General features: G+C 50.0%; 4 protein-coding genes and 1 pseudogene across 7 annotated transcripts in view; 4 read left to right on the forward strand and 1 right to left on the reverse strand.

Moving 5' to 3' along the window:
* The window catches only part of KRT78 (keratin 78), a 10943-nt gene extending 453 nt beyond the window's left edge, over positions 1-10490 (forward strand). Inside the window, exons 1-9 of one of the 2 annotated variants that reach the window (XM_010373955.2) lie at positions 1-134; positions 553-767; positions 1852-1912; positions 2383-2478; positions 4017-4181; positions 4524-4649; positions 8315-8535; positions 8812-8846; positions 8927-9336. The exon at positions 1-134 is cut by the window's left edge and continues 453 nt beyond it. In XM_010373955.2, the coding sequence (XP_010372257.2) occupies positions 1-134; positions 553-767; positions 1852-1912; positions 2383-2478; positions 4017-4181; positions 4524-4649; positions 8315-8535; positions 8812-8846; positions 8927-9186 (1313 nt within the window). In that variant the 3' untranslated portion in view covers positions 9187-9336. Of the gene's footprint in view, positions 135-396; positions 457-552; positions 768-1851; positions 1913-2382; positions 2479-4016; positions 4182-4523; positions 4650-8314; positions 8536-8811; positions 8847-8926 lie in introns of those variants that run through there. The other variant, XM_010373956.2, reaches the window with a different exon arrangement.
* A 3487-nt stretch (positions 10491-13977) lies between these two features.
* On the forward strand, positions 13978-27004 carry KRT79 (keratin 79). The gene is made up of 9 exons (XM_010373957.2): positions 13978-14499; positions 16690-16910; positions 18021-18081; positions 18195-18290; positions 24017-24181; positions 24370-24495; positions 25230-25450; positions 26090-26124; positions 26393-27004. Exons 1-9 carry the CDS (start codon positions 14023-14025, stop codon positions 26575-26577), a joined length of 1587 nt encoding a protein of 528 aa, XP_010372259.1. The 5' UTR covers positions 13978-14022; the 3' UTR covers positions 26578-27004.
* A 6935-nt stretch (positions 27005-33939) lies between these two features.
* KRT4 (keratin 4) lies at positions 33940-41533 on the forward strand. The gene is made up of 9 exons (XM_010373958.1): positions 33940-34539; positions 36166-36380; positions 37334-37394; positions 38640-38735; positions 39265-39429; positions 39667-39792; positions 40223-40443; positions 40690-40724; positions 40834-41533. Exons 1-9 carry the CDS (start codon positions 34078-34080, stop codon positions 41013-41015), a joined length of 1563 nt encoding a protein of 520 aa, XP_010372260.1. The 5' UTR covers positions 33940-34077; the 3' UTR covers positions 41016-41533.
* Positions 41534-52158: 10625 nt separating this feature from the next.
* On the forward strand, positions 52159-58620 carry KRT3 (keratin 3). 3 transcript variants are annotated; one of them, XM_030939400.1, is made up of 10 exons: positions 52226-52551; positions 52714-52876; positions 53933-54153; positions 55066-55126; positions 55482-55577; positions 55891-56055; positions 56474-56599; positions 56864-57084; positions 57423-57457; positions 57934-58265. In XM_030939400.1, the coding sequence occupies exons 1-10, from the start codon at positions 52226-52228 to the stop codon at positions 58263-58265; spliced, it is 1746 nt and encodes a 581-aa protein (XP_030795260.1). The 3 variants fall into 3 exon arrangements, with proteins under 3 accessions (XP_010372261.1, XP_030795260.1, XP_030795259.1); XM_030939399.1 differs by having other exon boundaries at positions 52226-52442; positions 52497-52876; XM_010373959.2 differs by having other exon boundaries at positions 52159-52876; positions 57934-58620.
* Positions 58621-64966: 6346 nt separating this feature from the next.
* The window catches only part of LOC115900040, a 5478-nt pseudogene continuing 2316 nt past the window's right edge, over positions 64967-68128 (reverse strand).

The following is a 68128-nucleotide window of genomic DNA, read 5'->3' on the forward strand; positions in this document are numbered from 1 at the left end:
AAGAAGTGACCATCAACCAGAATCTGCTGACCCCACTGAAGATTGAGATCGACCCCCAGTTCCAGGTGGTGCGGACACAGGAGACCCAGGAGATCAGGACCCTCAACAACCAGTTTGCTTCCTTCATTGACAAGGTGAGGGTCAACTCAGCCAAGCCGCTGTCTCTGTGCTCCCCTTAGAGGAGCTGCTCTTGATGGACTTGGGAATGGGAAGTTTGTCCTCCTACCACTTTTCTAATAACTTCTGCTGTAAGGAAGTCCCTCCTGTGAACTAACTGGACTCTGGCTATGCGGAGGCCCTGTTGTTCCATGACTGGGGCTCAGGGACAGAGAACGGCCAGCCAGCAGGGGGAAAGACCCTGCCCCATTAGTCTGTCCAGTCTTTTGGTGTGTTCAGAGTGTCATGGAAGGTCATGAGGCTCCCCCTGGCCAGGTTGGGCAGGGAGACAGCGGAAAGGTGGAGCTGATGGGAGGGTCCCACAGGCTTTACTTTCCAGAGGCTGTGCACAGGGAGTCCCACGGGAGCCTCAGGGATCCTCTGCTTCTGCTGCAGGTGCGGTTCCTGGAACAGCAGAACAAGGTCCTGGAGACCAAGTGGCACCTGCTACAGCAACAGGGGTTGAGTGGCAGCCAGCAGGGCCTGGAGCCTATCTTTGAGGCCTGCCTGGATCAGCTCAGGAAGCAGCTGCAGCAGCTCCAGGGAGAACGAGGGGCTCTGGATGCTGAGTTGAAGGCCTGCCGGGACCAGGAGGAGGAGTATAAGTTCAAGTAGGCACACTGAAATTTCCCCATGCTATGTGGGCGGGGTCTGGGAGGACTCAGATTGGGTCTGACAGTCAGGAGGTGTCCCACATACTGAGGACCCGGAGGCACATGACTGGCCTCCCCTCTACCCCTCCGCATCCCCATTCCCCAGGCTCTCAGGTGCCCACCTGCTACAGGTAAAGGAGGTGTCTCGCAGCCCCCACCCAGGTCTGGAGAACCTTGGAGGAAAGGCGAGGAGACCAGTGTCCTACATGCCCCAGCTACAAGGGCCCGTGTTTCTGGTCAAGGCTAGGAAGGGCTTATTTAAACAATGCCCAGGTGGCTTTTTTTTTTTTTTTCTTGAGAAATTCCTGTTCAGCAGGCTGTGGGCTAAAGTGATTCAGATGTTCTCTGGTTCCAAGGAGGGGAGGGAATCGATTTAGTGGGGCCGTTCCCAGACCCGTGACACAATTCACAGATGAGTTGTCGTTCTGGGCTGCACGCCTAGGTCACCTGGTGGAATGGAGAGAGCCCTGGACTAATAGGGGGCTTGGGTTGGGGCGACTGTGAGTGAGGGGTAGCTGTGTGGCCTGGGCAAGGCATCTCATCTCTCCCAGACTTGGTTTCCCTTCTGGAAACTTGGGAAATGTCACCTGCCCTTCCGGCCTCCCAGGCCTGTTGGGATGATGGGATGTGAAGTGGAGGAAGGCAGTTTCTGGAAGGAGCCCAGGATTGGAGTCAGGAGACCTGGGTTGGCTCTGCTTTGTCTACCTAGTCATCTGTGGGGTCTTGGTCAAATAGCCTAATCTCTGATAAAACCCAAACTGCCTGCCCCAGTGATGGGTGTGAGTAGCAAGTGGGAAAAGGTATTCTAATGTGCCTTATAAACTGAAACAATGTGGCTGTCATCATCAAAAGGACATGGGCTGAAAGAGTGGCACAGGTACCTAGCCAGGACTTGGCGGGAAAGGAGAGAAGGGCTGGTTGTTGTCCTGTTTGGGGGCATTCTCAGGCAAGGAGTCCTTTTCAGGGAGGTCATGCTTGGAGGTGGGGGCATGAGCTCTGACCGTGGAGCCTCGAACTGCGTCCTTCTCTACTTATTTGGCAGGTATGAGGAGGAGGCCCACAGGCGCGCCACACTTGAGAATGACTTTGTGGTCCTCAAGAAGGTGAGGGTGGGGGCCAGTGCTCCACTTATGTCCTGAGCACCCACTGTACACAGAGCCTAGTCCTAGGCTGGGAGGGAAAGGGTGACAGGTCCTGAATTAGGACAGCCTATTGCTCTGCCTGCAGGGGTCCCCTGGGGAAATGGGACATCTGCCTAGACACAGGGACCCCATGACAAGATCTGACTGAAGGACTGCTTGACGAGCTCTGATGTCACTGCAGGAGAGGGTGGGGAGGGAGAGGAAGAAGCAGAACTGGTTGCGATTAATCAGGGAAGACTTCCTGAAGGCGATGTTGGGTCAATGTTGGGCAAAGGAGAGAGCAGGACAGGGTGGGGCTGGAGGAGGAAGGAGGGGGACTTGGGAGGCATGGTGGATGGGTGTCGAGCAGTGCATGAACAGAATTCCTGAGCCAGAGTAGGGTCCCCAAAGGAGAAGAGGGGGTTGCATGGTTTCTCTCCCGCTGTGTCTAGGATGCGGACGGGGTTTTCCTGAGCAAGATGGAGTTGGAGGGCAAGCTGGAGACTCTGAGAGAATACATCTGCTTCTTGAAGCATCTGAATGAAGAAGTGAGGCTCAACCAAAGGGCAGGCGGGAGCCAAGAGAAGGGACAGGGTGGGCAGGCTCCCCGTGGCCATGGGGAGAGTGGCCAGAGGGGAAGTCTGTTAGGGTGGCTTAGATTCTGGTTCATTCAGTCACTCGACAACCAATTACTAAAAACTTACTATGTGAATTGCTAGGTCCTGGGGATACATCAATGAATAACCAGACAAAAATCACTACAGACAAAAAGATTGCTTCTTTTTTTTTTTTGAGATGGAGTCTTGCTCAGTCACCCAGGCTGGAGTGCTGTGGTGTGAGCTCAGCTCACTGCAACCTCTGCCTCCCGGGTTCAAGCAATTCTCTGCCTCAGTCTCCCGAGTTGGTGGTATTACAGGCGCCTGCCACCACAGCTGGCTAATTTTTGTATTTTTAGTAGAGATGGGGTTTCACCATCTTAGCTAGGCTGGTCTTGAACTCCTGACTTCGTGATCCACCCGCCTTGGCCTCCCAAAGTGCTGGGATTACAGGCATGAGCCACCGCGCCCGGCTAAGTTTGCTTTCTATTGGGAGACAGACAATAAGCAACAGACTTATTAAATAAGGAAATTATACAGTATGCTAGAAGGTTATAAACACAGTGGAAAAAAGGAAAACGACCACAGGGAAAGGAGGATTGGGAACATGGAGCAGGTGCCAATTTCAAATCATGTGGACAGGGTAGGCCTTATTTAGGAGATAAAATCTGAGCAAAGATTTGGAGGAGGTGAGAAAGGTCACCACGCAGGGGGGTTTCCGGGATTCCAGGCAGTGGCTGCAGCCCACAGTGGGAGTGTGCTGTCTGAGGAAGGCCAGTGTGGCCAGAGTTGTAGGAGCAAGAGAGAGAGGAATGTGATAAGAGGTCTGAAGATGGCTGGGCACAGTGGCTCGTGCCTATAATCCCAGCACTTTGGGAGGTTGAGGCACGTGGATCACCTGAGGTCAGGAGTTCAAGACTAGCCTGGCGAAATGCTGTCTCTACAAAAAACACAAAAATTAGCCAGACTTGGTGGCAGGTGCTTGTAATCCCAGCTGCTAGGGAGGCTGAGGCAGAAGAATGGCTTGAACCTGGAAGGCGGAGGTTACAGCAGTGAGCTGAGATCATGCCACTGCACTTCAGCCTGGGCAACAGAGTAAGACTCCATCTCAAAAAAAAAAAAAAAAAAAAAAAAAAAAAAAAAAAGAAGAAGAAGAAGAAGATGAAGAAGAAAGAAAGAAAAAAGAAGAAGAAGAAGAAGAAGAAGAAAAAAATGAAGCCTGGGGAGTGATGGGCTGGGTGATTTCGGGCCTTGCAGGTCATTTTGCATTAATGTCCAAGCTGCAAGAGACCTCAGAGACCACATCCTATGGCCCTCATTTTTGAATGAGGAGATCAAGTCCCATGGTGAGCAGGGCATACTCAATGCCACCTGGGATGAATGGGGGTCATGGCGTGTAAGCAGAAATTCACCATCTTGCTCAACCATCCTAGGCTTCAAGGGGAGAGGGAGCTGGGGGTGGGTGGACACTCAGTCTGTCTTCCCTGCAGGAGCCGGGCCAGCTCCAGACCCAGGTGAGCGACACGTCTGTGGTACTGTCCATGGACAACAACCGCTACCTGGACTTCAGCAGCATCATCACTGAGGTCCGCGCCCAGTACGAGGAGATCGCCCGGACCAGCAAGGCTGAGGCTGAGGCCCTGTACCAGACCAAGGTGGTGGGACCCAGGGGGCAGCACCATGCTGGAAATGGCTAGGTCTCCATTCCCACAATCTAGGGTGGTCATCCACCTAGATTCCATTGGGGCAGTTCCAGTTACCTCCCTGAAGGTCTGGGGCTGGGTGGGCAGGGCCATTTCCCCTCCAGGAGGGAGGCGATGCAGAGGAACCATGGGAGATAAACTTGGACTTCTGGAAGTACATCCCACTGTGTCCTGGCTGCAGGCGTTTAACAAACACTCCAAATAAGGAAGTGAGAGGTGGCATTCCAAACATGGGGAGATGGTCAAAGATGGCGGTCCTCTCAACTAATGGTGTTCCCTCTGTTCCCCTCCCAGTACCAGGAGCTTCAGATGTCTGCCCAGCTTCATGGGGACAGGATGCAGGAAACGAAAGTCCAGATCTCTCGGCTACACCAAGAGATTCAGAGGCTGCAGAGTCAGATTGAGAACCTCAAGAAGCAGGTAGATTCCCAGAGCACCCCAAACATCCTCTCATTGCCTTTGTGTCTTCAACTCACTCCCCAGTTCCTAGTTTCTGTCTCTCCATTCGGGTTGCCAGTGGGTTTGTGTCGAGGACCTTGATAACTGGCTGGAGCTTTGGATAATTTGGGGAGAAGAGAACTTCAAGCCCCATTTAGGGTGAATTCAGCCTTCCTGCTGTGACTTCTAGCTGCATGTTGGCTTCTGTGGGATAGTGCCACTGCATTGCACTCCCCTGGCGTTGGGGAGGGGGCTGACAGCATTGGAGCCTAAGTCCAGGTGTACATCTTGCTTTCAACCTTTTGGGGAGATGGTTAATTCATCTCTTTTCTCTTTTCTTATCTCTTTCTTTTCTTTTCTTTCTTGTTTCTGTCTTTCCTTCTTTCTTTCCTACAGAGTCTTACTCCGTTGCCCAGGCTGGAGTGCAGTGGCGTGATCTTGGCTCACTGCAACCTCTGCCTCCGGGTTCAAGGGATTCTCCTGCCTCAGCCTCCTGAGTAGCTTGAATTACAGACACGTGCCACCATGCTTGGCTAATTTTTGTATTTTTAGTAGGGATGGGGTTTCACCATGTTGGCCAGGCTGGTCTCAAACTCTTGACCTCAAGTGATCTGCCCACCTCGGCCTCTCAAAGTGGTGGGATTATAGGCGTAGCCACTGCACCCAGCCTCATCTCTTTTCTTTTTCTTTCTTTTCTGTTTTTTTTTGAAATGGAGTTTCACTCTTGTTGGCCTGGGCTGGAATGTAATGGCGTGATCTGAGCTCACTGCAACCTCTGCCTCCCAGGTTCCAGCAATTCTCCTGCCTCAGCCTCCCGAGTAGCTGAGATTGCAGGCACCCACCACCATGCCCGGTTAATTTTCGTATTTTCAGTAGAGACAGGGTTTCACCATGTTGACCAAGCTGGTCTTGAACTCCTGACATCAGGTGATCCGCCGGCCTCAGCCTCCCAAAGTGCTGGGATTACAGGTGTAAGCCACCGTGCCCAGCCCACATCTCTTTTCTTATCTCTTTTTTTGACTCTTATTTCTCAAGCCTAGCAGGGACTTTAAGGTCAAACACTGAAGGTCCTGGGGCCCTGTGGGGGAAGTTGGGAGCCAGGGCCTCAGAGAGTAAGTGAGGTGGGTGGCAGGGTGGGGCTAACTTCTCCTTAGGTAGATACATTACAATGGTCAGAAGTAGAGGAAGGGATTGGCAAGGGAAAGGAGGCCATTTCCTGTTCCTCCTGCAGTGAGGAGACCTCACTTCTAGGTGTGAAGTGTTATGAATTCTCAAACTGTAAAGTATTCTTACACTCATATTTCCTAAACCCAAAAGATCAATTTGGGGATCAGTGGAGGATGGAGAGCAGAGACCACAGAGTCAGGCCATTTCCTCAAGCACTACAGCTTGGTTCGAAAGTCACATGCGGTCCCTTGACTCCTAAGCAAAGCCCTCTGGGGAGGGTTCTTGGAGTATCCAGAACCCACACTCCATCCCAAACCATCCTTCTGGCTCTTGTTTGCAATGAGAGGCAGGGCCTGAGAGGAATGTGATGAGTCCTCTTGCTCAATTTGCTGCCACCAACCAATTAGGACCCCTTGCTTTGGAATCCTCTGGGGTGGCTGTTAAGATCCAGATTCCTGGCCTCCTGGCAGAGCTGAGGAGTCAGAATTTCTAAGGATAGGGTCCAGAAACCTGCTTTTTAAATGAGGTTGCCCAGCTGGTTCTGAAGCGTGTGGTCTTCACAGTCTAGTGGCAGCATGCAGGAGTGTGTATTGGGTACCTGGGCCTGGAATCACAGCTCCTCACACAGCAATGTGCCTTTCCTGGGAGAATCCCTCCTGGGGATATAATACTGTCCCCTGCTGCTTTTCCTGCACAAACATGATTAACTGGGCTCCCCTGCGCAGGCCCAAGTGGGTTAGGATCCCAGTTCTGCCACCCATCTTTCTAAGCCTCAGTTTCTTCATCTATAGAGTAGAGATTATGTTTCTATCCACAGAGTGGGGACCTAATAATGACAGATTTTTAGATAATTCCTTCTTTCCTGAGTCAGATATGAGGGCAAATCAACTGTAAGGCTGATAAAGACAGGGATCTCATCCTTCCTCTAGCTTTCTATTGTCGGTAAAGGGATTATATTTTCCTTCTTTTTTTTTGAGAAGGAGTCTTGCTCTGTCACCCAGGCTGGGGTGCAGTGGCACGATCTTGGCTCGCTGCAACCTCCACCTCCCAGGTTTAAGCGATTCTCCTGTCTCAGCCTCCTGAGTAGCTGGGACTACAGGTGTGTGCCACCATGTCTGGCTAATTTTTTTTTTTGTTTATTTGTATTTTTAGTAGAGACAGGGTTTCACTGTGTTAGCCAGGATGGTCTTGATCTCCTGACCTGGTGATCTGTCCACCTCAGCCTCCCAAAGTGCTGGGATTATAGGTGTGAGCCACTGCACCCGGCTGAGATTATATTTTTCAAACCCAAAATTGAGGCACACGGTTTGATGTACTCTGACAACAGGACAAAGTATTTGAAATGGGACTGTCTGAAAAAAAAAAAAGAACCTTGGTGGCCCTCAGGGGGAGCCTTGTAGGTGGTGATCCACGGTACAGGAAGAGCACTAAGCACCCTGGGAGAGGAGCCGAGGGCTGGGGGTGGGAAGAAATAGGGAAAGAGCACTTGGGGAGGTGGCACAGGAGTTGTACTAGTGTCCTAGGGCTGCCATGACAAATCACCACAAATTGGGTGGCTAAAAACAACAGAAATGTAATCTCTCCCAGTCCTGGAGCCTTGAAGTCTGAAATCAAGGTGTTGGCAGGGCTGTGCTTCTTCTGAAGGTGCAGTGGGAGTCCTCCCTGGGTCTTGCTAGCTTCTGCAGGCTCCAGGAGCTCGTTGGCATTTTTCATCTTATTGCTGCATCATTCCCATCTCTGCCTCTCTCTTCTTTTTTTTTTTTGAGACAGAGTCTTGCTCTGTTGCCAGGCTGGAGTGCAGTGGCACGATCTTGGCTCACTGCAACCTCCACCTCCTGGGTTCAAGCAATTCTCCTGCCTCAGCCTCCCCAGTAGCTGGGACTGCAGGTGTGTGCCACCACGGTCAGCTATTTTTTTTTTTTTTAAATTTTTAGTAGAGACAGGGTTTCACCGTGTTAGCCAGGGTGGTCTTGAACTCCTGTAGTCTGTCTGCCTTGGCCTCCTAAAGTGCTGGGATTACAGACGTGAGCCACCACGCCCAGCCCTGCCTCTCTCTTCTGATGAGTTCTTCTCTCTGTGTCTGTCTCTGTGTTCTCTCTTCCATTCATAAGGACACCAGTCATTGGATTTAGGGGTCACCTTAAATATGGTATGATATGATCATGAGATCCTTAATTAATTACATCTGTAAAGACCCTACTTCCAATAAGATCACATTCTGGGGTCCTGGGTGGACATGAAAGTTTTGGGGGATTCTCTTCAACCTACTGCAGGAGGTAAGGAAGTGAGGGAAGCAATACCTTCCCTTAGAATAAGAGGAGCCTGTTGCAGGGGAGGTGTTGGTGCAGACGGCCATGGATAATTTTGAGCTCATGAGATTATGATCCACCCCAGCCCTCAAGTGATATTCACAGGGGGTGCTTTGAGAGGCTATGTTGGACTTACAACCATTTTCTCGCTCATTTCTACCCCGCTTCCAGAACGCCAGCCTGCAGGCCGCCATCGCTGACGCTGAGCAGCGTGGGGAGCTGGCCCTCAAGGATGCTCAGGCCAAGGTGGATGAGCTGGAGTCTGCTCTGAGGACGGCCAAGCAGAACCTGGCCCAGCTGCTGTGCAAGTACCAGGAGCTGATGAGCACGAAGCTTTCCCTGGATGTGGAGATTGCCACCTACCGCAGGCTGCTGGAGGGCGAGGAGTGCAGGTGAGGGAGGCTTGGAGGGGCCTGGGAATATGAGGTGGGGGAGGAGGATGGGATGCCAACACAGTGAGCTGCTTGCTAAAGAGGATTCCGAGAGATTTTCTGACATTGTGAGTCGCTAAGGGCAACCGATGCTGCAGAGAGATATTTTAAGTTGGGGACTGTGGATTTTATCTGCTGAGAGGGTGGGTGACCTGCTCTGAGGGGCTTAAAAGCTCATGGGGATGCATTCTTTGCAGTATTTCTTAGCGCATCCCTCTCTTGTCCTTTTTCCCCTAGGATGTCTGGGGAGTGCCCCAGCCAGGTCACTATCTGTGAGTATCAGGGGACTTTGGGGATGGGATCTCCATGGGGAGCCGAGGACCCTGCTCTGACCTGGTGCATTTCTTGGCAGCCTCAGTGGGAGGCAGCACTGTCGTGTCTGGAGGAGTTGGTGGAAGCTTGGGGAGCACTTGTGGACTTGGTGGCGGGAAAGGCAGCTCTGGGTCATGCTGCACCAGCATCGTGACTGGAGGCTCCAACATTATCCTGAGCTCTGAGAAGGACCCTGTTTTGGGTTCCTGCTCTGTGTCTGGCTCCAGCTCTGGCTCCAGCTGCCACACCATCCTGAAGAAGACAGTTGAGTCAAGTCTGAAGACATCCATCACCTACTGAGTGAGCCAGCAGCCACCTCTTCCTGAACACATTTGGCCTGCTCCCCCCATCAGCTGGCTCTGCACGGCCAATTCTGTGTCCACTGCCCACAGCCCAAGCCAGCTCACAGCAGATGTTGCAAAAATCAATAAAGTCTCTCCTCCTGCTGTTCTGAATGCTCTAAGTGCTTGCACACCTCACCCAGCAAAACAAAAGCTGTGTGGCTCCCGAGCCTCCTCTCCTTGGAAGGCAATCTGTGGCATATGTGTGTCCAAACAGGTCCTATTGGCATCTCACTCCACCTACCAGCCACTCTATCAAGGGATCCTTCAAGCCCTCCAGTGTGTTCCTTGGGGTGCCCTCCATCTCGCCTACTTCCACTGATGTTTTAGCTGTGCTTGTAGCTCACTTCCTCATCAATTGCCTGTTTTAAGAGGTTCTAGTTCCGACTGGGGGCAGCCCCCTTCCTTCTTCCTGACTGTGCACCAAATTTTTCTCCTCCTAGGAAGATTTTCTAATTCTCATGTTTAACCTGCTGGGCCCTTCCTGTCCCTGGCAGTCTGGCTGCACCTGTTGCTGTCCCGGGCTCTGTGTCTGTCTGGTTCTGGTCAGGGACTCAGCTTCTCAATTAGCCTGGCACTCCTGCACCCAGGATGAGGATGTGCTCAGCTTGTGCCTAGGGCCTCTGATGGAGACTGGGGGCTCAAACTCTGCCCCTACCCCCCTTATCTGTTGGCTCTCATCTTATCTTTGGGCAAGTCTGAACATGAGGCTGGAAACTTCTCCTCCTTCCTCTCCTTCAGGAAACTCTGCAGGAAGCCAGGAGTGTGGGAGTCGGGTGGGGTGCCAGGAGGGGCTGGAAGGATCACCTTTTCTACCCACCCCCAGCGGCCTCATGGGTGCTTGCAGTTGCTCTTTCCCCATTCTTGCTTTCCAGACCCAGGTGGGGGACCTTGCTCAACCTCACACTCCACTGTCTGGGCTGCAGGAGTTCACATTACACCTGTCCTTGCTTTAGAGGGAGGGCAGGCCTTTCCTCAGATCCATGAATCTCTCCATCCAAATTAGGCAAGAAGGCTTTTCAGCTTTGTGTGAAGGAGACAGGAACCGGTGAGGATGTGACTAGAACTTCTAGGCTTGAATCCCAGCTCTGCCGTTTCCTAGTGGTGCGACCTTGATCAAGCGGCTTGACCTCTTCAGTTACCTCATCTGTAAAAAGAGAATAATAATAATATGTACCTCACAGGGCTGTGTGGCGACTGTGCCACTAGGATCCCAGAAGGAAACGAAATTCATCCAAGGTAGTTCAATTAAATTGACTTTTTAAAAAAGTATAATTTCTGTTTCCCCCTCACCTCCCAGAGGATAGTCTTTCTTTAGTGCTGAGGGATTCAGCCCCTTACATGGGCTTTGGCGGAGGTTGCGGGCAGCACCTGCTGTTCTGAATTGGGATATGGGTGTTGGGTCCTTCTGGGGTTCACAAGGCTGCTTCCTGCCTGGCCTGCTGTGAGTGGCTCCCCTCACACAGCAATGCAGTTTCACATTCAGCCTGGGAAGCACCCAGACATCCAAGACACTCGCTTTGGAAATGTCCCTGACGGTGGTGGCCTCTACCACGTTTTCAGATGAAGACTTTCTTAATGGCCTTGCCCTTGGGCACGTTTCAGGTAGAGCTTGTGCAGTGAATAGGCTGCACGTGGCCGTGGGCGTGATTGTTGTTCTTTCTTTTCTTTGTCGTCTTGGAAGTGAGGGCCTGAGAGGGCTAAACTGACTTTAACAAAAGGATTACTTGCAGTGGTGTGGGTAGGGCTGAGGGAACAGGGATGGAGAGGCCAGGGACCAGCAATGGCAGGAAGCTGTTACCACCCCTAGAGCGAGGTCCACCCTCTCAGTGTGTCCAAGACTGAGAGGACTTGCAGAGCTAAAGCTGGGCAGTCCTGAGAAAACCAGGATGGGCTGGTCGCCTTATGTAGAGCTGAAGGTCAAGAGAAGCAGTGAGGCAGCAGAAGCTGTAATCTTGGGGAGACGCAGCCGTGACCCCAGACAGTGGTCTGAAGGGGTTGGAAGTAGGGAGGGAGCTGGGAAGAAACACCTGACGTCTCTCCTCCCTCTGATCACCTGCTGGTGTCTCCCTTTGGTCAACCCAACTGGAAGCCAGAGTGCCAGGGAGCAGCCCACAAGGGTCAGAGGAGGGTGGAGAATGGAGAGGGAAGGAGGCAGATGGAGCATCACCATCGTGAAGACTCAACATACCATTGCAGGGATGGTGCCCAGGCCACTGTCTGCCTCATAGTATGTGCTGAGTAAATGCTGACTGTAAAAATGATGATAATTAGCTCAGAAAGCCCTACCCTTTGGAGGCTCCTTTGTTCCTATAACTTTCTTATTACTCGGCACCCAGCCTGGCCCTCAGTAGGCGCTAGGTTGGCAGTATCCACTGTCTTGCCCCCTCCCTTCAGCGGCAGCAACCTTCTATCCCCTCTGCTTTTGTGTCCTGCCATCGGGGGGGACTCTGGGCAGGTGACAGTCTCCAGAGATGGAGCCCCTCAGTAATAAGTATAGCAGTGTGCAGCAGCTCTTCCTCTCTGTGGAGGGCAGGAGGGGAGGAAACCGCTCCTCCCTGGGCTGTAGAAAGAAGGTCTTAGCTTGCATGTCCTGTCTGAAGGTAGAGTGGTGAGGGCTGGTGGAGGCAAAGTGGCCTCCCAGGCTTCTGTCTGGGCCTGGACTGTGAGCCTGGGTGGGAGGGAGGCTGTCTTCAAGCAGCAAGCCGGGAGCTCCATGAGAGTGTGCCCTGGGCCTTGTGCACCTGTCACCAGCTCCCAGCACAAAGCCTGGCCCAGAGAGCATGCTTGGTAAATATGTGCGAGGGATGGCGTGAGTGTCAGTGTCTGAGGTGAGGTGAGACTTGTGTTTACCGACTGCCTCTCACTCCCACCAGCCTGGCTGTCCTGTGACTCAGAGGGGGCCCACAGCCACATCCTGGAGGCTAGGGCCCACTCCTGACTGTTTCCTCCTCCCACACGGCCCAGGGAGAGATAAGGGAGGCTGAGAAAGTGATCTCAGCCTGGGTAAAGGAAACAAAGGTCAGTGGGAAGTGGTGGCTTCATCGAGGGATCACTTTTCCAAAGGGCTTCCATGGAGGGCCCTGCTTATAGGCAGAGGAGGAAATGGGGCTCAGAGAAGTTGCGAGTTGCCCCAGGACACGCAGCTCAGTGTGGGAGATGGCTTGGCTTGGCTCCCCAAATGCCCAGTGTCCTAACTCCAAAATCTCCTCTTGGCTATTAAGGGACTAGTTCTGCAAGTGCTGTCACTCCCATTCCTCGTGGGAGCTGGGTTCAACTTCTTCAAGCAACTGGGAGCCACTTACAGCCTCCCAGGGGCCCTAGGAGAAGATCCCACAGCTCCCTCTGGTCCTGGAGCAGGCAGTCTCTTCACTTGCCCTCCCTGGGCTGTGGCGAACAAGGGAGGGAGGCCAAGCCTTCTCCATGGCAGTCCCATGTCCTCTCTTTTGGGATCCTGGGGACACAGGCTGGTTGGTCGTTCTGCTCATCTTGTGGGGGTGGGGAGCACAAGGGTGCTGTCCTCGCTCTTTTTTTTCAGGCAAGTCTCTGTTCACTTTGAGCCCATCTTCTTGCTGAGAGATGAAGGGGGTGAGGAGGGCCAGTGTCTAAAGTCACCTCCTCAATCACCCCTTGGCCCTGACAGTTGACGTCTCTGTCTTTGCTTGGGGCTTTGTTTGGTCCCAGCAGACTGAGGTGAATAGGAAGTTGGGGGCGACCATATGAGGTGATTTAAGGAACTCCCCTGGCCCCTCTGAATCAGACACATGGGCTCCTGCATGGGGGGGCAGGGGAAGATGGGAGTGACAGGGTTTTTGCATGGGCCTCCTGGGGCTTTTTCGGAACACCTGCCTTTTGGAGCTGTGCCTGTCTCTACCCAGGGTGGTCTGTGTCCTCAGCCCACCTCCAGCTCCCTCCAAAGTGGCTGAACCTTTCTGTGGGAACTCTGCTGTGGTGCAGAGGGTCAGGGATCTCAGGTTTGGTTAAATCCCCTGCTGTCTCTTCAGCCTCCATAAGAGTGTCCTTTGCTCCCAGGCTTCTGGGCCCTGCCTGAGGACCCCAGGCCTTCTCTACCTCCTGATCAAGTGCCTTGCTCCCATGGTTGGGCAGGGACCCTCTTTCTGTCTTTGAATTCACTTTGCCTGCACAGGCTCACTTCCCAGAAGGCTCTGCCATTCTATGGTAGAGGCACAGGCTAGCCCCACTCTCACGCTGTCACCTGTGTCACCCACCCTGGACCTGTGAGGAACGGTGGGCCGTGGGCTGGGGGTGGGAAGGGAGCAGGCCTGGATGCTCCCTCTGGCAGCCCGTTGCTCAATGCTCCTTCTCCTACCACCTGCACAGCCCCAGGCCCTGCAGCCTTGGCTTACAACAGGGGCCTGGGACAAACCCCATAGAACAGAGCTCTATTGACAGTGGCCACTGGGGCTGGGTAGGAGGACAGCAAGGCAGCCACTGGGTGGTGGGGGTGGCCGTGGGAGCCCGTATCATCCTGTGCCAACCGAGGAGAGCCTGGGGGCAGGGGGAGAAGGTGGCATCCTGCCCCAGACAGTCTCAGCTCAGCCCCAGCTCTGGAGCACAGGTGATAACCAGGAGGGCCCCTCCCTCCTGCTGGGGGAGAGGGAACTCCCCGCGGCCCACAGGACCCCTCCCTCTTCCCCTGGGGTGATGGGGCAGGAGTGTCTGTGGAGCTGGGGAGCCAGCCCAGCTGGGAAAAGATAAAAAGCCCACGGTGGCCCAGCAGCTCACGGCACTCCCTTCCTGCCCTCTCGTCCTGCCCTCTGGCCTCTCTGCAGCTATGAGGTCCTCTGTCTCTCGGAAAACATACTCCACCAAAGGGGGCTTCAGCTCCAACTCTGCCAGTGGAGGGGGTGGGTCCCAGGCTCGCACCAGCTTCAGCTCAGTGACGGTGTCCCGGAACAGTGGCAGTGGTGGCGGGACCCGCTGTGGCCCCAGCACAGGTGGCTTTGGCAGCCGAAGCCTCTATAACTTGGGGGGCCACAAGAGTATCTCTGTCAGTGTGGCTGGAGGGGCCTCCTTGGGGCGGGCTCTGGGGAGCTTTGGCTTTGGCAGCAGGGCATTTACAGGACAGGGGGCTGGCAGGCAGACGTTTGGGCCCGCCTGTCCTCCTGGGGGGATCCAGGAGGTCACCGTTAACCAGAGCCTGCTGACTCCCCTCCATGTGGAGATCGACCCCGAGATCCAGCGAGTGCGCACTCAGGAGCGGGAGCAGATCAAGACCCTCAACAACAAGTTCGCCTCCTTCATCGACAAGGTGAGCCAAGCAGGAAGGAGGAAGGGAGCTCTTGGGGAAAAAGCGGGACCTCTAAGAGAGTGTGGGCTGGGCCAGGGCTGCTGTAGCCCACTTGTACAAGGGTGGTGGTTGACAGAGCTCTGGAGCTCTCCCTGTCTGAGCCTGGGATGCCGAGACGTGGGTGGTTGGAGGCAACCTTCAGGTCTTCGCTGTGCCTGTGCGGGGGAGTCTCCAGTCTACTCATGAGTCCTGTTTGCCAAGCCCACCTTGCCTGTGTTGAAGCCTGTTCTACCACCATGATTAATACAATTGATTACACAGTAGCCTTACCTCATCATCAAAAAATGGACGGTCCTCATTGCTCCTCTTAGCCGGGTGGTCCGCATTGCCTTTTGTCATTTTACAGCTGGGGAAACAACGGCTCAGGAGTCGAAAGAGTTGTTCAAGGCTAAGGGCATGGAGCCCTGTTTGTTCCATTCTTTCAGGCTTGGAGGAGGCTTAAGGGCAAGATGTGATCAGAACACAGTTGTGTGTGGGTGGGGTCATAGAGGAAGGCTCCCCTTTGCTTCTCCTTTTTTTCCTCTCTGTTTGAGCGAAGAGGCTCAGGTTGGGGTCGACAATGAGGAGGGTGGTCGTCAGGTCACCAAGCTCTGAGGGTGTGGAGTTTGACCTGTTGCCCATAGGCGTGTCCTGAACCCTGCCCTTGCTCCACATGGATGGGGGCAGCACTTGTGCTGGGGTTTCCTGGTCTGTTTTGCTGGCATTGTCCTCCTCGATCCTGAGCCAAGGCCGCGGGTCATGATGGGGAAGGTCTAGTAGACAAATGTCCCTTGGTTCAGTGATTTGTGTTTTTCCAAAGAACATGCACATCTCTTTTGTCCTGTGGTACCTACAGTGCTTCTATGAATAGTCAGAAATGGTGATATTGTGCCCATTTTTGAGATGAGAAAATTGAGGTCTAGAGAGCTCAAGTGATTTGCCTACGATGATACAAGGAGTTGGAGGCAGAGGCAGGACTGGAACCCAGGCCCCTGGACTCCGTGGTTCTTGGCACTAAGAGGTGTTACTGCTCACGATAGGCACACCTGCTGCGTGGTGCTCCTGGGCCATGTGACTGAGGCCCAGGTGCTGTGGAGGTAGGACCTGGAGAGACTGGATGACAGAATGTGAAGCAAGCCGTCTTGCCTGCCTCCTCACCCTCTCCCCTAGTGACTTTTGGTTTTCCTGTGGGACTGTCCCAGAGGCCAAATAAGCCAAAACCTTTCTCAGGCTTGCAGAATCACAGCCTGGGAGCTGGAGGTCTAAGAGATTGTCTTGGAACCCCAGCTGGGTCAAAAACTCCTGGGGGTCCTATTAAACCCACACCATAAGCTTCCTTCTGAGTCTATAGAGGAAGGGCCCATACATCGGTATTTTTTTAAAAAGTTTTTTTTTGGGAAAAAATGTGGAATTTACAGAAAAGTTGGAAGAGTAGTACAACGTACTCCTATATACTCTTTCACCCAGTTCACCAATTTTCTTATTTTTTTATTTAAAAAAATTTTTTTTTTGAGACAGGGTCTTGCTCTGTTTTCCAGACTGGAGTGTAGTGGTATAATCAAAGCTCACTGTAGCCTCCATCTCTTGGGCTCAAGTGATCCTCCCACCTCAGCCTCCTGAATAGCTGGGACTACTGGCGCATGCCACTACACCTGGCTAATTTTTAGTAGAGATTTTTAGTAGACTTGAGTTTTAGTAGAGACAGTCTTGCTATGTTGCCCAGGCAGGTCTTGAACTCCTGAACTCAAGCACTCCTCCAGCTTCAGGCTCCCAAAGTGTGTGATTTTAAACAGTTGATTTATATTTTAAACAGTTGATTTTAATGCAGAATTAGGGGTCAGAAACATAGATCTAGTCCAGTTTACTCAGGACAAGTGAGAGAGGGAGACTCAGAGAGAAATGATTCAACCAAGGTTACCAACTAGTAAATTGGTACTGCTATTGAACTGGGCTTTTGTGCTTATTAACTTGTTAGAGGTCTTTCCATCGGATTGGACGTTCATTTCCAGCAATCTGTTCCCCTAAGGACCGCCTCCCCACAGCAAGGTGTAGGTGCGGCTGCAGTGTCCCTATGATGCCCTGGCCTAGGAGGGGAGGTGGCAATGGACCCCATCCTTGGCCCCTCTGGTGGCCGGAGGATGACGTCAGCCCGCCCTTTCTGCTCTGGCTCAGGTGCGGTTCCTGGAGCAGCAGAATAAGGTGCTGGAGACCAAGTGGGCACTGCTGCAGGAGCAGGGCCAGAACTTGGGTATCACCAGAAACAACTTGGAGCCCCTCTTTGAGGCCTACTTGGGCAGCATGCGGAGCACGCTGGACAGACTTCAGAGCGAGCGGGGGAGGCTGGACTCAGAGCTCAGGAATGTGCAGGACCTTGTGGAGGACTTCAAGAACAAGTGAGGAGAGCAGGCCAGGAGGGGCCATGTGGGAATGAGGAGGGGCAGTGGGAAACCTGCTGAGAGGGCCACCCCATTCCCAGGGTCCCAGGCCCACCTGGGGGACACACAGGCAGAGCTGGATCCCTCAGACACTCAGGTCCAGCACCTGCTGCCATCTGGAGAATTGGCAGGTTTGTTTGTAATTTTAAAAAGTCTTTAAAGTAGGGAGAAGAGTATAGTGAACCCCATGTTCCTGTCACCCAGCTTTAATCATTATCGGCTCATAGCCAATTTTTTACACCTCCCCACTTCCCTTCTTCTTGTGTAGTCTTTTTTGTTTTTTTAACTTTGCCTTTTTCTACGTGTTCTGACTCCCTTGTGGTCTTGAAGCAAATCCCAGACATCTTGTCATTTCATTCATTAATATTTTACAAGTTATATTCATATATCTGCATATATGAATGTAGTTCTTCTACATGACTCAATAAAACATACAGTGCCATAATCACACCTAATACATTTTGAAACAATAATTCCTCAATATAATTAAATATCCAGCCAGTTTTGAATTTCCAGTGGTCCCATACATGTCATAACTTTAAAAAATACGGCTTGTTTGACTCAAGCTCCAAATAAGGTTTATATATTATAATTGGTTGATATGTATATTTATAACTTTAAGGCACATTTAAAAATGACTTTTTGCATAAATCGACCATGGCAATTTCTAAACCTTAAAATCTCATCGAAAGTGGTTGGGGAGGAGTTAGCTGGTTTGAATGACACCGTGTTGTTGAAAGTGACGGTAAAGGTCAGCCACTGTTGACACATCTTCACTTGTCCCTCTAAAGCCTCCTAAGGGCTTGGATCCAAAGAGATGGCAGCTCTTGATTGCCATACTATTGCACAAGTTCTGTGCCTCTTTCCCTAAAATGGGGTGGGGAGAGGGAATGTTTGAATCAAGGTAGACCCCACATTTCTTCACTGGTTGGCTACATTAAAGAACTGCTCCCCAGAGGTGTTCTTGACCAGTGAGCGACCCATCAGGGCTTCTGTAAAGCTGAGTAGGTCCCATGTCTGAAAGGCAGAGCCAGGCTGAGCCTGGCCTGAGTCTCCCATGTGTAACAGGTACGAGGATGAAATCAACAAGCGCACTGCTGCGGAGAACGAGTTTGTGGTGCTCAAGAAGGTGAGCTGAGTGGGGTGGGGGAGGTGGTCCTTTGGCTGCCAGGGTACTGGGCTGATTTGGGAGGAGGTGACATCCCTGGGGGCTGAGGCTGTGTCTTGCTCTCTCATCCCCAGGATGTGGATGCAGCGTACATGGGCCGGATGGATTTGCATGGCAAAGTGGGCACCTTGACCCAGGAGATTGACTTCCTGCAGCAACTCTATGAAATGGTGAGGTGGCCAACGGTCTGGGAGAGTTTGCATACATTATAAACAGCACTGGGGGTTTTCAATGGAGTTCTGACTTGAATTCACCAGTGCAGCCTCATTGGTGGAAGATGAAACCTTGACACTTTTTTTTTTTTTTGGAGGTGGAGTTTTGCTCTGTTGCCCAAGCTGAAGTGTAGTGGCACAGTCTTGGCTCACTGCAGCCTCTGCCCCCAGGTTCAAGCGATTCTCCTGCTTCAGCCTCTGGAGTAGCTGGGACTACAGGTGCCTGCCACCACACCTGGCTAATTCTTGTATTTTTAGTAGAGATGGAGTTTCGCCATGTTGGCCAGGCTAGTCTTGAACTCCTGACCTCAGGTGATCCACCCGCCTCGGCCTCCCAAAGTGCTGGGATTACAGGCGTGAGCCACCGCACACAGCCTAAAACCGTAACACTTTAATTAACATTAGCTTCCACGTATTAAGTGCTTTTGATGGGCTAGGCACTGGGGCAAGCTTTTAACATGATCTTCTCAATAACCTGATAATGCAGGTACTATTATTGTCTCCATTTTATAGTCAAGGACTCTGGGGCTCACAATTACTTGCTTGTGGTCACATAGCTAGGAAGAAGCATGCTAGAATTTGAATCTGGCTCTTGAACTCCAAAGTCTGACTCCTGTCACTGTTATATTGCCCTCTCCTGCCCAGTTTGTAATGGAGCAAGGGATGAGGGAGCAGGAATGGGCAGACAGGAGGGACTGGGATTCCAGATTGGAGTAGAAGGTGAGTAGTGGGTAGACTACAGAATCCAGGAAGGGTTCCAGGAGACAAGGGGGCTTTGGAGACTAGTGTGAGAGGGTTGAACTTAACATGAATTGACCACAGAATCATAGACTCTTAGGGTCCGCAGGACCTCAACACCAACCTTTCATCCAGTGCAAGAACACTTTCTATGATATCCCTGACATATCCCTGTCATATGTAACCTCTACTCAAATACTTCCCGTGGTCGGGAGCTCACTACTTTTTAGAGGCAGGCATTGCCATTGTTGAACAACTTTATTGGAGCATGGACTTAGATCTCCTTCTCATGACTTCTGCCCTTGACTTTGCCCTCTGGGCTGCACATATCCAGTTGTCTTCCATGTGACTTATGCCTTTCACATGACAGCCCTTTAGAAGTCACGATGATGAGAGGATAAAAATCTGTGGCATGTGAGGAAGTTCAGGAAACAGGGCTCTTAGTAAAGTATTCAGAAGATAGAGGGATGGGGAGGGAGGTTCCAGATACAAACTTCTATTGATGCAGTCTAATAGTGCACTAGTTTATGTGTTGTTATAGAAGTCATTTCACAATGTTGGCTTCTTAGAACCCCTCCTGGACTTTTTCACATAAATCCTTTCAAATGAGACATGCATCTACTCTCCTCTAACTTCCTGTATTTGGGTAGCTGAATTTTGAAACTGAGTGGCATAGTTAAACATTCCCTTTCTTTCCTATGAAATGCCGTTGTGGTGTCATTCCAACATTTTGAGCTCTGTGGGCTCTGAGTAACTTGATTCTTTTATCCAATGTATTAGTGATGCATAGCTTTGTGTTATCTGCAGATGGGATAAACTTTCAGTGTAGGTATTTGACAGCATCTCGTGTAAATCATTGATACACATGTTAAGGCAATCAGGGCCCAAAACAAAGTCCTGTGGGTCTTCAGTGGTGATTTTCCATGGGACTGTTAACAGACTGTTCCATGTCTGTTAATCAATAATTTGGGGTTAAATAGCCTCAGCTACTTTAAAATCCCCTTAACAGTACTCTTACCTGGACCACATTTTTCTGTCTTCTTTCAAGAATGCTATGAAAGGCTTGGTCAAACATTGTCCATGGCAGACCTTTAGCAGTTTAATATAATCATGAAGGAAAATTAAATCCACTTGGTTCCACTTTTCCTTAGGGAACCCATGATGGCTTCATGCCTCCCACACACATTTAGGAATTCATTCTATGGGTCTGGAGGAGGTTGATGTCAGCCTTATTTGAAGAATTCCAAATCTCTCCTGTTTGAAAATCAGGCCATTTACTGTGTGTGGGGTTTTGGGGTCTCCTCCTCTCCATATCTCTCAAGGATGACCAGGGCATTCCTCCCCTTGGCAGTTCCTGGAGCCTCTGAGTGTGTGCTTTTCCGGCCTGGATCCCTGTGATCTCCAACAAGGCCAAGGCCTCTCACCTTCCCTGTCTTGGGTCCCCATTTCCTCTCAAGTATTTTTCTTGTGCTTTCCACTTTGATGACCAGTTTGTTCTTGATGGAAAAGTGGCAAATGACAAAGCAGCTGAGGGATTGGCCTTTCCTGGATCTTCTGTAGGGATCAGCCCAAAGGGACCTCCATGTTATTTCTGCCTAGAGTTCATCTAGCAGCATCTGACCTCTGACTTTGGTGTTTCCCAGGCTTATCCTTGGCTGGACTGCTTGCCTTCCAGCATCTCTGCACGGCCTGTCTGGATGGAACTTGCTGGGAAGTGTTCTGGGCTGCCATGCTGAGTTTTTAGGTGCTTCCCCAGTTTCTACTTTGCCGGGGTCACTGATGGTCATTCATGGTCTGGGGCCTCCTTGTGGTCCCTTAGGTTCCATTCTCTCTCCCCTTCTTCTCTGATTGTTTAGGAATTGGCTTTTCTCTGGTCTAAGGCACATAGCTGGCACACTCAGCATTCCTTTCCATTGCTATGTCTTGTTTATTTAACAAACATTTACGGAACACCTTCCACATAGCAACAAAGACAAAGTCTCAGCTCTTGTGGGGCCAGGTTATCAGGTGATGAGAGCTGTGGGGGACAGGCACAGGTGCAAAGGCACATGGGGACGCCGTGGCTGACCCTTCCTGGAAGGGCTGCAGAAGCCTTCGAGGGAGATGACATCCAAGTTGGATCTTGATGGAGGGGCTAGACTTCTAGAGAAAGAGCAGGAAGGACTTCGCAGCCTGGGGCCCAGCCTGTGCAGTGTCACAGAGACGTGAAGGAGCATGGTGCTTGGGTACCAGTGAGTGGTGAGTGCCCACATCGAGTGTGTGGGCACAGTTAGGTGAGGAGGAGGCAAGGGAAGGAGAGGTAGAGACCAAGCCTGGGCCCTTTCCTGTCAGAGGTCCTCACGGCCTAGCAGTGCCTCAGTGGAGTGAGAACAAAGGCCAGCACTGTCATTCCCTTGTTGTCTCATGGGCTCAGTCAGTCACGGAACCAGCATGGCTCTCAGTAACCAATGCCATAGTCTGATTTTGGCCAAGCCAGATCCCACAGCAATCTGGGCAGTGAATCACTTACCACTGGGTGTCTCACAGGGCAGGAAGGCAGCCTCCATGGTGGCCTCTCTCTGGCCTGGGGTGTCTGCGGAACCCAGTTCCTCTTCTGGTTGTGCCACTTCTGCCCGCTGGCTCCCTTTACCCTTGCCTAGACGTCTCCACTATCTTTCCCCCTTAGAGTCCCTGGTGTCTAAGGAGACACACACCTTAGCGATTCACAGAGCTCTTTCTGCTCTGATTTCATGAGCTCCCTTTCATTGGAAAGCCTGACTTTTTCTTTTCTTTTCTTTTTTTTTTTTGAGGCAGGGTCTCATTCTGTCACTCTAGCTGGAGGGCAGTGGCGCAATCACAGCTCACTATAGTCTCAACTTTCTGGGCTCAAGCGATCCTCCCACCTCAGCCTCCCAAGTAGCTGGGATTACAGGCGCACGTCACCATGCCTGGCTAATTTTTGTATTTTTTGTAGCAACAGGGTTCGCCATTTTTCCCAGGCTAGTCTCGAACTCCTGAGCTCAAGTGATCGGCCCACTTTGGCCTCCCAAAATACTGGGATTACAGGTGTGAGCCACTGCACCTGGCCAAGCCTGACCTTTCTATCCCCTTGGTCTAGCAAGACCATTGCATCACCTCATCCACTCTTGATGCTGTCCAGTGGAGAGTTTTTGCCTCCTTGTCTTAAAAGTTTCGGGTTGATTTTCTTTGGGACTATGCTCTGACATGGGGCTGCAGAGAGACTCTGAGTTGGGGAGGGCAGGGACAGGATGCTTCAAGATGATGCTGACAGTTCATCTTGGTGGGGGAGGAGACAAGGCAGCTGTGACAACACTATCTTATCTGTGACAAATAGGCCTTATGGGCACCTCCAATGGCCTTCAGAGAAGTCTGGGCAAGTAAGAATGCACTTAAATCAGCACATGCCATGGGTCATACATGGATCTTAAGCCCCACAAGCACCATAGGAAGAAAGTATGATCAGGCCATGGTACAGAAGAAGGAACTGAGGCATCGCAAGTCTTAGCTGGTACGTCAGCTACAGAGCCGGTGCACGTCAGGCTGGGGACTTGATCTCAGGCTTGTCTATCTCCAAAACTCATATCTTTCCAAAAACCACAAGTTTTTGTAGTGACTGGATTGGTTGTGTCTCTAACCTCCTCATCCCACTTTTTGAAATACAATCTAATTTAACAATCTGCATCCACATCAGTAAGGATATTGGTTTTGCCTTTGGTATTTCTCTTTACCCCTTGTCTCTCTTTGTTCCTGCCTAGCTCTATTTTAGTCTATGTCCCCTCAGCTTCTGAAGTCAGACTCCTGGGGTTTGAAACTGAGCTCCTCACTTACTGGCTTGTGATCTGGGGCAAGTTACTTAATCTCTTTGTGCTACTGGAAAAGAGCATGTAATGAGTTAGTACCTGCCATGTGCCTAATGCAGAGCCTGAACCACAGTGATGCTCAGCGTCCGAGGGTTGTTATTATTATTTTATTATAATTCCCTGGGCTGCCACGAAGGGCCAGTGTTTGAGAAAGGATGGAGACAAGACCAGAATACGGGAGGTGTTGGGTTTTAGGGGGAAGGTTCTCCACCCATCAGGGAGCCTCTGAGGAGTACTGAGTGAATGAGTGATTTGTTTAGGGCATTCTACGGGCAGCCCAGAGCAGGAAGGCCCATGGGAGAGATGGAGGCAGAGCCCCACGTGGGACCAGTGATTCAGCTGGTCCCAAGGCCAGAACAGAGACCCTTGACTCCCCATCACCTAACCTGCCATTCACAGCATCCTGAAGCCTACTTCTGTGTGAAAGACGATAGTTCTAGAAACAGGAGGGCCCAAGAACATCATGACAGTCTACACCTTTCCATGTGCTCTAGAGGAAACCACTTGGGCTTTGTGGTGTAATTGACTGGCCCGAGGCTGGGTCCCACCCTGGACCTGGTGGCCTTAGATGCATCACTTCTCTCCAAACCTCTTTCCTCACATGTCCACGGTCAGGGCCACTGTGGATGGTGGTACAGCTGGTGATTTGGCTGGTGCTGGACGTGCTGCTTCCACCTGAAGGGGGGTCTTTCCCCAATTTGCATAAAGGCACTCTGTGAGCCTGCCATGGGCCTGTCTGTGAGCCTGCCATGGGCCTACCTGCCACACAGGGTGTTCTGAGGCCTAGAGGGGTTAGTGAATATGCTAGCACAGTGCCGGGCATCAGTGGTAGTGCAGGGAGTACACATTCTTTTTTCCCTCTCTAATCTTTTGGAAGCCTGCAAACCCACAAAAATTAATGAAGTCTGTAAAAATGGGAGCTTCATTTTACAGCTGGGGAGACTGAGGTCTTTCCAGTTGTGACTTTGCTCTAGGCTGGAGCCTGGACAAGAGCACAGGCCTCCTGATGCTACCTGTCTTTCACCCCCTGATGCTTCCTGGGGCCTGCAGCAGGGATGCTGGTGGCAGCTGTCTCTGTTTTTTCAGGAGCTGAGCCAAGTGCAGACCCACGTGTCTGACACCAATGTGGTGCTGTCCATGGATAACAACCGCAACCTGGACCTGGACAGCATCATCGCCGAGGTCAAGGCCCAATATGAGCTGATTGCCCAGAGGAGCCGGGCTGAGGCTGAGGCCTGGTACCAGACCAAGGTGAGAGGCATAGCTGGCTCAGGTGTGAAGCCTGGGGTCTGATCAGATCTTCTCCCATCATAAGAGTCTTCGGTCTCTGGGACTCTTGGAGTCCGGGGGGCCAGATATACTCAACCTGCATGGGGCCTCCAGCTGTGAGAGTGGGCTGGGGCCATTTGAAAGCTCACTGCCACTTCTTTGGTCCCCAGTATGAGGAGCTGCAGGTGACGGCTGGGAAGCATGGGGACAACCTGCGGGACACCAAGAACGAGATTGCTGAGCTCACCCGCACTATCCAGAGGCTGCAGGGGGAGGTAGATGCAGCCAAGAAGCAGGTGGGACTCTATCTGGGGGCTGGAGGGTCTGGCCTGGTGTTGGCAGGGCCTTCTCATTGTCATCCCGAGGGGCTAGGCCTGCTCTTCTCTTGATGGATACAATAGAATGCTAGGCCATTGATCACAGGCTCCTTTTACAGGGGGGAAACTGAGGCCCAGAGAGGGAAGAGGCTTGTCCAACGTCACACGGTATATGAGTGGTAGAGCAGGTGGGACAATCTTCTCCAAGAAGACTGATCCATCCCATCTCCAGGAGGTCAGAACAGGAGGTAGAGGGTTCAAGGGGCCAGGTCACAGATGCTGATGCTGACTCTATCTTGAGGATGGCTGAAAAGTGTGGGTTCTTCCATAGATTAGAATGAAGCACTTGGTTACTAATCAGGCTCTGTTATTTATTTCATCTCTTCTGAGGCATTGGACTGATCTGCAGTAGGAGGGGTTGACGTTAGACTTCAGTGAGGACTTTCCCAGTGGCCTTACTTGATCCTGCTTGTGTAATAGCATCTCTTCAGACGATAGGGGTTGACGTTAGACTTCAGTGAGGACTTTCCCAGTGGCCTTACTTGATCCTGCTTGTGTAATAGCATCTCTTCAGACGAATACTTCTCTCTTCTTTCTTTCCCAGTTGTTTGGGGGCCGGGAGGTGGGAATCATGATGCCTTCATTGTTTGAAGGCAGAGAGATGAATGGGATGACCCCGGAGGGTGCTTTCAACACCTCTCCCTCCTGGGCAGTGTCAGCAGCTGCAGACGGCCATTGAGGAAGCGGAGCAGCATGGGGAGCTGGCGCTCAAGGATGCTCAGAAGAAGCTTGGGGATCTGGATGTGGCCCTGCACCAGGCCAAGGAGGACCTGGCACGGCTGCTGCGTGACTACCAGGAGCTGATGAATGTCAAGCTGGCCCTGGACGTGGAGATTGCCACCTACCGCAAGCTGCTGGAGAGCGAGGAGAGCAGGTGGTGGCCCCTCCTGCCCGATCCAGAGAGCTGCTCAGGCCTGCCCTGGGGGAGAGCCCGAGGAGTCTGCTCTGGGGTCAAGAGGGAGAGGGAGGAACCAGGGAGCAAGATCCTGACTCACGCCGGGGGAAAATGTGTTTGTGCCCACTGCCTCTGTCACTCCTCTCCTTGGCTGGCACAACTCTTGTTAATCCTTATTGTGGCTGACAGCCCAGTAGGAATGGAACTTCCTCTTCTATCACCAGATTCCACCAGCAGTGGAAGCTTTGGAAAAAAAAATCCACCATTTCTGTCCTTAGGAAAGGCATGAAATAGAGAGAAAGTGGGCAGAAACTAGGCAGCTCTGTCTGGTCGTGGGCTTGTTGCCATTGGGGCAGGGATGCTGTCCGTAGCCCACATGGGGAGACAGGAAAGAAAAGGGGAGGATGGGAGTTGGCACAGCCTACTGGTGACTCTGCCTTCTCTGCAGCACCGGGTTTTGGACCTGGGCACAGTCCTATACACATACTTCTCACGTTTCCTGGTCTTGTCATCAGGATCCACTGAGTTGATCCAATGTAAAGGCAGAGGGAAGGAGAGGGTTTTCCTGTGGGCACCAGGGACCACTGACTGCTCTCCCGGCCTTTCTGTGTCCCCTAGGATGTCTGGAGAATGTCCCAGTGCAGTCAGCATTTGTGAGTATTTACTCCCTGCTTCCTGCTCCACCCCTGGCCAGGCCCCAGAACTCTGCTCAGTTTATGCAACCTGTCCTTGTCCTAAAGCATGCTCTCCTCCATTCGAGCTCCTGGAGACAGGTTCAGAGGGTCCTAGTACTGGGCTTCTCTATCCATTTCCCATAGCTCTGCTGCCTGATTTTGTTCTGATTCTCCACTGATTTCTGGGTGTCCCCCAGCCCTCTCCTGGCACAGCCACCCTGACTAATCCAGACCCTTTGCTTTGCAGCTGTGACTGGCAACTCCACCACTGTGTGCGGAGGTGGCATCTCCCTGGGTGGGAATGGGGGGGCCACCAAGGCTGGATTCAGCACAAATGTGGGCTACAGCACCATCAAGGGAGGGCTAGTCTCTGGGGGAACCTCCATCCTGCGGAAGACCACCACGGTCAAGACGTCCAGCCGGAGGTATTAGCTGCTGAGCCCTGCAAGGGCCCCTGCAATCCTCTCCCTGCCCTCCTCACCCCACCTCTGCTGCCCTTTCCAGTCACTTCTCAGGAGCAGGAATAGCCAGGGGACCTCAGACCCAGGGTGTTTTCATACCAGACTATTTGCATCTTGGAAAGCACTCAAATCTACTCAGGTTTTTTTCTCGGTCCTGCAATAGGGTGGGAGGGGAGGTTAAAGTTGCCAGCTTGGCTTGAGTGATGTGCTTGGGTGACTTGGGGGTGATCTTTTGACCACTGAGAGGAGGCTGAATTTCCCAAGCCATTTGGAGAGAGAGAAATTGAGAGTGGTCCCCAAAGGCCCTTCAACCTCCCCAGTGCCCCATCAGACCCACCCTCTCCCTGAATCTACCCACACCTGCCTTCCCTATCTGTGTCTCAATAAATGGTACAACTACAGCTAGCTGTCTGTGGCTGCAGTCTGTCCTGCCTGGGGAACTGAAATTGTGTCCGTTGATTAATGTCCTGATGCCTGACACAGCAACAATCACACACTCACTACGTCCCAATCGCCATGCTTACTTAGGTACATTAGTTTGATACCATCGCCACTCCAGGGCTGTACATGGCTCACAAGAGGAGACCAAGGCTCAGAGGGAACATGTACGCTGCTCAAGGCCAGACCTGGCTGAGTGGCTGCCTATTACCCAGCCACCCCCTGGTGCCTGTTCGGCCTCCCACTAACTTTGTAGGGGCAGACGGCATGCTTTGTTCAGTGGAGAGATCTTAGGCTTCATAACTAGGCAACTTGGGTTTAACTCCAAGTTCCGCCACTTACTAGCTGTGTGACCTCGGTCAAGTTACCTAACCTCTCTGAGCCTTAGTTTCCTTCTTTGTAAAAGTGGGTTGTGATAAGAACATGTGTAAAACATCTGGCTTATAGACGCCCTTATTGGAATCGGGTTTCTTTGCTTCCCCACTCCCTGACTTCTGGATTCCCTGCTCATCCTCTTGGCCTCAGTGATGTCTGTCTCAGCCCCCACATCCAGTTGGCAAGGAAAATCCACATTTAATTGGATTTTGTGGTTTACAAATACATTACTTTGCCTGTGACCATCACCACAGCTCTGGGTTCAGCAGTGGGCACGTGGTGTTCCAGTTTACAGGTTAGGCGATTCACGCTCACAGAAGTGAACTCTCATGCTGTAGTCGTCCTGCTGGTTAGAGGCGGGTCAGTAGTGTCCAGGGCTGCAATTTCAAGCCCCCTGTCCCATGACCCTGGAAGCTACTTCCGTCCTACTCCTGCCTCCATCACTTGCTGAATCTTACTGCTGCTTCCTCCGTGTGTCTCCTGGTATCGCCTCCTTTCCTCTTCATCTCCAGGGTTCTCTACTCTGAGCCTGGACCCCACTCTTCAAGCTATATCCAAGTGATTCCCCAATTGGCGGGCCTCTCAGCCCTGCAACTTTCAGGCCCTCCCCACCCTGATACCAAACCAGTCGGCCCGACCCGAGGCTGTCACCACACTGCTCCCTTCCTTGGCAACGTTAGTGCTGCCAACCCCTTAGGGCTCCTGGCTATTGCTGGGATGCAACCCTCACTCTTCAGGCCTGATCACCCCGTCCTCCTCAGAGGAGCCCCGAAGAGTCCTGATAAAGCTTCCTCCAGGGCTGTGGAAGGCCAGCAGAGGGATTTTCAGCCAAACCCTAACCTGCAGCTTAGGAACACAAAGGCCTAGCGGTTTAGGGTCAGCTCTGCCTCACCAGCCTGGGTGGTCTCTAGCTTCCCTTCTCAGACAGATGGAGTATAGCCCACCCCATGTACAACACTTTGAGGAATACTTGCTAATGCTCATTGAGTGCCAACTGTGTGCCAGCACTGCTGTCAAGCCTTTAACTGATTATCTTCACAGCAGCCTGTAATACAAATACTATTATCATCCTAATTTTGTCTATAAGGAAAATAAGGCAGAGTGGTTAAGTAACTTGCCTAAGGTCACACAGCTAGTAAGTAGCAGAGCTAGGTGTGGAATCCAAGCAATCTGGTTCCATAACCCAAGCTCTTAACCACCAGGTTATTTTGCTTATATAGAAAAAGGAATAGAGAGGAGGGGGTGCTGGAGCTAGAAGGGGCATTGGATGCAATCGACTCCAAACTTTTTATTTCGTAGATAAGAAAACAGGTTGAGGAAGGGGAAGAATTTATCCAAAGCCATGGTAACTTAATGGCAGTGTTAAAAAAATCAGTTTTGTTGAGATCATAGGCCAGGTGTGGTGGCTCATGCCTGTAATTTCAGCTCTTCGGGAGGCGGAGGCTGAGGCAGGTGGATCGCTTGAACCCAGGAGTTCAAGACCAGCCTGGGCAACATGGTGAGACTCCATCTCTACAAAAAAATACAAAAATTAGCTGGGTTTGATAATGCATACTTGTTGTCCCAGCTACTTGGGAGGCTGAGGTGGGAGGATCACTTGAGGCTGTTGAGGCTGCAGTAAGCTGTGATTGCACCATTGCACTCCAGCCTGGGTGAAGAGGGAGACCCTGTCTCAAAAAAATTCTATTTAGGGCTCAAAAACTGAACAATAGAAACTTTTAATTGTCATGGAAAAAAAACCTCAGAGATTATATTGCAGCCCAGGAGGGCCCACCAACAGTAATGTGCTGCTTAGACATACTTGTCGAAGGTTGGGAATGGCCCAGACCCAGGGGTTTCCAAAATGAGGACCCTAAGGGCTGCTTTCAGGGCTGCAGGGGGAGGTCAGTAGGTGAGAAGTATCATGGTCCCCTCCTCTGCACCAACTGGATCATCTCTCCTTATCTGTTTTACTCATGAGGCTGTGCACGTGATTTTGTTTGTGAGGGTGCTTTTGCCGCCAGAACATGCTGGGAAGCCCCTGCCTGTATATGCCTGGGGTAGGAGGCCAGCAGGGGCAGCTCTCTGGCCTGGGGAAAGAGGAGCCCCTGGGTACAGACCCCCATGCCTGGCTCTCAGGAGTGCCCATCCTCTTATTGCCCTCACTGGCCTCTCCTTAAAATGCTGATGGCCCTTATCTGCAGAATCTCTTATCCCCATATTGACTCTGGCTCCTCAAGAATGACTCAGGCCCGGTGGGGCAGTTGAAGTTGGGTGACCGAATGGGGTGAGGGTGCCTGCCTGGCCAGGGAGGGCAGGAGCACTTTCCCACACCACACAGCGGATTTGGAGCTGAGAGTGACAGAACCCCTCAGGATCCCTTAATCCCAGGGCTGAATGTGTGAAGGGCTTGCCTCCCTCACCCAGAAAGCCCTGAGCAAACACTCCCTCTACCCGGCTCCACACCCCTGTCAGCTGCTCATCCCTCTGTGAACAGATTGGGAACAGCTGCCAAACAAGGAAGGGTCACGGAGGGCAGTAGCAGAATCTGCGTGTGGGGGTCTGGGGAGGGGCAGGGACCAGCTTTTAGCTGTGGCTGCTGGGTAGAGGCACCTTGTTCAGCCGCCTGCCTCTGGCCCAGATATGAGGGAGATGTCTCTCCCATTTTCAGGGAAAGAAACTCATCTCTCTTTCTCTCTCACTCTAGGGTGTAAAGGCGCTTTTGCATAGGAAGTTCTTCCTTAGGTCTACCTTCGGTTTCTCAGGCTCAGTTTGAAGATTTTGTGAGCTTCTTGCAATTCTGATTGAATAATAAGGACACAGAATGTGGCTCTAGACTAGAACTTTCTTCCTGTTTGGATTGGGTTTATCGTAGGGTTTGTCATGAAATTAATTTGGATTTAGTTAATTGGAGGAAACAAAACTGACCCCTCAGGATAGTGTCATACCTTATTGGGTACTTGTAAGAACAGGGCCACATCAACCAAGCAACTGACCATGTGCCGAGGGTAAGGACAGAAAGGAGCTGAGCCGCATCTGCAGAGCTTGCAGTCTGCTGGCCAGACCCCATGGCCATCCTGGTGGACCATGAGCTACCGGGCTGTATAAGTTGCTGTGTACTTTTTTCCCTGCAGATTCTGTGCAGGCCAGTCACTCATATAAAACATTGTATCTACCGTTTTATACATTGTAAGGTCACAAGCTTTGAAGTCAGACAGGTAGGACTGACTTCCCATCTCTACCACTTCCTGGCTGTGTGATCTCAGGCAAGTTACATACCCCTCTGAGCCTCAATGTCTGCAGCTCTAAACTGGACATAGTAAAACACTTCTTTGGCCAGGTTGTCAGAAGAAGCACCTAGTGTTCAGCATATAACAGTAGTTCCAAAAGAGAATCCCTTCCACCCAAGAGGCACCGCTGTCTTTCCTTCGTCTTCCTTCTTGTATCAGGGATGGCACACCTCAAGTCACCTTTATGAGAAGTACCTCAATTGCAGCTCCATGGTTTGGGTGCCCTACAGGCACAAAATAAGGCTGATTGCATATTCTATATTGTTTCCCTGAAAATCCCCTTGGCTCCTGGCTTGCTTTTTGTTCCAAGCAGTAGATACAACTTTAGGGGCAGTGAGCCCATGCCATTTTCTCCTAGTGTTGGAGTGTTACAGCCATAGAGTAAAAGACCCAATAAGCACACTACTAGCCATCTCAGGGATTCACCTGTACTTAGGCAAAGCCTCTACCCTGGCCTGTGATAGTCCCCATCAAACCCCAGGGGCTACCAGAGAAGAAAGCAGTGAATGGCAGGTGCAGAGGTTGAGGTGAGGCAGCCGGGGGAGCTCTGGCCCTCACTCAGGGTGAGATCCCGGTGGCCCTACCATGTCCTCTGGGGCAGGAAACCAGTCAATTAGACCTCAGCTTCCCAAGGGGGATACTCACATGTTTCCTCTGCTCCTGCAGCTGCAGCCCCCAAAGACCTGCAGTAGTTCCCACCCTCCTTCCAAGCCATGCCCACCTTAGGAGCAAGAGTGGAAATTGATAGACCCTGGGATGCTAGTGCCCCCAGAGCCCCTTTGACCCAAACAGCGAGTTCCATCAGGTTTATCGGGTGCCCATTCTGCATTGGTTGGGACACAATTTAGACAGAGTGGCTTTATACCAGGCAGAACAGTGTGAGTGAGAGGCCATATGTGAGTGAGAGGCCATAGAATATGTAGCCTTTGGGACCAGACTAATGTGAGTTTAAATCCTGCCTCCACCATGTGCTGCTGTGTGACTCTGGGAGCTACTTTACTTCTCTGAGCTTCTGAAAGGAAGGTTAATGGTGCTAACCGCATAGAGCCTCTAAGTAGACTAGTTGATTAAGTGTAAGTAAGGCATCCAGCACAGGACTTGGCACAAAGTGGGCGTTTGGTGAATCTGGGCAGAAAGGATCAGTGAAAGTCCAACCCCTTCCTTCTAGGAGATGGTTCTGGCTCTAGAATGCTCACCTACTGCAGGTGGACTGACCCATGACCCGGGAATTCTCCTGTAATGGGACCTGTGGACTCCAGTCCTTATGGCCACAGTCCCTCCACCCCCTCTCCACTTACTTAGAGGCCATCTTGGCAGAGACAGACTAGAGGTAGGGGTGGGAGGGGATGGGGGAATGGGGACAAGGGAGGAAGTGGCTGCAGAAGGAGCTGGCTGAGCTCCCAGCCAGCCTGGCCTTCCGTGCATCCCTGCATTGGGGTGGGATCTGCTGACCACTTTGTCCTCAGCACTGGCCCCTGCCTTCTGTCTGTGCATGGAGTTAGCCGTTCACTCTCTCCCTGGCCAGCTTTCATTCAGCTAAGGGCAACTTGGGTCTGTGGGATTAACCAGGTGCTGGTGACCACTCTTCCTCAGACCTGGGGTCATTTCATCTATGAGGAATTGAGGAAAGGGGGGAGAACAAAGACAACCAATATCTCCTTGTAAATGACAATGGCAAAGCCTGGGCAGGAAGAGAATGAATGCCTGCTGACCTCCTATATGCCAGGCACCATGGGGACATTGTCTCATTCCCTGTGAGGCACACGTCCCATTTGGTAGATGAGAAGATGGATTGGATGGTCCATTATCATGCTGCTGATAAAGACATACCTGAGTCTGGGCAATTTACAAAAGAAAGAGATTTATTGGACTTACAGTTCCATGTGGCTAGGGAGGCCTCAAAATCATGGCAGAAAACAAAAGGCACTTGTTACATGGTGGTAGCAAGAGAGAGAATGAGAGCCAGGTGAAATGGACTTCCCCTTATTAAACCACCAGATCTCGTGAGACTTATTCACAACTACAAGAACAGTACGGGGGAAACTGCCCCATGATTCAGTCGTCTCCCACCAGGTCCCTCCCACAACATGTGGGAATTATGGGAGTACAATTTAAGATGAGATTTGGGTGGGGACACAGAGCCAAACCATATTGGATGGGTTCAGAGTGGTTAGATGGCCCACCCAAGGTTACACAGCTAGTTAGTGGCAACAGGAGGGATTTGAACACAGATCTGTTACACTCAACTGGGAAGAATTTAAGTTATGGCTTAAAACTAGGATTTTGCATTTAAAAACATTGCTCTGAGAAGGGATCCATAGGTTTCATCATTCAGCCAAACGTATCCCCAGCAGCAAAAAAGTTATGAACTCTTGCCCTGAATTCTGCACCATTCTAGAAAATCAGAACGCGCCTAGCAAACAACTAGGCAGCAAATGGAGTTGCAGAGTGCACAACACCAGACCCCGCTGGAGAACGCCCATCTAGAATTGTGCAAGCGCAGACTGAAGGGAGGCCTGCAAGGCAGCATGAGTACCCAGGGCTGAGAAAGACAGTCAGAATTTTCTTAGGGAAGATGTTTTGTCTTCCCCCATCTCCTTAGTACCTAGCTCCATGCCTGGTAGGTTCTCAGTAGCTGTTGGCCAAGTTGAAGTGAATCTGGATCTAGGTTTGGAAGGCCAAGGCTGGCATACAGAATATTTCCCCTTTTTATGGGTACATGGAGCCAAGTACATGTGGAGGAATAAGAATACTAAGAATAACAAATATACATGTGGCTTTTGACAGTTTACAGAGCACTCCGTTAATCACTAGCTCACACTATCCTGAGAAGTGGTAAGGCAAATATTTGTATTACTTCCAATTTATAGGGAAAGCAACTGGGCTTCAGAGGATGATTTGTTCCAATTTGCCGAGCTGGGAGGTGGCAAGCTGTGCACTCAAACTCAGGCCCTCTAACTCCACATTCTGTGGGGGTGAGAGGATGGGTGATGGGGTGTCTTTTCTGGAGGAGGGAGGTGCCGTGAGGCTGGGGAGATGGAGGTACAGTGGGTGGGGACCTGGAGGGCTGGGCCCAGGCAGGGGCTTCTGATTAGGAGGCCCTGGGGCGCCGGTTCAGGTTCTCCCAGAGAAGAGTGTGATGGGATCCAGTAACCTGTGCCCTCCAGATGACTTCTGTAGGTGTGTTTAGTGACACGCTCAACAGGTGCGGGAAGGATGGGTTTGTGCCAAAGACCAAGCCCAGAGATGTTTCAGATTTTTCCCTTTATGCCCCTGCAACCAAGCCCTGCTGCTCCAGCACATATAAGAGACCCAGGTTGAGGGCTCCAGCATTCACCAGCCTGGGCCCTCTCGCTTCTCTGATAGCTCCCAGCTTACTCTCTGCAGCCATGATTGCCAGACAGCAGTGTGTCCGAGGCGGGTCCCGGGGCTTCAGCTGTGGCTCAGCCATCGTCGGTGGTGGCAAGAGAGGTGCCTTCAGCTCAGTCTCCGTGTCTGGAGGTGCTGGCCGATGCTCTTCTGGGGGCTTTGGCAGCAGGAGCCTCTACAACCTCGGGGGGAATAAGAGCATCTCCATGAGTGTGGCTGGGTCACGACAAGGCGCCTGCTTTGGAGGTGCTGGAGGCTTCGGCACTGGTGGCTTTGGTGGTGGATTTGGGGGCTCCTTCAGTGGTAAGGGTGGCCCTGGCTTCCCTGTCTGCCCCGCTGGGGGAATTCAGGAGGTCACCATCAACCAGAGCTTGCTGACCCCCCTCCACGTGGAGATTGACCCTGAGATCCAGAAAGTCCGGACAGAGGAGCGCGAACAGATCAAGCTCCTCAACAACAAGTTTGCCTCCTTCATCGACAAGGTGAGCTGTGTCCCCAGCCGGAGAGGGGCAGTTAGAAGAGAAGGGTCCTGAGTCGTGGGGTCTCAGATCTGAGCCTACCACAGGTGCTGGGAAGACCACTGAACTTCCCCAGGCCCCAATTCTCCAGCTGTTGAAGGGGCATCGTGACTTTTAGCCTTCCTTTTGTGTCCCATGGCTGGTGGGAAGGTGGGAGGCTCAAGGCAGTTAAAAGTTTGGATTTCCTTAGACATGCTGTGGGATACTGGACAAATCACTTGACTTTTCTGGCTCTAGTCATCCCAGCTATAAAGTGGGTTCATTATTTCTCTGCTTCTTCTCAGATTTTAGTTTTGAATTTAATGCCGTTAACTCCACTAATCACTTAACAATGGCCACTTCTGTTCTTAGAACTGAAGAAAACTAAGCTGATTGTGCAAGTGTAAAAGGGACTGGCTCCAGTGGCAGATTCTAGGTCTCACCAGGGCTTTGGAAATTTACCTTTTTCATGCCTTTGATTGAGCAACACTGCTCATGTCTGGGTCTGTTCGAAGAAAGGAGGAGACAGGTCTCTTCTTTTTGTAGCCCAACTTCCTTTTTCATGCAATGTCTAGAAGTTCAAGTTCTTTAAGCTCAGTTACAGTCATGCATGATGGATGATAGTGAGCAGTGCAGCCCCAGAGAGCCAAGTCATCCAAAGATTGATGACTGGGTGGATGAGTGCCGCCCTTTTGTCCAGACTGCCCTGGTTCACCAGGCATCAAAGTCTGAGGCAGCTTCAACATATGGGGCAAGAATGAACACTCTTGGAGTAGAAGGAGGTGCATATTTGCTCTTCTTGCTAGTTCGAATAAACCCATAGTAGCTTAAAGAGGTTTTACTGTGACTGTAGGACATGCAGATATGACAGCAAAAACTCAGGGCTCTTTGATGCATCCTTGTCTCATCTCATCTCATTTTACCTTTCGAGTTCAAAATGTGATCAGTCTCCCTTACCTGCTTTCCTTTCAGTTCTGAGGCTCGTAAAGTGGAAATGTCATGCTAAGCTGCTGTCTTGGTTCATCTGGATAGATTTTTTCATAGAGGGAGGGAAAGTTCAGGGAAGTCCTTTGCAGAATGGAGTTGAGGTGAGACTCATAATGTATATAGGGCCCTGGTTTTAAATATCTGTACTCAGTTGTTCACAGGTTCACAGGGACACACCAGGTCCATTGATAAGTAAGCTTATTAAAAAAGTCTTTAGTGACTTTATCTTTTGTTTGCTTTGGCTCAGGATCACTTTGAATGCAAGAGCCTCCAGACTGTGATGTCTCCTAATTTTATTTTGTTATTTCACAGAAGTTTAATGTTCTTTGGGGCTTTGGGTGCCTGTGGTTAGGAAGTTGTTCTTGCTGCACTGTCAGGCCCTGCTGCTCTGGCTGTGCTCTGTTCTCCACAACATATGTGACCCCCTTGATGCTATGGGCTCGAGAATGGGGCCGTCATGTCGACCCGAGTGAGTGGTGCCCTGGAGATGCAACATAGTGGCCCTACGTGGGTGGTTCTTGGGCCGTGGGTTCCCAGGGATTGACTGGATTGGTGTTGGCCTTGGCTGGCCCTCCTGCCACACTTCAGGCCCTTATCAGTTGGCTGGTGCCTTTATCAACACAGGTGCGGTTCTTAGAGCAACAGAATAAGGTCCTGGAGACCAAATGGAAGCTGCTCCAGCAGCAGACGACCAGCACCTCCAGCAAAAACCTTGAGCCCCTCTTTGAGACCTACCTCAGTGTCCTGAGGAAGCAACTAGATACCTTGGTCAATGACAAAGGGCGCCTGCAGTCTGAGCTGAAGACCATGCAGGACAGCGTGGAGGACTTCAAGACCAAGTAAGTGGGGAGGAAGGAAGGGATGTCATCTGACACATGTGCCCAGCCACACCCAGGCTCCTGGGCCTCTCTCCAGTGGCTTAGAATCTCAGGCTCTGAAGGTGGCTAGGAAGGCCCTCTAGTCTGTTTTCCTACATCGACATAGTCACGTTTTCACAGGGTGAGGTCTAGTAACCACAAGTTGTTCCAAATGGAAATTCAATGATAGATTCAGGGATTTGGGTCTGCCATATACGAACAAGATCAGAACCCAAATAAATGAAAAGCAGTATAGTATGGTCAGAAGAACACAGGCTGTAGAGACAGATGGAGCTGGTTTGCATACTGAGTCCTCACTTACTATCTGTGTGACCTTGGGTGAGTTGCTGAACCTCTCTGAGCTTCGGTTTTATTCATCTTCAAATGGGGATAATATTCCTACTTTATGGGTTGTGAGAATTAAATGAAATTACATGAAATAGAGAAAGCATGTGGCATATTTCAGTACACAGAGTGAACACTGAATACACAGCACCTCTCATTAAACTCACTATAGGATAGGACTGACAAAATAAATACCAACCCTCTCTCTCAATTCATTCACCCACCAAACAAAGGGAAATGGAGTGTGCTGATGACATTGCTGAGAATTTAATCTGCCAAAATGGCCAAAAGTACAGCCCTTCCATGGATGTTAAATCAACTACACCATTGCTGGATTTTCTCTCGAAAACAGTCTCTTTAAAGTTTGGTTTTCATGTCTCTGAATAAACCTTGGCCTAAACTGGTACTTCCTATATTCAATGAATGCAGTAATGTAGGTTAAATGAATATCTGTATGAACATGGGAAATGTAACTAATTACCAGGATATCTCCAAATTTGTTTGGAAATGCTTGAAAACAAGCAGCAGAGATCTGAGAAACACCAGCTCACTGTGGGCTTTTGTCTTTTTCTCCCCGTGCCCACCCCCAGGTACGAAGAGGAGATCAACAAACGCACAGCAGCTGAGAATGACTTTGTGGTCCTCAAGAAGGTAAGAGATGAAGGATAGTAGGGAGTGCCTTCAGGGTACTCCTTCCCTTGGGGAGTGGTCTTTGGTTGAAGTCATGGGTTTGGTCCATCTCTGCCTCATCTCCACTTACTTGGAACTACCTAGATCTATACAGTCAAAGAAAGTGGGTAAACAAACCAGGTTCTAAGGGATTAAAGTAGGGAGGAAAGCCTATTTGCATTTTTTTTTTTGAGACGGAGTTTCACTCTTGTTGCCCAAGCTGGAGTGCACTCTTGGCTTGCCGCAAGCTCCATCTCCTGGGTCCAAGCGATTCTCATGCCTCAGCCTCCCAAGTAGCTGGGACTACAGACATGTGCAACCATGCCTGGTTAATTTTGTATTTTTAGTAGAGACAGGGTTTCTCCATGTTGGTCAGGCTGGTCTCAAACTCCTGACCTCAGGTGATCTGCCTGCTTCAGCCTCCCAAAGTCCTGGGATTACAGGTGTGAGCCACAGCACCTTGCCAATTTTTATTTTTATAAATTCATGGGGTATAAGTGTAATTTTGTTACATGGACAGTTTGTGTTGTGGTGAAGTCAGGGCTTTCAGTGTATCCATTGCTGGGATAACATACATTGTATCCAATAAGTAATTTCTCATTGTCCACCTCCCTCCCAACCCTCCCTCTTTCAAGTCTCCATTGTCTATCATTCCACCCTCTATGTCTGTGTGGTACTTGCCTTTCTGTGCCTGAGTTATTTAACTTAAGATAATGAACTCCAGTTCCATCCACATTGTTGCAAAAAGACATAATTTCATTCTGTTTTTATGGCTGAGTAGTATTCTATGGTGTATATGCACCACATTTTCTTTATCCAATCATCTGTTGATGGACACTTAGGTTGATTCCATATCTTTGCTATTGTGAATTGTGCTGCGATAAACATGAGTGCAGGTTATCTTTTTGTTACAATGATTTCTTTTCCTTTGAGTGGAATTCCAGCAGTGGGATTGCTGAATCCAATGTTAGTTCTATTTTTAGTTCTTTGAGAAATCTCCATACTTTAGAAAAGCCTATTTGGATAATCAACTTCTATGTCTTCAGGTGGCTCTAGGGGAAGAATATATAAAATTGGTCCCCCACCAGCTCACCTGCTGCTGAGTAGTCTTTCCTAAGAGTAGACTTTCCTAAATGCTGCTGAGAACACCTGTAGGTGTCACTTAGTACCCCGTCCCCCCACTGGCATTCCTGTTCCTCATCTCTTATCCTCCTTCCTCCTCTGCAGGACGTGGATGCTGCCTATATGAACAAGGTGGAGCTGGAGGCCAAGGTGGACAGTCTTAATGATGAGATCAACTTCCTGAAGGTCCTCTATGATGCGGTGAGGGATCCTCTCCTCCATTCAGGGAAAGGGAATCCCCTGTCTGTGACGCTGTTGGTTGGGATTTACAGTTCTTTGAAAGGACTCCAGCTCCCTTATTTTAGGGCAGTGGGTTCTCATCAAGGTCATACATAGAAAGGTTTGAAGCGGGAAATTCAACTGGGAGATTCCTAGAACTAGATGTGGTCTTGGTCTTAGAAGGGGTGATTAGATCTAAAGAGTGCTTGGAATAGAATTCATTGCTGTCTAGCATTTTTTCTGGTGAAATGGATCCATTCCATTCCCTTCCATCCAACACACCGGCACTCACTGCATTAGACAGAGTGGCTTATGGTTCCTGGGGAGCAGTAAAGACTAGAAGCATTGCTCTTCCATTCTGAGCTGTCACAACCACTTGATTTCTGCTTAGAACTTTACCTGTCTCTCCCCTTCCCTCACATTGTGAATGCCAGCTCTGCTCCTATCTGAGCCTGTATCAGGTCAGTGAAGGCTTTCCTAGGGGGGCTGATGTGAGTCATTTGCCTTGCAGGAGCTGTCCCAGATGCAGACCCATGTCAGCGACATGTCCGTGGTCCTCTCCATGGACAACAACCGCAACCTGGACCTGGACAGCATTATCGCTGAGGTCCGTGCTCAGTACGAGGAGATTGCCCAGAGGAGCAAGGCTGAGGCCGAGGCCCTGTACCAGACCAAGGTGGGTGGTGTGGATCTCTCAGGAGATGGGGCTGGCTCTGGGGCTCTGCTTTTTACATCTGTGAACAGGTGATCATTAGCTCAAAACCAACAGAAGTCAGATATGAACAGACGTTTCCAGGCATCATTGGTCCTGGTCTGAATTGCCACCTGTGGCAATTCTCACTGAGTTCACTTGATAATGGATCCTACCCAGATGCCCCTGACCCCTGGTTCTCTGTGTTTTCTTGAGTATTAGGTCCAGCAGCTCCAGATCTCGGTTGACCAACATGGTGACAACCTGAAGAACACCAAGAGTGAAATCGCAGAGCTCAACAGGATGATCCAGAGGCTGAGGGCAGAGATCGAGAACATCAAGAAGCAGGTGGGTGTCTCTCCCTTCCAGATGAAGCACAAGGCCAGGGACCTCAGGCAGACATCTACAGAGTGGACAGGCAGATAAAGCTTCGGGCCAGAAGACCCTGAGCTTGTTGCTGGGAATTCACAGCTCTTTGTGCAAGCCATACCCAGATTTTTTCAGCAATAACCCAGTTGGCACAACATGACGCTCCTGGTGCATAGGTTTCTTGGCTCTTCTTCATGGGTTTTTGCTCATCTTTATTTAATCAGTCAGGTGGAGGCATTAGTGGGCTATGGCTGGAGTGAATGAGATGTGTAAGTGTAAGGGAAAGTGGGCAGTACAGATAGAATCTTGACATCCTCACCCAAGGAAAGCTGGACCAGCGGAGGGGACAGGTGTAGAGGCCTTGAAGGCAGGGCACTGCTGACCACCTATCTAATGCCTTTGTCAATAGTGCCAGACTCTTCAGGCATCCGTGGCTGATGCAGAGCAGCGTGGTGAGAATGCCCTTAAAGATGCCCACAGCAAGCGCATAGAGCTGGAGGCTGCCCTGCAGCAGGCCAAGGAGGAGCTGGCACGAATGCTGCGTGAATACCAGGAGCTCATGAGTGTGAAGCTGGCCCTGGACATCGAGATCGCCACCTACCGCAAACTCCTGGAGGGCGAGGAGTGCAGGTGAGGGGTTAGGCAGGGTGTGAACATGAGGGCTGGAGAGGTCCAGGGCCATGAGCTTGTACCTCTGCCGGGCTGCAAGTGTCAGTGCTGTGCCAGTGCATTATGAACCAGGACAGCTTAGATAACAGGTTCACACTGGGTCCTCAAACTCAGAGGCTGCTCAAGGGTAAGAGAGGTGAGTGAGGCGGGCTTATTGAACGAAATTCTGTGCTCCCTGAGGTTCACTGCCTTTTCTTTCCCCCACAGAATGTCTGGAGAATGCCAGAGTGCCGTGAGCATCTGTAAGTACCTTCTGTTCTTGCTGTAGTTGTTCATTCACCCGGGTCTTGGCTGAGACCCCTCGGTGCTGGCACCATTGGAATAACTGTGTCCTTTGCGTCTTTTCTGCAGCTGTGGTTGGCGGTAGCACCAGCACTGGAGGCATCAGCGGAGGATTAGGAAGTGGCTCCGGGTTTGGCCTGAGTAGTGGCTTTGGCTCCGGCTCTGGAAGTGGCTTTGGGTTTGGTGGCAGTGTCTCTGGCAGTTCCAGCAGCAAGATCATCTCTACCACCACCCTGAACAAGAGACGATAGAGGAAATGAGGTCCCTGCAACTCACTGTGTCCAGCTGGGCCCAGCACTGGTGTCTCTGTGCTTCCTTCACTTTACCTCCATCCTCCCTCTCTGGGGCTTGTCTTATTAGTGTCCCCTCCACTATCCTGTGGGCTCTCTCTGCCTCAGGATGATCTCCTGGGCTGGGACAGGGACTCTGCCTCTTGGAGTTTGGTAGCTTCTTCTTGATTTGAGCCTGGTGACCCACCTGGAGTGGGAGGGATGTCAGCTGACAACTCACCTCCCATGGACAGAGAAGAAAATGACCAAGAGTGTCATCTCCAGAATTATTGGGGTCACATATGCCCCTTCCCAGCCCAATGCCATCTCCCACCAGATCCTGTATTATCCATCTACATCAGTACCAAACTACTTTTCCATCACCTGGTAGCACCTGGCCCTGCAAGCTTAGGACAAGAACTACTTAGTGTCCCATTCTACTCCTCTCATTCCCTCATCCATCTGCAGGTGAATCTTCAATAAAATGCTATTGTCATTCATTTTGAGCAATGGTCTTTTTTCCCCGGGGAGGGGTCTCTAAAATCCTGTATAACTAGACAATTTTGGTGAAGGTGGATGCTTGAGGGTCTGAAGGATCTGTCTATACAGATCTGGGTCATCGAATAATTTCTCAGGTCTCTACTTCTAGGTTGCTCGAATTATTGGGGGAGAAGTACAGTGTATAGAGGCCGAAGGCTGCCTACAGGGCAGTTGTACAGATTCAAGGGGCAGCTGACAATTACACACACGTTAGCTATTGTAGGACACCCTGGGGCAGCACCGTTTCAATGCTGATCCTGGAATAAAACTGGAGGGAAGAGGTTTAAGTCTGCAGGTGGGGGGCATTTGACAGGTGTGAGAGAAGCAGGCCAGGGGTCTCTGCTGAATATAGAGCAAGAAGATATGGAGCTTATGAGAGTGCTTATACTCTGTGTCTAGCAAGGCCTCCCTATTTTCATGAAATTCCATGCATGGGGCTAAATCTCACTGGCCCAACAAGGCTTTCAGGAACCTGTTCCAAGAATCAACAAGGTCACGGTTGTTGGAAGGAGGCATGCATGTGCGTCATTCTCCTAGAGTTTTCATGAGCTGCTCGCTTCCCCAGCTCCTCAGGGGTGCCTGGGGCTATGTCTGTGGTGCTCTTCCTGAGTGGCAAAGAATGTTGGAGGTGGAGCAGGTCTTCTGGAGCAGCAGTGGAGGGAGCTCTCTAATTACAGAAGTGAGGAGAGGATAGTCAGAGGTGGGGGTCTGGATAGAGCCTTTGAGGACACCCTTTTTCTATACTGGAATTGGTCCAAGGTACTTGGAATTGGTCTGAGTATAGAAAAAAAGCAAAGTCTCCCTTTTCCAAAGATTTCCCAGCTCCTGCTCTGCAGTCTGACCCGAATCCGTTTGCTGCAGATGCAGAATGCACTCTCTGCCTTGGCCACCCAACTGCACCTCCCACCCTTGACTGCACAGAGTTCATTCAGACTCCAGTTTCTCCAGCCCTGTGTCCAAGGGGCCTCATGTTGTGCAGGCAGAAAGGCACACGATTTTCCCAAGACCAGTCCCTGCCCATGGGACCCTCGTGCAGATCCAAGGTAGGCTCAGGATTGTTCTGCCTTTGGGAAAGTGGGGACAGAGCAGCAAAGCATTAATCTCAGGGGCTTGTGCTCTCTGGGCAGGGGATTTTGCCAGGAGAAACCTGGGCTCTGTCCTTCACCAGCCCGGTCCTAATGTCCCCATTGTCTTAGGGCTCATTGAGCCCATGTGTCAGAACAGGAAGTCTTTACAGCCAGCTGCATTTGGTGGCTTTGACTTCTTCCAAGGGCTGCACTCCTCCCCTGGCAAAATGCTGATGGGCTCTTTTTTTTTTTTTTTTTTAGTTTCTGGGAGTGGGGAGGAGGAGTTAAGTGTTGGAAGTAGGGGTGGAGCTTCTCAGGTTCGCCCACCAGGAGGCTGCAGGTTGTGATGGGCCTCACGGAGAGGCAAGGGGTATGTTAAAGCATTTCCCATGCCCCCTGAGTGTGGGAGCAGCCAGCCTGAGCGGCCCTCCATGCCTCTCAGCGTCTCTTTGGTTGAACTCAGTGATTTACACTGCAAGGTCAGGCCATAGATTCTATGTGTGTATGTGCATCTTAGAATAAAAGTGTTTGTATACATAGACACATGGCTATGTGAGCGTGTCAGTGTTTCTTATTTATATAGAAAGTCTCTTAGGTTGGGCGCAGTGGCTCACACCTGTAATCCCAGCACTTTGGGAGGCCAAGGTGGGCGGATCACGAGGTCAGCAGATTGAGACCATCCTGGCCAACATGGTGAAACCCCGTCTCTACAAAAAATACAAAAATTAGCCTGGCGTGGTGGCAGGTGCCTGTAATCCCAGCTACTAGGGAGGCTGAGGCAGGAGAATCGCTTGAACCCAGGAGGCAGAGGTTTCAGTGAGCTGAGATCACGCCATTGCACTCCAGCCTGGCGACAGAGCAAGACTGTCTCAAAAAAAAGTCTTCTATTTTACATAAAAGATGAAAAATCTTCATGTTGGTCTCTGTTTCTAGAACGTCCAGGAGAGTGGATCCTGGCCTTGATTCATATGTTTGAAGCTGGCTGGCTAGTCAGAGGGGATATTTGGGGTAAATATACTGCTGAGATAATAGGCACCACCCTTCTCTCTGATCTTTTGAATTGGATTCTGGGCAACTCCTAGTGCTCAGGAAACAGGGAGACATGGCTTGCGTTATCTGCCCTGTTGGAGGCCCCATGCTCTCCCTTTTCTTTTAAATGCTTCACCTCTAAGTATACGGAAATCACTTTTCACATCTGAAGGGCCCAACTGCAGGTTGGCAAATCTCTACCTTGGTTTATTTGGCTCATCTGCCCTGACTCCATTCCCCAAGCTCTCGGCTCCCAGCCCTGACTGCAGTCCCACCATCACTTTGGCTCAGGCACCTGTCGGCTCCTAAGCAACTGCTATGTTTGCATAGATCCCTCCCACCTCATCAAGACCCTCTGCTCTGGGTTCAGCCCTCTCAGTTCCAGAAAGTTCTCACTAATACTTCTGAAGTCTCCCTACCTCGTTGCTAGTAAAACTACAAGGATATAGCAAAGAGGGGCTTAATGTCCTACCATGGGGTTTTGGTTTAACTTACTGATGGGGCCCAGGCTTTGGATTCTAAGACCAGAGGACCTCAGAATAAGGCATGACTGCTACCATGTCTTGGGTGGATGTTCAGGGTTTAGTGAGACAGCTATGTGGGGAAATAATTGAGGGAGCTGAACCCCTTTATGGGCCCTCAGGACACGGTAACAGTGGGCCAACGAGGGACAAAGGGAGGGAGCAGGCTGAAGAGAAAAAAGCCATTTTAGCACCGTTCCATTTTTCTTTTTCTGTGTTGACGGTAGAGTTTGAATAGTCATCTCGTTATTCCACTGTGAGGGCTGGGAGTGCAGAGTTGTGGCCATGAAGGGTCTTGGCAGTGGGAGCCTCAGGACTCAGGCTCATTGCTGCCCATGGTTTTCTGGCTTGGCTTTGGGTCAAGGTGGGACTGTTCTGCATCTGCAGTTTTTTTACTTTGATTGCTGTGGATTTGATCCTCAAAAACTCGAGAAAGTGGATGAGAAGCCAGATAAGCTGGGAAGACACTTTCTGGAGAAAGTGTTTTGATTGTCATTTGCCATCCACCCATTCACCCATCTACTCATCCATCCGTCCGTCCATCCATCCATCCATCCATCCATCCATCCATCCATCCATCCATGATCCATCTATTCATCCATCCATCCATCCATCCATGATCCATCTATTCATCCATCCATCCATCCACCCATGATCCATCTATTCATCCATCCATCCATCCATCCATCCATCCATCCATCCATTCATGATCCATCTATTCATCCATGATCCATCCATGATCCATCTATTCATCCATCTATCCATCCACCCACCCATTCACTCATTTACTCAACAAACCACTAGTCTATAAATTATTTATGGGCAGGAACCATGACTTTATTCATCTTGACATTCCAGGGCCACTGTGCTTGCCATATAGTAGCTGTTTAACAAATGTTAATTGAATAATATTTACTGAGTGCCTAGTTTGTGCAGGGCAATGGGGACCCATTATGTAAAGAATAATTATACTTTCTTTTCAAGGAGCTTTCAATACAGATGATAATGTCTAGATAAAAACATGCACATAAAGAACTTGGTAACTGGACATACAGATAAATGCTTTGGAAGTTACAAATGAAGGACATGACAGTCCAGAGGAGAGTAAAATTACTTATAGTCTAGAGCGAGGGGTTGGCAATCACAGGAGGCTTCATGCAGGAGGCGGTATTGAAGTGGGGTCTTGATGGAGAAGCTGGCCCTAGATGCTAGATACGGTGGCAGGTGCTCTCCTTACAGAGGGCAGGATTCTGATACCTAAGAGGAGTCCTTTCTTCTAGAAGTCTTCTAGGAGTGGCTCCACCCCTTTGGAATATCCTGCTGTTCTGTCTCCCTTAGGCCTCCTCATACTGGATTTTGATCACACTCCATTTTCTGTGCAGCGTCCTGTGAAGCTGCAGCATTTCTCCCATCAGGCTGGGAGCCCCTTCTCCTGTGAATCCACCACCCAAGAGCATGGCAGGGGCAGTTGCTTCAGCTTGACAAGCATTGTTGAGCACCTACATTGTGTCAGACTCTGTGTAGGGCCATGAGGATATAAAGCTTATTGCAGTACGGTCCTCACCCTTGAGAGTGGTATAGTGTAATGTGAAAATGGTGCGTGAGTGTGGGGAGTGTAGACACATTAAATACACATTTTCCACACTTTTAGGAAAATGTTGAAAGCAATGGTGTATGCAAACACTGAGGCTCTGGAAGCATAAGGGAGAAGCATTTGCTTTTGCCAGGGATTCAAGGAAGACTCCGTGGAGGAGGTAACACCTGTGAAGCCAGCCACGTTAAAGGAGTGTGGACCTGGAGCTTGTGAGAGGGGTGCAGGGGAGGAGGGTGCTCTAGGTAGCAAGAATTTCAGAGTAAAGACAGGAAAGTGTGGCTCACTGCAGTACCAAACCAAAAGCTGCTTAGCATCACTCAAGACAGGGCAGGGAGTGGTGGGAGAGGACGCTAGAGAGAAAGGTTGAGGCCAGGATGTGGAGGACATGGGTTGGCCCATTGTCCAATTTGTTTGGGGTTTGGGCTTTATGTTCCAAGACTAGACAAGCTCAGAACAAGGCGTGTCTGAGAGATTAAGCTCAGAAACAGATGAGGAGGTAGCTCTGGGCCACCTGCTCTCAGGGTGTGGCCTGGAGGCCCATGATGTGCTTTGAATTGCAGTCTAGGAACCACCACTCTGCCCCTCCCTCCCCTGCCATGCAGCTGTAGTGCTAAGCCTAGGCATGGGTCTGCCTCCTTTCCCACTCTTGTTTCCTGTGAGGGTATGTTTCCAGGAACAAAGAGGTTTGCTGTCATTCCTTTGTCTCTTGGCAGAATGGTATCTCACCCCGCATGCTGGCATCCATTCCTGTGATATTTATTGAGCACTTTTCATATGCTAGGGGCTAAAAATTGCTATTTTAAAAATCCCCTTGTGTTACTTGCAGTGTCCCCTGGTCCCCTTATTTCCACTATGATTGTACCCTTTGCTTTATGTCCAACTGGATCCCCTCAAATTCCTCAGTGGAGAGAGATCCAAGTTTTCAAATCATTGTATTGAGAAATGAATGTATTTTCCTCTTAAAAGCCTCTTTCCCAGGTTAAATGACCACTTAATGGTTGTTTTCACCTCCTCTTTTAACTTTTTTTTTTTTTTTTTTGAGACGGAGTCTCCCACTGTTGCCCACGCTGGAGTGTAGTGGTGTGATCTTGGCTCACTGCCATCTCTGCCTCCCTGGTTCAGCCATTCTCCTGCCTTAGCCTCTGGAGTAGCTGGGACTACAGGCGCCCGCCACCACGACTGGCTAATTTTTTGTATTTTTAATAGAGACGGGGTTTTGTCGTGTTAACCAGAATGGTCTTGATCTTCTGACCTTGTGATCCGCCCGCCTTGACCTCCCAAAGTGCTGGGATTACAGACCTGAGCCCCGCACCCTGCCTACCTTTTGTTTTATGACAACTGTTTAATAACTTCCTAAGATCTCTTGGGAATTCTCCAGCGAGGACAAGGTTGTGATTTCTGCTGTGCACAAGCCTTTGGTTTGAGCAGGCACGCCAGCCAGACATGATTCAGCACAAATATAAATGGACAGCTCTCATCCATGCAGAGGAATCTTATGTAAATAGAGGCTTATTCAGGGCAAACCTTTTTTTTTTTTTTTTCATTTTTACTGTTATGTTTATTTTCTCTGTAAGTGCTTTGTGAATGGTGTCCCTTCAGTTTATTCTTACAGCAGGACAAGGAAATGAGTTATTTAAAACTAGGAAGCTGGCCGGCATAGTGGCCCATGTCTATAATCCCAGCACTTTGGGAGGCTGAAGTGGGCGGATTGCTTGAGCCTAGGAGTTCAAGACCAACCTGGGTTACATAGAGAGACCCTGTCTCTGCAAAAAAAAAAAAAAAAAAAAAAAAAAAAATAGCTGGGCATGGTGGTGCATGCCTGTGTCCCAGCTACTTGGGAGGCTGAGGTGGGAGGATGGCTTGAGTCTGGGAGGTTGAGGTTGCAGCGAGCTGAGATTGCGCCACTGCACTCCAGCCTGGGCAACAGAGTGAGACACTCCCTCTCTCTCTCTCAAAACAAAAACAAAAACAAACCAACCCCCCTCCCCACCACCACCGCCAAACCCATGCCTTACCCATTCTCTTCCTCAGGCAGGACTGATGGAAGTCAAGAGCTAAAGAAGTGAATAGAATCTTAGCTTGCATTGAAAGAAGCATGGTGCCCCCATCACAGACAGGAAGGGGCTTCCTATTAGTTCTGGTGCACATGAAGCCACCTTTGAATACCCTATCTTAGCACTGTAGTTTTAAGAGATCCATTACATATTAAAGTGGGTGCAGAGAATAGTCCTGGAAACCATGTGTACTGAGGACTGGGAGAAACAACTGGGTCTATCGAACTGGGAGGTTGGTGTCTGTGAACTCCACAGTATTTTCTAATATTGGAAGGGTTGTGATACAGAAGCCAGGGGAGTTTGTGTGTTTTACTCTGGAAGGCCAGGCAAGAGCAAATTCATCTCAACTCAGTTCCCATCTGCTGAAGGCCTGCCAAGGCCACAGGCTGATGGACACAAAGGCAGGGAAGACAGGTGGTAACTGCGCTCAGCAGGGAATCTCAGCTGGGAGCAGGTGTCCAGCGGTGGAAGGGGCAGGAGCTTGAGACCTGAGGCTGAGAGGCCCCAGTTAGGGTTGCTGTTGTGTCAGGACTGCAAGGGTTCTGAGAACGCACATGGATGCAAGTGTCTCTCAATTGATTGAATAGTGTGTCTTTTTATATACATGTATTACCACTTTCAAATGTATATCATTATGAACTGCAATTTTATTTAAAAGTGTTGCTAAATTCTTAGTAAAAAGTGTATGTTCTCAAAGGATACTGGAAGTATGAGTTCTGACATGTGTGAAGGTCAATGTAATTTTGTGTGTGTTAAAAGAGGCCTTCACACCCAGAGAGGTATGGGTGTCATGCCATGACGGACAGGTGACTGGGGCTCCTGCTGACCAAAATTTCACTGATCCTATAAGAGGAATTGGGCTCCGATGGAATGGAGTGGAAGGCATGAAAGCTAGATCCATGAAGGCCTTCCTTGGGTCAGGGTGGGGTCTTGCTGGCCTGGGCAAGTTAGGAGATTTGATGAATCGCCTTCCATGGGGATATTGAAGAGTAGGAGTGGCCAGGTGGATTCTGCCTCGAGGTGGAGGAGTGGACTAGAGAGCCTCCTGGCCGTAGCACCCTATGAATCTCTGATTTCACACATTGCAATCCAGTGACTCACTCTTCTCTCCAGGGAGAAAGCACTTAAGGAGCTTAGTTAATAAACTTCAGATAATTCAGGTGTTGGAGGTGACTGTAAACCAACTCTATTTTCTCAAAGTGTTTATTAGGCCCTCCAAGTTTAGAGGGCTGGGCCCAACCAATAAGAATTTCAACTCACTGATTATCTCCTCCCCTTCCACCACTTCCTTCACTCACAACTGATCAGAATTGACATTCTAGTCCTGTGAATGTATTCACCAATCTTTGTTTTGCTCCCTGTCCTCTCAAAGGCCAAGCCATGTCTTCTCTGCTATCCCTATCCCAAGAGTAAGTATAGATTATGCCCTTCTTCCCTTTCCTTCCACCATCTGTTGGGGAGGTCCCAGACCCAGGACTAGCTGATGACAGCAGTGATTGTGATGTTGTTTCTCAAAGATTCTTCTCCAAGATAATTCCTTCTAAAGGAATGACAAGCATGATTCAGAATCAGTGGGCTCTGGCAATGGCTGAGATCTCCCCCACTGGGGGCACTAAGTACCCTGAATCACTACGGGTTTAAGAATTCCTAGAGACTCATTGCCCTGGAACCTAGGCCCCACACGTGACCAAGCAGCAGCCTCATTTCTGTCTGGCATAAAGGCAGGTCCTCCATCCTGCTCTGTTAGATATTATAAGAAAAAATATGGCCTACTTTTTGTAATATGTTTCCTTTTTTCTCTTTTTTCTTTTTTTGTTGAGAATGGTCTTGTTCTGTTGTCCAGGCTGGAGTGCCATGGTGAAATCATAGCTCACTGCAGCCTTGACCTTCCAGGCTCAAGTGATCCTCCAACCTCAGCCTCTCAAGCACCTGGGTCTATAGGCACATGACACCACACCCGGGTAATCTTTGTATTTTTTTGTAGAGATGGTGTTTTGCCATGTTTCTAAGGCTGGTCTGAAACTTCTGGGCTCAAGCAATCTGCCCACCTCAGCCTTGCCAAGTGCTGGGGTTACAGGCATGAGCCACCACACTTGGCCTCATGATATGTTTCTTGAAACACTGGCAGATATTTCATGCATCTAGCTATGTTCCCGTGAGATCTAGAGGGTCAGAGATGATTGATCATCTTTTACGGTTTGTGATGCTGAAATGCATAGAATTTAAACAGCCTTGGTCGTACTTAGTCATGGGGAGGATCTGGTCTAGCCCTGGGATTGGTTCATTGCCTCTGAGGGAGCAAAGAGGAGAGGGGCCTGTGTGGCCACCCTCTGGGCCAGGGCTAACTTCACAGTCCATGGGCAGAACTTACAGAAAATCAGGGATATAAGTCAGAGATGCTGGAGAGGGGATCCCAGCAATGAACGGGACAGATTGTGTGACCTCGAACGTCTAGTCAACTTCAACTTGATTCTGTAATTGGTTGATTCTTGATTGATTGGTTCTTGATTCTGTGATTCTACTTTTTTTTTTCCCCTGAGGAGGTGACATTCATTTTGCATGTACATTTTTCTAAATCTGAACACCAAATTTGAGAAGTCTGGACTCCTCACATTGAAATAATCTCAATTAGCTTGTACTACCTCATGCAATGGGAGTTGAACTAGCTTTCAACCAGTTTTATCTGGTTGTAATCCAGTAAAAGGGCTTAACCACTAATTCACTAATAATTAATTGATGGACTCATTCATTTTTTCAACAAACCAAACTTTATGGCACTCACTATTGGCAAAGCATTGTGCTTTGGTCCAAGGGACCCAGTGTATTAACAAGACTGGAAACTCCTGGAGAGCTTATGGTTTTATCCTGGGGAGGAGCTAGGATGTTGCACAGCCTGGCAGGTAACACATGGGAGAGATACAGATAAAATGGAAGAACCAGGCCACTGAAGAAAATTTTATTTCCTTTGCATTTGGGCCACTCCCAGCCCTAACCAGTGAGTGTTGAAGTCTCTGTCCTTTTCCCCAGTTCTAAGGAGGCTCCTGCCAGGGCCATACAGACCACACCCTTAGAAGGGCCCAATGTGCAGCAGACAGAACAAAAAAAGGCCTGTCCTGGAGAGATAAGCAGCTAACTTGGCCAGCTCCAGAGTGAGCAGGATGGCTTTTCTCTTGGACAAACCAAGCCCAGTCATAAGCCTCTGGACAATCCCAGACAGGCAGAGTTTCAGGCTTTTGGAGTCAGACATGTTCCACAGTGCTGCCGGCTCTGCCACATCTGGCTTTCTGGGGTTTAGAGGGGTGTGGGTGACTCTCAGGAGCACATCTCTCAACCAGAAAATGGTCCCACGGGAGCCCCGTGTGTTTTGTCCATGACTGGGTCCCTAGGGTTTTGCACAGGGCCTGGCACACATTCGGCAGTCTGTAAATATTTGCTGAATTTGTTGTTGACTTGATGTTTGAGTTTCTTGTTCCCTAGGCCTTAAGCTAAAACCAGAGAAATGCCAAAATGTGGGGAGCAAGAAAGGAAGCCATAGAGAAACCCCAAGATGTGTAATAGTGTACAATTTCTTTGGGAAGTTTTAAAGAGAAACAAACATCAGGCATGTTGGATTTTGCCAGTGTCTGGTCAACACGCATAGGTGTTAACTTGACTTTTTCTCTGAAGATAGTCATAAACCAAAACACCGCTACCTCCTGAACTAAAGCTTGGGGTATAGGGAGAACCCAGGAGGCATATTTGTGATAGTTCTGGGCTTTGTTTCCAGGAAGGGAGAAGGAGAGGTCAGCGCTTCATCCCAAAGCCCAGCACAGAGCTGGGCACATACTGTGCACTCAATAATCGTGGAGAGACCTGCATCAATCCTTCCACTAAGACACTTTCCCAGAGCTGTGAGTGGGCTCCACTGTCTCTACTGCTCAGAGAAGCAGAACCTCCTCACGCCTCCACTCTATCCTTTCCAGAGCTGGGCACAGCTCTGTGGGGCCCAGGGGCAGCTAACAGGCAGAGGGACGGCTGCTGAGCAACTGATGCAGGTGAGTGTGCCTCCTGGCTCCCGTCAGATAAAGCTAAGAGGAGGCCATGCCCAAACATGGGGCAATGCCAGGCACCACCCCCTCGCCAGGTAAGCCTGCCACCTTACCACTTTTACCATTTCAGATTATTTTCAAGGTGTGTTCAGTAGCCTGGAATAAACTTATTGCCTTGGAGGCAAACCTAACCAATGAATATTTGGGATTAATTATCTCTCCTTCGTTTGAGCCCAACAACCTCCTCAAATGTATATAAAAGGATTTATTTTGCACAGGTCTTCAGTTCCCATCCCTCTTCCTCTGACTGTCAGTGTCCCTGCTTAACTTACACTCTTCTCTTCACCAAGCTCTTCACCATGAGCAGACAAGCCAGCAAGACATCTGGTGGCGGGAGCCAGGGTTTCTCTGGCCACTCTGCTGTGGTCTCCGGCAGCAGCAGGATGAGCTGTGTGACCCGCTCTGGGGTAGCTGGTGGAGGAGCCTATGGCTTCCGGAGCGGAGCAGGTGGCTTTGGCAGTCGCAGCCTCTACAACCTGGGTGGCAACAAGAGCATCTCCATCAGCGTGGCAGCTGGTGGCTCCCGGGCTGGAGGCTTTGGGGGAGGCCGTAGCAGCTGTGGCTTTGCAGGTGGCTATGGAGGTGGCTTTGGGGGCGGCTATGGAGGTGGCTTTGGTGGTGTCAGAGGAATGGGAGGTGGCTTTGGTGGAGCTGGTGGCTTTGGAGGGGCTGGTGGCTTTGGAGGGGCTGGTGGCTTTGGAGGGGCTAGTGGCTTTGGTGGTCCTGGTGGCTTTGGTGGTCCTGGTGTCTTTGGTGGGCTTGGCAACTTTGGCAGTCCTGGTGGCTTTGGCCCTGGGGGCTTTCCTGGGGGAATTCAGGAAGTGACTATCAACCAGAGTCTCCTGCAGCCCCTCAATGTGGAGATCGACCCCCAGATTGGGCAAGTAAAGGCCCAGGAGCGGGAACAGATCAAGACCCTCAACAACAAGTTTGCCTCCTTCATTGACAAGGTGATGAAGCTCTGACTGGCCATCTCTTCCTGGGCTGGAGACTTTGAATTTGATCTTTGGGACACAGTGTTTAAATGTTTCTTGGATGGGCCAGACTGGAGGGTGAGGAGTTAGGTGGAACTCTAGGGTCTGGGAAGATATTCAGGGTTGAGGAGTTTGTCCACATGGTCAAGTGAGGGGAGGTGTGGAAAGAAAACAGTCCCCTATTTGGACTTGAGCACCGCACATCCTGTTTGTCGGAATCTCTGCTGAAACTTCCAGTCATTGCCTTACTAAGGCCCAGGCTGGCAGGACAGGCAACCCAAAGCAAGGGCCACGGCCACCATCAGGGAAGGGTCCACTGAGAATGGGAGGCTTTTCAAATATAAGCTGTCCTCTGAGGCTTTCCAGGAAGCCCTTTCCCCTACATGTTGCTGTGCCAGGCAGAGGAGGCTGATCACCTGGATGAGGGATAAGAACCTTAGTCCCAAGGGAGTGCAGAGAAATGGGTGACTGTGCACTCCTACTCAGCCCAGTCAGGAAGACAAGAGTGCTCGGTGAGCTTCTCCAGACCAAGACAGCTCTCATGGGGCTGCTGTCCAGGCTCAAGAGAGGTGTTGTCATGCTAACTATGGCATGCCAGCCAACGTCGCTTCCCAGCATCACTTCACTGTTTTTGAAGAGCTAACATGTCAGTAGAGGCATGGGTGGAAATGGTGCTGCTGAGGTTTATGTGCATTTTTGCAGAGTGTACTGTAGTTTTGAAAGTTGAGATAGGGTCATGAAGTCCTCAGGAACACCAAGGGGTCAACCTTACAATTCTATTGCTTTCTGGTAGGAGCCACTTCTGGTTTCCCCTTCCTTTGTGACTTTCCCAACCACACTGCAAGTGTAGTGTCCTGACTGATCACCCATCTGACCATAATCTCTCTGACTACAGTAGAAGCCTACTTTGCATCCTTTCTAGGCCTTTGCGCTGAGGGCCCAGGAGATAGACACCTGGTCCTACCCGAGTGAAGGCCCCTCTGCTCCTCTGCTACAAGTGTTACCTGATGTTGCTTCCTGCAACCATTGCAGGTACGGTTCCTGGAGCAACAGAACAAGGTCCTGGAGACCAAGTGGAACCTGCTCCAGCAGCAGAGCACAAGTTCCATCTCAGGCACCAACAACCTTGAGCCTCTTTTTGAGAATCATATCAACTACCTGCGGAGCTACCTGGACAACATCCTCGGGGAGAGAGGGCGCCTGGACTCTGAGATGAGGAATATGCAGGACCTGGTGGAGGACTTCAAGAAAAAGTGAGTGATGGGAGGAGTGGGACGATGCCATGGCCCACCCTGTCTCAGAGTCTTGGCCCCTTCTACATGCCTCCTGACTGCTGGGCAGTGGTGTCACCTGGCCCCTTTCCCTCTCCTTACCTTCATGAAGGACAACTTGGTTCATTCAGTTTCCCCTCACCTTCCTTCTCCAAGCACAGTGCTTTGCAAATAAAATTGTGGCAAGAGGAATGAGTTTAGGCTGGGCATGGTGGCTCATGCCTGTAATCCCAGCACTCTGGGAGGCCAAGGTGGGCAAATCATTTGAGATCAGGGGTTTGAGAACAGCTTGGCCAACATGGTGAAATCTCATCTGTACTAAAAATACAAAAATTAGCTGGGTGCGGTGGCGCACACCTGTAATCCCAGATACTCGGGTAGCTGAGGCAACAGAATTGCTTGAACCCTGGAGATGGAAGTTGCAGTGAGCCAAGATTGCACCACTGCACTCCAGCCTGGGCGACAGAGCGAGATTACGTCTAAAAACAAAACAAAACAAAAACAAAAACAAAAACAAAAACAAAAAAACCGGATGAGTTTAGAGTCGGGGAAGCATTTTCTCATGAGCCAGGTTGGGGAAGATCCTAGTTCTGGCATCCGAAAGATTCTGGGACAACTCATGGTATGGTGATCAACTCTCCAGAGGTTTACCTGGGACTGAGGGGTTTCCTGGGATGCAGAACTTTTAGTGCTAAAACCAGGCAGTTTGCCTGGGCAAATTGACATGGTTGGTCGCCCTAACTAACAGGGAGATAGCAAAGAGGATGTGCTCATCTGAGAGGGGCAGGATAGGGATGGAGGGATGGAAGAGATGAACTTTCAGAGTTCCAGGGAACAATGGTGTTTACGATGACCTCAAAACCAAACTCAGCTTTTTCTTTTTAACTCACACAGATATGAGGATGAAATCAATAAACGTACAGCTGCTGAGAATGAATTTGTGACTCTGAAGAAGGTAAGGGCTGTATGTGAGTTTTCCGGGCTTGTAGCTGCAGGTTTCTGGCTGGGTTGGGGGAATCTCCTCACTCCACTGCCACAGAGCTGCCAAGTTCAGGCCTTTGGAGCAATAAACAGAAGTCAGGTGCACCTTAGTCTGGAAGATCTCTAAAAAAGTTAGTTCATCAGTCTTTAGTTTTTTAGTAGGATTGAACTTAGACCATCCTAATGAGATACAAATTGTCCGTTCAAGTGGAGACTGGTTTTGGACAAGGACCATCACTTCACCAGTCCCCTCTGCTGTTTCTTGCTGCAGTTGTGGTTTGTTGTTTGTTTCTTGGGGGAATAAGGCCTTTATGCTCTTCTTTTCTCAGGATGTGGACAGTGCCTATATGAACAAGGTGGAGCTTCAGGCCAAAGTGGATGCCTTGATAGATGAGATCAACTTCCTGAGGACCCTCTACGATGCTGTGAGGATGTTACCTACTAAGAAGGGACAGAGGGAGAGTGAGATGTTTCCAGATTTGAGGCTGGTGTATTTTGGTATCTAGGCCCCAGAAGACATCTGGGATGAGCCGGGAGAAGAGGACCCTTGGAAGGGATTCCATAGGATAGGCTGCAGACATGGGGTTCTCTGAGTGGCTGGGGGGCTGGGGACAGAGTGGCCGATACATACGTGGAGCAACGAATCAGTGAATGAGACTGTTGATCAGGAGTCTCTCAGGGCCCTGTGTGCTTGTTATAGAGACCCCAAAAGTGAACAAGCTCCCTCTGTGTTGACAGGAGCTGTCTCAGATGCAGAGCCACATCAGTGACACATCTGTGGTGCTGTCCATGGATAATAATCGCTCCCTGGACCTGGACAGCATCATTGCTGAAGTTCGTGCACAGTATGAGGATATCGCTCAGAGAAGCAAGGCCGAAGCTGAGGCCCTGTACCAGACCAAGGTGGGTGCTAGGCACCTCTTAGAGGATCCACTGGAGGTTTCAGAGAGGCTGTGCCTATTGGACAGCTGGGTAGTGAGATCCCAGTGGTCACTGGGTGAATGCCTTTTGGTTTTACCCTCTGAAGACATCCTTCTAATGGTGGTTCAGTTGCAGAAAGTCTTGCCCCTGGGGGAGCTGGTTGCCTGCTATGTGGGACTGACTCCAGCTTGCTCAGGAACTACAGGGTAGGAAAATCTTCTACCACAACAACCCAGATGTTCTCTTTCCTGCTGCCTTGGGGGTGTCCCTGCTGAAACACAATGCAGTCATTTTAGCAAATGCTTACTGAGCTTCTCAAGGTTTGGTGGGTGATGTCGTAGGTATAGAAACAATTCAATCAAAGCTGCAGGAATACCCCATCTTCCCTTCTGTTCTCTAGTTGGGGGAGCTACAGACTACAGCTGGCAGGCATGGGGATGACTTAAGAAATACCAAGAGCGAGATCATAGAGCTCAACAGAATGATCCAGAGGCTGCGGGCAGAGATCGAGAGTATCAAGAAGCAGGTGGGATGGTCATGGATGTTGGCTCCTGGGATGACTGCTGAGGGGTGGGGGCTAGGATCTCAGGACTCCTCCCTTGGAATAGACGTCTGGAGGTCATCTCAGGCTGGCTGACCCACAGGGCACTATCTCCATAAATGGAGACAAGATGGAGGCACTAGGGGAGGAGGAATGTTCCCTGACTTTTAGATGGGATAATCCATTGCATGTAAGGAAGGGCCTGGGGCCCTCTTACTGAGCTCGTCCCTCCTACCTCCCTTGCCCCAGAATGCCAACCTGCAGACAGCCATTGCGGAGGCTGAGCAGCGTGGGGAGATGGCCCTCAAGGATGCCAATGCCAAGCTCCAAGAGCTGCAGGCTGCTCTACAGCAGGCAAAGGACGACCTGGCGCGGCTGCTACGTGACTACCAGGAGCTGATGAATGTCAAGCTGGCCCTGGACGTGGAGATTGCCACCTACCGCAAGCTGCTGGAGGGTGAGGAGTACAGGTGAGCCTCTAGTCCCATTTTCCCACAACTCCTGTCTCAAGTCATATGTCAAGGGCCAGATAAGTGACCAAGTAACTGGGGATGGAGCCCTGCTATATAAAGAGAGGCTTTGCAGTGAAGATTTGCCTCTACCAGCCCACTCCTTCCCAGGCAGCCAAAGCACGTATGCAACGGGTGCCCACAGGCTCTCCTTGCTACGGCCCAAAGAGGAGTGGAGAAAGTTTACTGATGTGCCAGGCTTCTCGGTTCAGCTCTGGTTGCTATTCATGCCCTTGGTCCATGGACTTGTTGGTGTGTGCTTTGTAACGGGGCCTACTTTCTCTTGCCTTCTCAAACAGGATGTCTGGAGAGTGTCCCAGCGCTGTCAGCATCTGTAAGTACCGAAAGTAGCCAAGAAAATGAGAATTAATTCTGAAGTATCTGCACTAATTCAGGGTAGTAGCAACTAATTTAAACATTTTTATGGAAGTTGGAGGGGTTTTCTGGGAGAGGAGAGGGAAGCGATTGGCTTTTGTAATTGTTCTGGGTTCAGGGCACTTTTGATAGGCTTCAACGGCCAATGTGGAAGATCCATAGGGGGCCCCTTGATGGGAGGAGAAATTCAGAGGCTAGAGCCCCTCCCAGGGGGTCATCAAGATTGTACTGTGGGAGGAACCACTGGCTAATTCATAATGGCTTAATGGCAGGGGAGTGAGTAGCTAGTGGCCATGGAACGGCTCGTTGTGACTATCCTGTGCAAAGCTGCCTTGGTCAGCTCTGGATAGTCCCGGGCCCGCTGGATCATTGATGATAACACAACAGCTGGTCTGGGCGCCGGCGCTGATCGCTGTCCTGTCCTCTCCCCCACAGCCGTGGTCAGCAGCAGCACGACTTCCGCCTCCGCAGGTGGCTATGCAGGCGGTTACGGCGGAGGCGTGGGCGGTGGCTTAGGAGGTGGCCTTGGCGCGGGCGGAGGCTCAAGCAGTGGCTTTGGCCGGGGAGGCGGCGGTGGACTCGGCGGTGGAATCGGCGGTGGATTTGGCGGCGGCAGCAGCGGCGGTTTCAGCGGTGGCAGCGGCTTTGGCTCCAGCTCCGGCGCCCGCTATGGAGTCAGTGGCGGGGGCTTCAGCTCGGCCAGCAACCGGGGAGGCAGCATCAAGTTCTCCCAGTCCTCCCAGTCCTCTCAGCGCTACTCCAGATAAAGAGTACGCATCAGCATCGCAGCCACCCCAGCGCTTCCTCTCCTCTCCCCACGCCCCCATCTCGGCAACACCCCCAGCGCCACACCTTGCTTCCCAAGAACGTGGCTCTAAGCTGGAAGGTTGGTGGCCTCTTGCTCCTCCTTCCAGATCCCTGGCCAAGCCCAGTCACGAGAATTTCAGGCTCCCCTCTCTGGCTCCAGCCTGTGCCTGTGATTGTACAGGTGTGGCCTAGGCCGCCACCTTCTGCTGTCCCGGGGTCCCTTCCCTGGGTGGGATGTTCACTACAGCTCTGATGTATATAGCATACAGCCCCCTCCGCCCCTCTGGTCTTTCGCCAATAAAGTGCACTGTTTCACTCCGGGCCTCTGAGTATCCGTTCCATGTCCTTCTCCTCAGGGCACTGAGCTCCCTGGTCACCTCCCTGGCCTCCCTGCCTCTGCCTCTCCCATGTGGGCTCTGTGATCCACAGAGTAGCTGCAGAACTCTTCCTCTGAAACAGAGGCAGTTTGTCTTCTTCATACGTTGTGCGGATCCAGTTGTTCACTATTCTGTGAGCACTGTGGGGAGGGAGAGGTTCTGCTCCGGATGCTGCGTACCCTGTGTACCCTCAATGTCCTTGGTGGTGAAGGCTGGGCCATGCAGACATCTATCTCCTCCCTGCCTTCTCTCATGTGGGGGAACTAAGAGGGCCTTGGGGACAGAGGGTTTCTTCTCTTGGTGTTGATTCTCACTCCAGCTGACATCGTGAAAGCTTTTCCCCAAACAAAGTGCTCTGGGAAAGTGCGGGCTGCTGGAAGCCCAGGGATGGAGAGGTTTCCCCAGAGCAGCCTATTCAAAGTCTGACCCAGGAACACCATTTCATTGAGACACTCTGCAATAAAAGGTTCCATGCCCATTACATCTTTTCTTTTTGGAGCATATATTAGAGTTTCTAAGAAGTTCAGTAGCAAGGAAAACCTGTTAGCTTCCTTGAATCCAGCATTTCCTGCAGAGGCCCCCATTCCTGCACCTAAGCACTGTGCATGCACTTGGGGCCTGAAAGTATGTGTACCAGCCATGAGAGTTCTTGTCATCCTGGCCTCTGCCCTGCACCAAGAAGTTCTGAGAATGTGTTAGTTGGCCATGGGAGTGCTGTCCAGAAGGTCACTGCTGGAAAGGACTCAGAAACAAGGAGTCCAAGGCCTTTGCTTCCAAATGAAAAGACCGAGGCTCGGAGAGGAAGGTGACTCCTCTAGGGTCTTATAGCATGTGAATGCCTGAGCTGGGAATGAAGCCCCGCATCCCAAGTCTAGAGCTCCTTCCACTTCCCCACACTGTCTTTGAGGATACCTTCCAGGCATGCCACACTGCCCAGGCACCCGGAGAGAACACACAGGCTGTGGAATAGAAATGTGTAGTCAGGCCAGGCCAGGGAAGCAGTATTTCCATCCTTGGACAAGGTTGAATTTGTTTTAGAGATGACGAATGGCAGATACATAAAGAAAACCTGCAACTGGCGGTTGAAGAGATTCAGTGTGGAAATCCAGCTGGTTCCACTTTTTGAAGGAGGTGGGATTTAGGAGCTGTTACTTCACGTTTGGGTAGGAAGGTACTTTTTCTGGTTGGTATCCTTCTGTGGAAAGAAGTAGGAGACATAGGTGGGGAGGCTCAGTGCCCGACCCAGTTTAGGGGGTTGGCCCTATGGGACTGTGCCAGGCCAGTCACGGGGCAGCTGCTTCACCCTGGGCAAAGTCTTTATCATTGAATTCCTTCCTTCACTCATTCAACAAATATTCATTAAGTGTTTATTTTCTGTCTGGAACTGGGCTAAATTCTGGAGATGAATTGGTGAGCAAGAAATCAGATGTTGACCCCACCCTCATTTTAGTAAGGGAGTCAACAAAAAAAGTAAGCAAACCAAATGAACAAAATAATTTTAAGTTGTGGGAAGTATATAAAGAAATGAAACTAGGGGCTGAGTTGGATGAATGCCAGGACTGGTTAATGGACTGGATGGAGGTGGGGAGGTTAAGGGAAAGGGGAGATTCAACCAGGATGCACTTGGGTGGTTGGGGCCATTTACTGACGTGAGTGGAGGGGTGGGAGGGCGGGATAGATGTGGAGAGAAACTTCAGCTCTGCTTTAGACAAGCAGGAGCTGCTCATGAGATAGCCACGTGAGACGTCCAGGTGAGATGTGAGCCCGTAGATTCAGAAGGGGGCCCCATCAGGGCTAGACACTAGCATCTGGACATCACCAGCTTAAGGGTGGATTTTAAAGCCATGGAAACGAATGAGTTTTTCCAGAGAGAGGGTGGAGAAGAGGGCCCATGCTGAGAACCAATGCGGACTGGAATGTAGAGTCAGGGACAGGAGTGCAATCGACCAGACGGTGGAGCCTGGGCCACGTTCTTCAGCGTGCCCCCACTTGAGCAGTCAGGGGGTTTCTAAATTGGCTCCAAGGAAAGCCCAGTGCAGGCCTGGCCTTCCTGGGGACTATGTACACTGGTTTCCAGTCTCACTTTCAGACAGTGACCTTTGTCTTTTGCTGTTCCTCCCTGGACCTATGCTCACTGGCCGTGTTTCTCCTGTGGGGTTTACAGGAACTCCTGCTACCTAAGTAACCACTAGTGGTGAGGTGGTGGGGTGGGGCTCCACGCAGCTTCTTAAAGGAGAGCCTGGCACAGGAGGAGTGGGGCGGAGAGGCTATTTCTTGGAGATGTCATTGTTCCAGAGGAATAGTCAGGGCAGGTGACCTTGGTGTCAGGACCTGGGACCCAAGGAGTTAACTCTATGCTTGGCTGGATATTCTCAGCCCAGCACTGACTGTTTCTTTCTTTCTTTATTTTTTGAGATGGAGTCTCCCTGTGTCACTCAGGCTGGAGTGCAGTGGCACTATCTCGGTTCACCGCAACCTCTGCCTCCTGGGTTCAAGTGATTCTCATGCCTCAGCCTCCTGAGTAGCTGGGATTACAGGTGCAAGCCACCACGCCCAGCTAATCTTTGCATTTTTAGTGCATGTTGGCCAGGGCGGTTTCTAACTCCTGACCTCAGGTGATCTGCCCGCCTCCGCCTCGCAAAGTGCTGGGATTACAGGCATGAGCCACCACTCCCTGCCAGGCCCTGACTGTTTCTAATCCAGGCTGAAACCCCCTTGCAGGGAACTTTACCTGATTCTGAGTGCTCCTTCTTTTCCTTTGCCCTAGCATTTGCAGTTTTTTTGCACAATTCTATGTTGACTTTTCAGTGCTCTTAAGTCACTGGGCTTGAGTTTGCTTTCCTGTACTTGACTAGACTTTTCATTCTTCTAGTAGGTAGTCAGTGAGTCCTGTGTTGTCCATGCTTTTCCTGTCCTCTAAGGCATACTTTTGCCCATAATGAGCTCACAGTGATTGTTGAATAATGCCTACTTGTGAGCCTGGATCCTAAACTGGGATTTGCGGTCTTTGGTCAATTGTCAAGAATTTCTTTGCTCTCTCTTCCACATCTCTCTTTCCTGGCTATGGAGAGGTATATCCACTTGCAATGAAACAGAGGAACCAACTTCTACCCTACACCCTATTCTTTCTATCTATCTATCTATCTATCTATCTATCTATCTATCTATCTATCTACCTACCTACCTATCTATCCTCTCCAACCACTCCCACACTGAATTCCACAGAAGATATGCTCAAAAGAGTGTTTTCCTGTTCTAAGAGCTTGCAGACTCACTGGTTCACTTCCCATTAGGAAGACCAAGTTGAGTTTTTAGATTTCAGGTGATTCCCTTCTATATCTTTGTGAGAATATAGGCTACAGGTCAGAGCAAGTATCAATGGTGGCAGTGTCACATCTACAAAAGGCTCAGTTAAGGAAATCAGGGGATTGTTTTCTACAATAATTTGAAAGTAGTTCAGCGCTTGCCTATGGATAATCTAGACTTGACTGCTGATGATCAAGGTTTGCATGTAAAGTTTTGTGCAATTTGCAGGTAAATCTCTACACGATTCTTCTCTGTTTTGCCTAGAACTGGGTGGAGTGTTTGTTAGCCAAGCATCAGAGATCTCACTTTCTGGGATTTGGACTGTACCTTCTCTCTGCCTTCTCAGAACTTCAGTCCATGTGCATTCTCCCTCTATGCAAAGACAAAGACAAAAACTGTGGGCACCGTGAGATAATCTTGGGATGATCGAGAAAAACTCACTTAAATTCTGAAAATGCTTCTTCACACATTTTATCTGAATCTTCACTACATCCTTCACAAGCCCTTCTAGCACACGCCCTGTCTGACGCACCTCTCTGTTGTGCCTAAAATGGAGCTAATCCCCACCAACACTTCCAGCCCAGGCTGAAGGCTGAAGGTGACTTGGCTCTTCTAGGGAACCACTGATGAAGGTGTGCTGGGAGAATCTGATACTTTTGGAATCCGTGGTGACGAGACCAAATGGTGACAGCTCCGTCAACCACCAGAGAAGACGGTGGCAGGAGAAGGTGACTCTAGGTAGAACTAATGCTGTGACTCTTGGTGGGGGCAATTTTGCTCCCCAGGGAACATATAGCAATGTCTGGTTACATTTTTGGTTGTCACAAGTGGGGGAGTGCTACTGGCATCTAAACAGTAGAGGCCAGGCTGCTACTAAACATCCCACATCACACAAGCCAGCCCCCTTCAACATAGAAATAGCCAGCCTCAAATGTCCACAGTGCCACTGCAGAGAAAGCTGTGCCAAACAAGAGGTCGTCTCATTCACTTCTCTCCTTGGGAGAAGATCTTTAGTTACAGTGATATGGGTTACTGTTGAACTGAATAGAGACTCTTCTGGATTTGAGGGAAGTATGTATTTGTAGAAGTTTTTTTTTTTTTTTTTTTTTTGAGACAGAGTCTTGCTCTGTCACCAGGCTAGAGTGCAGTGGCATGATCTCAGCTCACTGCAACCTCTGCCTCCTGGGTTCAAGTGATTCTCCTGCCCCAGCCTCCTAAGTAGGTGAGACTACAGGTGCATGCTGCCATGCCTGGCTAATTTTTTTTTTTTTCTATTTTAGTAGAGATGGGGTTTCACCATGTTGACCAGGCTGATCTCGAACTCGTGAGCTCAGGCAATCTGCCTGCCTCGGCCTCCCAAAGTGCAAGGATTACAGGCATAAGCCACTGTGCCTGGCTGAAGTTTGTTTTAAAATGGAAATGCCCTTTTATTCTGGATGAAGACATAGGAAACAAGCCAAGGAGAGAGTGTGGCCTTATGTGGGGACTTTCAAGACCTGTACAAATGGCCCACAAGGTGCCTGCAGTTCTCGCATCAACCTGGCTTTCTCACGTCTTTGTGCCTTTGATGCTCTGTTCTCTGCCAGGAATGCTCATCCCACCTTCACCCACTTGCCCTGCTCACTCATCACTGAGGATTACCCAGGCACCGCCTCCTGAAAGCCTTCCTAGACCCTCCATGGCACTGAGCATCTGTCTGGACTCCCATGGGACTTTGTCTATCCCTTTTTATCATGTGCCATATTATATTAAAATGACAAGTTTCAGTGCCTGTTCTCCACATTAAAATAGAAGTTACTCAAAGGGATGGCTGTGCCTTGTTCATCTTTGTGCTCCTCAGTGAACAGCAAAACGCCTGGCACATAGCAGGCCAGGCACTGTGAGCTTCACTAAGTTAATGAGATTTTGAGAAGGATAGGGTAGACTCTTAAAGATAATTACTGCCCTTACATATTTAACAAAAACAACTGGATTACTGGATTAAACAACTAACTTTTGTGACGAGTGCAAGTCATACACTGGGCATTTTGCATATGTCATCTCATTTCATCCTTTGCAACTGCCATAGGAGGCAGGCGGCAATTATCCTCATTTTCTAAATTAGGACACTGTGGCTTGGAGAAGCAGAGTGACATGACTGGTGGGAAGTGGCAGATCTGGCCTCAAATCCGAAGGATACACATGTAACTACTGTGCTATGCTGCTGAACGGGGCCGGCTGGTGTCTTCTTGGACTCTAGGATGTCCTCCCTTGTATGTGGACTAACGACCTTCCACAATTTTGAGCCAGAAACCAAACCTGAAGTTCCTACATTAGCAGATGAGGTTTCTACAGCTGAGGCCCTGTGATGGCGAGTGGGCCCAAGTTCAACTCTTGGGAGTTTTGATCTCCAGACAGAGAAGCCATCGAGATTGATTAGGAGAATACCTTGATAATGATGGGTGTTCCTCCTTGATACCAAAACGGAATTCACAGAGTTTAAAACTATTTTCATCAGGACGAGTTGATGCTTCAAGGCAGATCTGACCAATTACATTCTAAGGGTGGGTTTATTTATTTATTTTTGTAACATGCAACACAAATGTATTATTTAAAGGTGCATCTTGATTACCCGTTTGGTGAGCAAAAACAAAATATGGTGGCTCACGCCTGTAATCCAATACTTTGGGAGGCCGAAACCTCCCAAAAGAGCACCTGAGGTCAGGAGTTTGAGACCAGCCTGACCAACATGGTGACACCCTGTTTCCACTAAACATATAAAAATTAGCTGGGAGTGGTGGGAAGTACCTGTAATCCCAGCTACTCAGGAGGCTGAGGCAGGAGAATCGCCTGAACTCAGGAGGTGGAGGTTGCAGTGAGCCTTGATCGTGCCACTACACTCTAGCCTGAGCAACAGAGTGAGACTCCGTCTCAAAAAAAGAGAAAAAAAGAAGATTGTGGCAAATCATTCCTGTGGGCCAAGTGGTCAAATGCAACATCTAAGATCCAGCAAGCAGCCAAGCTAAGTGCAACCTCCTGGCCTCTTGCTGTTTCTCCAACAGGGTGAGGACATCACCTTTTACATTGCAGATGATGGAGCAGCTTATGTCATCTATAAATTCCATGCACACCCATGTGTTCTGTCCCTGAGACACTATCCTAACCAGCACCTTGGTGACCCTGGCCAGCATGGTAGGTTGCACATGGCTGGTGTCCAACCTATCATGCAGCAGTCAGGTAGAAAGAATATGGGTGGGTTCTTTACATGTCAAAGTGGACTTTTCACTTTGAGATGGTGTAATTTGACTTGCTGAAGTCTAAATAGAAGAAAAGGATCCATGAATTTATGACAGGCTTTGAGGTTGGACAGTCTTACTAAAATCCAAGCTTGTGGGCCGGGCAGGGTGGCTCACACCTGTAATTCCAGCACTTTGGGAGGCCGAGGTGGGTGGATCATGAGGTCAGGGGTTCGAGACCAGCCTGACCAACATGGTGAAACCCCGTCTCTACTAAAAACACAAAAATTAGCTGGGCATGGTGGCGGGTACCTGTAATCCCAGCTACTCAGGAGGCTGAGGTAGGATAATTGCTTGAACCCGGAAGGCGGAGGTTGCAGTCAGCCGAGATTGTGAGATTGCGCCACTGCACTCCAGCCAAAAAAAAAAAAAAAAAAATCCAAGCTTGCAAGTGAATTGACTTGAGGCAAGTTAATTAACCTCATGCCCTTATCTGTAAAATGTGAACGAAAATTCCTACCTTGCAAAGTTTTTGTGACAATTCAAAACAATACATATAAACAACCTGTCAGTGACTTGTATATGTCAAGCAGTCAATGTTAGCTGTTTTAAAATTCTGTTCAGGATGGACAATAGGAGTTAAGATTTGAAAGAGGAAATTATTTTCACTGAAACATAGTCCCCACACCTCTAGAAAGTATGCAGCAGATCAATAAGTATTTGTTGATTGACAGATTGCATTACTGATGAGGCCCTGTAGTGGGAAAATGGCTTGACCAGACATGGGAAAATGGCTTTTATGTAATTCCCAATATAGACACTATGATTCCTTGCAACCTGTTGCAAAAATAATCAAAGACTTCACTATTGCCTTGACCCTAAACTGGGCTACCCCTTATAACTCCTTCTTCCTCTTCAGCCTCCGATCTGACACCTTCTAGGAGGGCTTCCTATATTGACATCATCATCACAAGAGCTGCCATGTGTTGAGCACCTGCCTCGTGTAAGGGTTTTCCAACTTTACCTCCTACAGTTCCCACTATAACTCCATGAGGATGCTGTGCTAACTCCAATTTGCTGAATGGGAAACTGAGGCCCAGAGGGTAAAACGCCTTGCCTGATGCCATGCAGCTGGAAAGTGGCAAGGCTGGGATCTGAACACAGGCTCATCTAATTCCAAGGCTTCCATATTTTCCACTCTTTCAAGCTGCAAGGGAAGAGAGGAGGAGATGCAGTTATTTGAGTTCCAGAAAATCCAGCATGCCTGTGAAAGATCCATGGTTTTTGGAAATATCCAGCCAAATCCATTTATGGGTGAGAAATATTCATTGACAGGAGAGCTGGTCTTTAGAGAACCTGTCCAGTTTTCAGCACCCCAGTGCCCTTCTTGCTGCATCTTCAACCCCACGCCTCAGTCTGCTCTCAGCTTCCTGCTATCTCACTTGGAGCAAGTGCTTCCTTTCCAGGGATGAGGATGTCTCCTTATGCCCTAACCCCTATCTGCACATTCTCATCCATCCTGGATGGCTAGTTGGACTAATGTTTCCCGACTATACTTGACAGCATGTTAGTAGTTGTTAAGATAGAAAGATGTTGTTGTTAAATTTGGGAAGCTGTGATTAAATTAAGGCAAAAAGATTATTTTCTATAGGATTTCTTAGGGCTTTTAATATGCTAAATAACTTCACTAAAATCCCAAGAAAGAGCCATAGACTTTTCATTTCCCAAATTTATGTAATCACAGAACCTTTTAATCAGGGCCATCTTGGGAGATAGAATTTTGCCCTACATATGCCCTGGGAGAGATTCAAGTACCAGATAAAGAATTAGGGGTGAGCTGGAGTGTGTTTTAATCAAGAGTAGAGATAAGACCAGAATCAGAACAAATTGTGATTGCTAATAGCTAAGACCTTAGTAACATAAGGATTTAGTTGTACTTAGATGTTTGCCTCTTTATCAAGCTTTCACTATAAATCTTGCTCTATATGGTAATTATTTTTACTGTTCATTGGTTAGAGTTGCTTCATTAGTAACAAGCTTTTATTTCAACAAGAAAAGAATGCTAATTCCTAGTCCAGGGGCAGCATACCCAGAATGTTAATTATTCCGTTTTTTATTTTTGAGAACAAATTGGTGATTATCTTGAAAACGGGATCTGCGAACCTCTGTGGAGAAAGAGGCAGCAGCCATAGCTTCCTCATCCTCAGCAGATGGTGGTGGAGAGGGACGTCTGCCCGCTTTGACCAAGGATAATGACTACTGTCTCATGATGCATTCCTTCACTCATAATTATGTTACAGGCAATCTGAAGTCTTCTCACCGCAGTTGACTGCCAGAGAGCAATTTGGTTAGAGGGAATAACTACTTGGTTTTAGTGCCCCCAATATTATAGGTGGGGAAATAAAAATCCAGGGTGCTCAGCCATCTGGTAAGCTTTACACAGAAGGTTCCAGCAGGTGAGGGATTGGAACTCAGATTGCTGGCAGTGGGCAGATCCTTTAGATACTGTTCTGAAAGATCCTACAGTGAATAAGGGCAATGTTGCTGAGGACTGCAACTCTGGGTATTTCCAGCAGCTCCATTCAACTGCTGAGAAGACAATCCCCATCTGATAAACAAGGTGATGCTTTGGCAGGCTCAGGCGACACGGATTAGGCGACCCAGCCCAAGCCCGTGTTTTTGTGATCTGTACATCACCTTTTTCCACCACACTTCTCCAGCCTATGCCAGGGTGGCAGAGGTGAGCCACACGTCAGAGGCTGCCACTCACCACCTCAGCACTGCAGCCAAGGGAGGGAAGGGAATCAGAGACACTTAAGTCTGTTTTTGTTTGCTTTGGGCTCTCACCTGGAGCTTCAGCTGAGCCTGGCTCAGCTTTCTTTCCAAGAAGGGCACGTGATCTGCTTTTAAAGGATCCAGAGAATA

This window comes from Rhinopithecus roxellana, chromosome 10, assembly GCF_007565055.1.
Source record: "Rhinopithecus roxellana isolate Shanxi Qingling chromosome 10, ASM756505v1, whole genome shotgun sequence".
Classification (NCBI taxonomy): Eukaryota; Metazoa; Chordata; class Mammalia; order Primates; family Cercopithecidae; genus Rhinopithecus; species Rhinopithecus roxellana.

Bases quoted from the DNA above. Each gene is read 5' to 3' on its own strand.
- KRT3 (XM_010373959.2), top strand. From the start codon at position 52,226: ATGAGCAGACAAGCCAGCAAGACATCTGGTGGCGGGAGCCAGGGTTTC. The intron at 56,056-56,473 runs GTGGGTGCTAGG...TCTGTTCTCTAG, and splicing joins AGGCCCTGTACCAGACCAAG to TTGGGGGAGCTACAGACTAC. The intron at 56,600-56,863 runs GTGGGATGGTCA...CCCTTGCCCCAG, and splicing joins TCGAGAGTATCAAGAAGCAG to AATGCCAACCTGCAGACAGC.
- KRT4 (XM_010373958.1), top strand. From the start codon at position 34,078: ATGATTGCCAGACAGCAGTGTGTCCGAGGCGGGTCCCGGGGCTTCAGC. The intron at 36,381-37,333 runs GTAAGTGGGGAG...GCCCACCCCCAG, and splicing joins GTGGAGGACTTCAAGACCAA to GTACGAAGAGGAGATCAACA. The intron at 39,430-39,666 runs GTGGGTGGTGTG...CTTGAGTATTAG, and splicing joins AGGCCCTGTACCAGACCAAG to GTCCAGCAGCTCCAGATCTC.
- KRT79 (XM_010373957.2), top strand. From the start codon at position 14,023: ATGAGGTCCTCTGTCTCTCGGAAAACATACTCCACCAAAGGGGGCTTC. The intron at 16,911-18,020 runs GTGAGGAGAGCA...CATGTGTAACAG, and splicing joins GTGGAGGACTTCAAGAACAA to GTACGAGGATGAAATCAACA. The intron at 25,451-26,089 runs GTGGTGGCCCCT...TGTGTCCCCTAG, and splicing joins CTGGAGAGCGAGGAGAGCAG to GATGTCTGGAGAATGTCCCA.